The sequence below is a fragment of the Lygodium microphyllum genome, chromosome 15, assembly GCF_053477565.2.
Source record: "Lygodium microphyllum isolate KBCC chromosome 15, Lygodium_microphyllum_v1.1.10, whole genome shotgun sequence".
Classification (NCBI taxonomy): domain Eukaryota; kingdom Viridiplantae; phylum Streptophyta; class Polypodiopsida; order Schizaeales; family Lygodiaceae; genus Lygodium; species Lygodium microphyllum.
In genome coordinates, this window is record NC_141149.1 from 75,257,097 (window position 1) to 75,329,185 (window position 72,089).

At 40.6% G+C, this 72,089-nt stretch overlaps 1 protein-coding gene across 6 annotated transcripts; it reads left to right on the forward strand.

Annotated features, from left to right (window-relative positions):
• Window positions 1-10,641: 10,641 nt before the first annotated feature.
• LOC148024676 (uncharacterized) lies at window positions 10,642-49,177 on the forward strand. Of its 6 annotated transcripts, XR_015693337.1 has the most exons (3): window positions 10,643-12,098; window positions 43,379-44,017; window positions 44,157-48,739. XR_015693337.1 is itself a non-coding variant. In XM_087694321.1 (2 exons), the coding sequence occupies exon 1, from the start codon at window positions 10,953-10,955 to the stop codon at window positions 12,057-12,059; it is 1,107 nt and encodes a 368-aa protein (XP_087550447.1). In that variant the 5' UTR covers window positions 10,642-10,952; the 3' UTR covers window positions 12,060-12,098; window positions 49,007-49,177. The 6 variants fall into 6 exon arrangements, 5 of the variants coding, with proteins under 5 accessions (XP_087550447.1, XP_087550448.1, XP_087550449.1 ...); XM_087694321.1 differs by lacking the exons at window positions 43,379-44,017; window positions 44,157-48,739 and adding an exon at window positions 49,007-49,177 and having other exon boundaries at window positions 10,642-12,098; XM_087694322.1 differs by lacking the exons at window positions 43,379-44,017; window positions 44,157-48,739 and adding an exon at window positions 43,179-43,363 and having other exon boundaries at window positions 10,642-12,098.
• Window positions 49,178-72,089: the final 22,912 nt, after the last annotated feature.

Here is a 72,089-nt window from a genome sequence, read left to right on the forward strand (position 1 = left end):
CAAAAATATGTTGAAAACACAAAGTAATTTCAGTAGATACACTATAAACACATGAGGAAAAACTGTCTCTGCCATCAGGAGGTGAGAGCTTCCCTTGTCTCGTATCACCATCGTCTCGCAAGACAGTGGTACCTAACAAAAATCTAGCTCTCTTGCTAGAAGAGGGAAATCCCTCAAGGAATCCTTATTCCGCTGATGATTGACACAAACAGTTATGAACTAGACATTAGCTCTCTTTCCATCTTTGCTTCGGATCCATGCTGCATAGGCAGACCCATCATTTAGAACCTTAGTCTCCATCCAAGACTAAGAAATAAATGGATGCCCCAATTTCTTCTACTCCTACAAATTCTTCGAGGAATGATCGTGTTTGTTGTTGCATGTGGTGTGATAGTCCACACCATGAGTGGAAGGACTATCAAGATTTTGACATATATGCTTTAATGTTGTACAATGTGTCTTAGCAAGAAAATATGATTTGAAATAGAACTTCATGCTTAATAATTCATGATTTGAAGAGGATATGCAAAATCTAAACCATGCTATGCAACCAATCAAAGGATGATCCACACAAAAGTTATGAACGCACTGAAGAAAATGTGCCTAGCCTAACTACATGTGCTCATGCGTCATGCAAAATGTGACAAAATGAATCACATAATGGAAACAATTTCCTAATGGCATTGACTAATGAGATCAAAATCTTAGCGAAAGACTTCGCACTCAGGTTCATACTGGTGGACGCGCAGTGTCACGACATCCACCCCCTCTAAACATGCACATCCTCTGGCATGTGTCAACTTGTTTACCACTTGCAACATTGTTCCCACCAGGATCATATGGTTAATCATCTGGGTAATATGACAAGCAGGTAAGATGGCATAGGTTATCACAACATCCTCCTGGATCATATGGACGAATCAAAGTAAATATGTTTTCATAGATCATCACAGCATCCAATGGCTTGGTCTTCTCTCCTGCAAAAATCTTCTACATAACATCCAAATCTTCTTTGGTTAGTTGAACTTGAGACAATCTTGTGACTTCAAACTCTCTTTCCTCCTTTGATGAAACAAGTCTTGTTTGTGCCTTATCCACATTGACGTTTATAATAGGAAAATCCTCATCACTATGTCCAAGGGTAATTTGACCTTCTGGTCAAGTGACTTATATTTTTGTACTCTCGCTTCTTTGCTATAACTTGCAAATTTTATCTTTTTTTATAAATACTCTAGTAAACACAAATTTGATGTGTATAAATAACACCCAACTCTTTTAATTGACAGAAATTCGCCATATCATTTTTAGATTGTACATAAACAGCCCAACATTGAGGCTCACAGCTTACTTTAGTTATAAATCCTATTTGCTGCTGTAAATCTGCTCTCTGTAAATCTTTTTGTTTAAATATTTTAGCAAAGAACACTTTTTGCTAAGAGTTCTTAGTACCCAATTTTCTTGTTTCATGAAATCAGTAATTTCTCAATTCATCTCTAGAGAATTGACCTATAAGACATATGATAGCTCTTGATTTTTAGTTTTCAATGTTGAAATAGTGTCCGAGTATGATAGCCCATCATAGAGATCACCAGTAATCTCCTCATGAGAAGTATTCTCCTCAATCTTCTTCAAGTATGTAGTTGTGGGGAGAAACTTGAATCTAGGTTGCTTTTTCTGGCTTTTGATATTTTGTCTTCAGGGCTTTCTGATCTTCTTGTACTTTCAACTTTTGAACATGAGCCATACTCTGCTCTGGGCTTGAAGAAGAAGGTTGAGAAACTGGATCATTCCTCCTAGTCTTCCTCTTCCAACCTTGAGACTAATCATCATCTCTTCTCTACTCTCTTCAACAAGCACTTCGACTCCTTGAGATTTCACCATCTTGAAATAATTTGCAAGGGTAGATGAAGATGGGGCTGAAACTGGAGTTGGCTGATGCTGCTCCCTTCTAGTCATCTTGTTTTGTAGGTATTTTAAGTTCTTTAAAATCTCCTCCATCATATCTTCAACAGTTAGTATTATAGTTGGTCTAGCAACAACAGTAGGAATAGGCAAAGGCATAAGCTGAGAAATAGGAGAAGTAGCGGATGGTGCAACAAGAGAAGTAGGAGAGGTCATGGTAGGAGAAGACATCCTTGGTGGTGACTACATCCCGTTCTACAAGCGAGCCTTCCATCTACGCCTCTTTGTAAGTGTAGAAACCATATCAACAGCATCTTGCCAATCCGTCTTCAATTGCAGAGGCTGCATACGATCTTCAAGAAGCTCTCCCAACTCATCCTGAAGTGCAGGATTAGCCACCTGCAAGAATAACTTCACTTTCTTTGAGTTCAAAGCTCTTTGTTCTAGTGCATCCAACTAGTTGTATCGCTTTTTAAATTCTCGCAACAACTCAGAAGCAACAAGTTCTTTGTTAGGTTGATAAACCCACTCTCTAAATGTCTTTCGTGTATAGCAATACCATAATCCTCTAGAAAATATTCATATTTGAGCGCTTTCTTGAAAACATTCAAGTTAGAGTCTTGCATAAACAAATATGTCACTTTAATTCACAAAGTAGGTATGACAAGCTGTAAGAAATAGTTGCTCCAATTGGTCGAAACTCCAAAGAAGCGCATCTGGCTTTCAAAGGCTTTAATATAGGCTGATACATTCCGATCATTAAATAATATTCACTCACTAACGACAACCTCGATGGCCTTGGTCGCACCATGTGTATGCTCTTATTCTTGATGCAACAGTTGTTGTTGATCCAACTGCTGTTGATGCAAATGTTGCTCCTGTTGCATAGATAACTCCATCTGTTGATTTTGCATCATAATGGCTAAAGAAAGAGTTTATAACAAAGTATTTATCTCATTGGTCGAAAAGAAAGAAGCAGTCCATGAAGAAATTGGATCTCCCATCTCGATTATCAAAAGTGACAATTTCACGTCAGGCTCACCACGGAATTTGCGCAGGGGTTCAAGAAAGTCGCTCGTCACAGGGATGCTTTGCAATGGGAGAACTCAACAAAAAATAATTATCCCGAAGAATTTTAGATTCAAGTCGAATGAGAAAACAAATTCTTGATTTAAAAATATAGGAAAGATACAGGTCCATAAGACTTTCGGATTAGATCAAAAGAGTTATGGGAAAGACAAGGATGAATTCTCAATCTAAAAGAGAAAAGAAGAAAGTGAAATGTTAGATTATAAGGAAAGATTTTCGAGGAAGGCGAAGAGCACCAAGCTCGAACTCTAGCCACTCTTGTCGAATTGATCATGAGAATTTCGAAGAGGGCAAGGAGCTCATAGCTCGTCAACTCACAAGCCATTTCATGGAACTTGATGAGATGATCTTCGATGTAGGCAAGGGCTTAAATCTCGACCTCAAGCCATCTTCATAAGCGAATCACGATGGAAACTTCAATGTAGGCAAGGGGCTTAAAGCTCAACCTTAAGCCTTCTCTCCAAAATTCGATGGCAATCTTCAAAGAAGGCGAGGAATACAAGCTCAACCTCAAGCCTCTCTCTTCAAACTTGTTGGCAAAGCTTCGAAGAGGAGAGGAGCACTAAGCTCGACTCAAGAGCCTCTCATTCGTGGTCTTGATGAAGAGATCAAGGAGGGTGTGTCCCAAAACTCCTCATACACCTCCACTTATATAGATTTTCCTTCCACACGTTGAGTGGGCTTTTTTATTCTAGTTTGTTTGAAGCTAAGCTTTAAAAGCTTTAAGCGTGTAGAAAAAAACAAAAGCGATGGACTTTAATGCTTAAAGCGTTCAAGATTTAAATGTCTAAAGCTTTAATTGTATTCTTCTTACCACCTTTAGGTCATCAATAGGTACGCCATCTCTTGTTTTGGAGCTTGAAGACGAATGCTCTTTTGTATACTAGTTCCTGTTAGATATGATCAATGCCCCACCCTCATTAGGTGCTATCAATGATCCATGGTGCTCAAAGTTGTAAGGCCCCCATTATGAGGAGAAGCCAAATGTGAGCCCGGACATTGGTTGAGTCCTGACTTGTATATCAGATGAGGTCTATGTGACCGGATGGCAAAAAGGTGACTGTTGTGGGTCTAATCTTTGGGTTAGACGGAGTGGTTAAGCTGGTAGCAACTCGAGGCACATTGAATTGAGTTGCGTGGTAAGGGAGTTAAAAGGGGCCCATTGCATTGAGTTGCGTGGTAAGGGAGTTGCGTGGTAAGGCACATTGCATTGAGTTGCGTGGTAAAGGGAATATTCCCTGGCCGACTAGTGGAGGCTCATATGGTAGGTCGGTCAGCAAGCCGACCTAACGACCTTCGCGGGCTATAAAAGCTAAGCCCCTTCGCAGCCATCACTCACTCATCTTTCACCCAGTCAGAGTTGTTGTTCCAGCTAGCCTTAAACTCTTCACCTATCTTCTATCTAGATCGCCATCTAAGCTTCACACAGTGGAAGCGCACGGGTGGACAGAGCCATCTTTGTATCAGTTATTTGGAGTTAAAGAATTTACTGATTCTCCTCTTATTTGTTGTGTACTCTCTTTCTCTTTCTCAGATTCTGTTCGCTGCGCCGTGTAATATTTTACAGTTCCCTTGTCTCTCAGAAGATGTCCAGTATATTTGGTAGATCCCAAGGTAGGATACGACGACCAGCATGAGTTCTTGCTTTTATGACCTTTGTAAACTGATAGGCCACCTTCAAAATAAACTAAATCTTCCACCCTCTTCTCAAGGAAATTATGGCCTCTCATAGCCAGCTTCAAATATCATATGAGGATCAGGAATACATGGGCCACCCTGAATATTGTAGGTCTCCATATGCATGATGCTGAAGTGAATCAGCTGCTTTCAAAACGTTTCATCAGACAGCTACAACACTACCCTGAAATTAGCGTCAACTTCCCTCCTATCCTCGGTGATTGCATGCCCTTCTTGTAATTTAAAGAAGCGCTTCTCCTATACCTCATTTGTCTCCAACACATATAGATGATGACCCCTGATCAATACTACTTGTTTGCTGGAGATGACTGCTGACAATGCTCTGCTATAGAATTGAGAGGTGCATGCCTAGAGTTGCAGCCTCAAAGACAATGATGCTTGGATTGTGACCGTGATAAATGCATCATCATGCTTGGGTGGTTTTAACCAATGACTCCTACTTTTTTCTACTTAAACCTCCTTTCTTAAAATGGTTCTCCAAGTTGGCTTTGATATGAGCCAAACCTTGTTGCAGGTACTCTGCATTGACCTCTTTTAGAATGACATGGATATTTTTCAAAACAAGTGTTGTGGCAAATCCAGACCCCATCATTCTTCCCCCAATAATTGTTGCAACTATTTTAAGAGGTCGTGGTCTTAGTCCAATATCTGAAACACCTGGAACGTTGTCGTGTTTCAGAAGATCTAGATCAATAGGATGATCTTCGAAGTGAGCTTTTAACTTTTTAGAATTTCTCTCTAGAGAAATAGATGAACCTGCACTACGGGCACAACTTGTGCGTCCAATTAGAGACTATGTGTGGCATGTTAAAATTGAACACAGTTCACACATTCTTGAAGTCAATCCCATGTACAACTCCAACTTCAACATCAACATGAAAATGTTTGGTGCTTCTCCTTTTACTTTTGACTTTAACACCTTGTTTAGCCTTGCCTTTCATAGATTTTGTACCCATACCATCACTCTCTTTAAGGCAGTCCCATCATCAGTTGCAATTAGGTAATCAAATAAGACAAGGTTGAATTCTTGTAATATGTGAAGACATGAATTTTGTGGTAGCTCAGCATTCAATATTGCATACCAAACTGCTCAAGAAAAAGCTTTAATTTGAAACCAGTTTCAATTATACTTACAAAGATCAAAACCTTTTTTTGGACCAAATCAAGGTGCAGTAAGGCTAATATATTCAACATTGACTTGTCTTCTGCCTTACAGCAGCAAATCAAGCATTATTCTATTGTCTTTGGAACAATGCCACCAATAGATATCCCAATTACTTGAAATGGCTCAGTGATAATAACATTGTCATGATCAATAGCTACTTCAATGGAAGTAGGTGAAATATCAAAGACTATAATTTCTCCCTTGTAATAAGGCACAAGCTTGTACTATCCACAAGGCATTGAACTGAAAATAATCTTTACATTTGCATCTGATATGGCACGGCACAAGGCTTTCTCATCAAATGGTGAATCCTCTTGGCCTTCAAGAGATACATGCTTTAATATTGTACAATGTGTTCTAGCAACAAAATATGCTTTGAAATAGAACTTCGTACTTAATCATTCATGATTTGAAGAGGACATGCAAAATCGAAACCATGCTATGCAACCAATCAAACGATGATCCACACAAAAATTATTAATGCACTGAAGAAAATGTGTCTTGCCTAACTACATGTGCTCGTGTGTCATGCAAAATGCGAACAAAATGACTCATACAACGGAAAAAAGTTCCTAATGATAGTGACTAATTAGATCAAAATCTTGGCAAAAAACTTTGCCCTAAGGCTCGTAGTGGTGGATTCACATCACCACGACAACATATACTTGATATATCATCTTCTTCATAGTTTGTGACCTTTGGGAGTCTAAATGTGGCCCACGCAATGGACATACATAATAACTTGAGGTAACTAGATCTATCACAATACCCCTATCTAGTCAACACAAACTTAAATGAGCCATATTAGATATCAACAACAAGAACAGAAGCCCACTTACCTTAGCACTCCCCAAATCTCGGAAAGTTATGCATGGTCAATACGAGAATGGCTCGTATATTAACAAACCACTAATCATTATGATTGCTCATGTCTTCCACATCGACCCTCTCCTTTCACAAAATCTTGAGCTCATCAACTAATGGATGGAGGTAGATATCCATGTTCTTGGCTTTGTAGCACGTAGGAATGAGCAAGTTAACAATCATGTGTCCTTTCTTCATAAAAAGCCATGTAGAATGTTATAGGTTACAAGGACTACATGCCTCATACTATAAGAAGTTGAGTGGAGATTAAATAGATTCATATCATCCATAGTAAGACCAAGCCGAGGATTCCTTGGCTCTCGTACAAAGCTTGGAAAGGTGGAGTTAATGTGGTTCCATGGGTGTGAATCTACTGATATTTGTTGGACTCCATTTGTGGACCTATTCTATGCATACCATATTATCAAGCTCACCATGGTTGACGTACAAAACATGTGATATACATATGGTATAAGTAAAAAGTATCTAAGAACCTTCTGAGGGATGGTTTGCCCTTGCAAGTCCTATCAATACCTATGAGCACCACAGTTCGAACATGTCTTCATAGTCTTGTAGTCTCCTCAAAAGACCACACAATCATTGACACATGCATGATGTTAGTGTAGTCTCCATGCTAAGCTTTCATAACATCAATCATGCATCATCATGGGACCCAGGCATCATATTTCCAAGCGACAATATGTGATGTTTTAGTAACTTGAAAAAATAAAAGCACATTTGAAGAGCATAAAAAGTGTTTTTATAATGGAGTTAAAAACAATGGAGTGTAGTATATACCTAAACAACTTGATAACACACATCGATCCACCTATACTTGACATGTACAATTATGAGCGCAAACAACATCTATAAGTGAGATACTCAACACCCATCATACAATGATATGGGTGCTTCCTCTCTCAATGGATTATATGCCATAGTATCCATGGGCAGTAATGCATCAATCATTACCTCTATCTCAAGCTCTAAGAATGGAGAAAGGTCCAAAAGATCCACTCTCTCCTTCGATATCGAGGGTGTAGTTTGTGACATGCCTCCAATGTGTTTGTTGGCTTAAGCACTCCACCTATCGCACACCCACGAACTCTTATAATGGGCCACAATAGATACATTCCTTGAGATGGAGCATCACCTCTTTAAAGACATTTCCAGGGCATGTCTAATATTATTATATGTGATATTTAATTACTTTGCTAATGTAAAGCATGATTGATATACACTTTTCTTACTGTTCACTCAAAGTCTAAGATTTCTTAGTCAATTACCTCCGATTTAAACTCACCAAAGCATCACAGGTGGTCTATAGGCAAGCAATGCTTTCGTCTAATTGTCAGCTTGCACTGAGTGCAAAGACACGGGACACGCTAATTAAGATATGCCTTATGATCTTGGATGTCATGACCATCATTGTTGTCCATTTGGTCTATGTTACGACAAACAATATATTTTTGTTTCTCTCATCTTCCTCCATTTTAGATTGTACTTATCATTCTGGCTCTCTATTCTTATGTGTCCCTCCGTTTCTTTTCTCTCCCCCTCTTTATTTCTCTCTCCACTCCTCTTTCTCTCTCTCTTTTCCATTCTTTATTTGCCTCCCTCCATCTCTCTTTGTCCATTCCTTTTCTCTCCTACTCTCTTTATCTTTATCTATCCCCCTCTCTATTATCTTTGTCCATTCATTTATCTTTATCTCTTCCTCTCTCTCACTCTCTTTTTTTTTCTCTCTATCTTTCTTTTTTTCTCCTTTCTCTCCCTCTTTCTCTCTTCCTCTCCCTTCCTTCTTCTCCCTCCCTCCCTTCCTCCCTCTCTCCCTCTCATTCAATGCATTTCGTTACAAAGAAAAACAAAAAAATGAAGAAAACACAAAAACAAAGCAAGAAGAGGCAATATACCTATCTCAAAGGCTCGAATATGAAATCTTTTATATCTCCTCTTCGCATCTTCCCTTCTTCCTCCCTCTTTTGGTGTATGGTGGCAATAGTGGCAATGGTAGTGATGAGCTCTCCCTCGCTCCCTCCCTTCCTCTCTCTCTCTCTCTCTCTCTCTCTCTCTCTCTCTCTCTCTCTCAAAGTAGCGAGCTCTCTCACACTCTCTTGCAAATGTTGTTTGCAAATGTCGCACTTGGATTTTTGATACTTTTTTTTCTTAGACCGACGTTGCTATATGTGTCACTAAAAGCATTTGTGTTTGTGACACTAATAGCAACGTTGTTAGCAATGCCACTATTTTAGTCGCAAATTCCCATCTCTATCGCCCCATTCTCTTAATGTGATATATATGTATTCTAATATTTGTACACTCATCTTATTGTATAATTCTATTGTCTTGATTTTTTGGGGCTCAATGGCTTGGGTTTCATGTTCTTTTGGGTGTGATAGTCTAGCATAGTGTATTTGATGTCTTTCCCTTTTAGCCTCGCAACTCCACCCAATTGAATCCCAATAGTAAAAAACCACATCTTTCTATTAAGAAATATTGCATTATAACTTTGTTTATTGAAGATGTTAAGCCAATGGCTTGATGGCCATTATGCAACAATAAAATACATTGGAGAAATTTAAGAGTGTACAGGGTAAGTACAATATTTCTAAGGCAATGTGAGAGTTAAACAAACAACAGTTTGTTTCATGTGGTGCTATGAAAGTCATATTTAACTTACTACTAGAAAATGTGATGTTTGATCCTTAGATGCTTTTTTGTATTTGATACATTTACGTCATTTGGTGGTCTTTATCTCAACCCAATCACCGCCTACCATAAAGCTACCTTTCTCAAAATTTGAGCCATTTCTCAAAATTTGAGACGTGACATTAATGGGCACAATCTCATCACCATAATGAATTGAGTCGTTGCTTTATTGGAATTCTTTCTCGCATAGTTGAAACTTGAAAATTTTCTTAAAACGCCAAAACGTGTGGAGCCTGGATCTTTAGAGGTTTGCCAACCTTGATAAAGTCTAACGAAGAATTAGACACTTTGCGATTGATGGAACATTCAAATGTAATTTATAACTTCGCGGTTCGAGATTTTAGGAAAACTTCAAAATATATGCAAATTTGGGCCTTTTATGAGAATGCTATTGGTGAACTTAATTACGTGCTTCAAAAGGATTTCTATTAGCGTTTTGAGCTTTTATATATTCGCTGGGGCAATTTCGCAAACCCTTTCTGAGTTTCACGAAACACCGTTATTTTTCTTAAAACGCCCACGACTCCACGTGCAGTCACGACTCACATTGATCCGAGACTGTTAGACTAATATGGTGACGCGACCGTTCGATAACCCGACAATCCGACATACAGTGTCTTAAGCATGCAGTCGACACACAATCGTGCGGCAACGCATGCGGTTTAGGAAATGCGCGTGATAGATATTCATTAATCATATGCGTATGTACTATGACTTAGCTGAGCTTATCGCTGAGTGATTGCCAATTGGGGGTATTAGGGGGTCTCATGTCCACGTTCTAGCTAGAGCCACTTAGTCGGTAGCGCCCTTTAGATAAAAGATTGAAATTATTTTTATAAGAAAACGAAATAGTAGAATCCAAATTTAAATTTACTGAACTCTTGGTTCAAGGATTTGACCCCGAGACGCCCATGCTAGCACTGCAGCGGTGTTAACAATACACCTAGTCTTCACTCAACAATTTTTTGCTTTTTAAAACATTATTGTATGCAAGCGCCTCGAATCGGCTCCCCACCGCTACCCTGAACAAAAGACAAAATGAACCACAAGGTTTTTATCCTCAGATCTTATATTACCGTAGCTGGATCATGGATGGACTATCAAGGCGCTTTTCACCTTCGTCCTTTTCTGTCGCTGTCGGTACTCTACTTTCCTCTCCAGGCCGACTGGTACTCTCGTTTCCACTCCTTCCATCCCACTGCGCGAGTCACGAGCTTGATTTTGAGGGTGGCGTCGCTGGCGTGGCCTCGTGGGCCAGCTTCATCGAAGGTCTGATCCTCCTCTCCTTTCCACAGCTTGGCAGCAAGGTGAGCGGCAGAAGCAGGACAACATTATCGGCACATCAAAGCTGGTGTAGGGCTGAGAAAGAGGGTTTCTTCCATGTCTCTGCGGCGGCCATCTGTTCCACGTCTAAGGAAACCAAACCTACCTGCGCCCGTGGTGACCAGCGCTGTGCTAATGTGTTTGTGTGGTGATTGATCGTCATTATTGGCCGGTATGGACCGGTAGGTGTGAGCATAGAAGCATGGCCGCCGCGGGAGGCCACTATGGAAGTCATCGTGATCATTATCATCGACAGTATGATCATGTGCTGCGACCTGCACAGGTGGAGCATCGAGGTCAGCCTCAGGAATCGAGAGCTCCGGGTCAGTCAGAGACGCGAATAGCTGTTGGCTTGGGTGGCAGCGATGGCGGCGGTGCGGCCCTCTCGCATCCCAGATCCTATTCCTGCAGTTTCTGCAGACGCGAGTTCAGGTCCGCCCAGGCCTTGGGCGGCCACATGAACGTGCACCGCCGCTACCGTGCTCGCCTGCGAGAAACCTCCCCTCCCACGACCTCTTCTTCTTCTAACAATTCCTCCTCGGCCAGCCATAGTACCCCAATGCCTGATCATCAAGAGCATCACTCTTCCATCAACATTAATTCTTCCGCCCCGCTTCGTCCGCCGCATTGTCCGAATACAAGACCGCCCCACGTCAGCCCACCAGGCGCCGGCCTTGACTCGTACAACCAACGCGGCACTGTCCTCTCCTCCTCATCAATGCGCAGCACGAGCTCAGTCGCAAACCTCTCAGCCTCCTCTAGTCTCTTCAAACCAGTACTGCAGCCCAAGCGCATTCGTAATTGCGATCACGGCGCAGCCCAGACTTGGGCAGCAGCTTATATAAATAGCTCCAGCAGCTCTGCACACCCCAGTACATGTCTGCAGCTCATGAGCTCCTCTCCAGCGGTAATGATGGACAGTATATTGCAGGTGACCCGAAAATTTTCTTCGCTTGATGGTCAAATTTCGTCGCTGAGCCCAGCTGTCGGGCGAGATCATCATCGTCACGATTGTCATCGTAGTCCGGTGGCCGACGCAGCTAGTGAATTGTTACAGCTGCCGCCGACAATTGCAGCATGCAGCCCGCACTGTTCACTTCCCGGCGAGCTGAAGCCCGAGATTTTCTGGAAGAGTAGTGCGGCGACGGGTTTTCAGCCCTACCAGCAGCCGCAGGCCCGCCCTGAGTTTAACAAGCTGGGCTTGCACGAGATTGCCCAAAGTGTAAACGTCGTTGACGAGACCTTAATCCTAAGTCCCGTGGCTGGGATGGACCTGGACTTGGAGCTACGCCTGGGCCAAAGGCTGTAATCAAATCATCGACAACGATGCGGGAGGCCGCATCAATAAGTAGGCCTCTGAAACTGGTCTCATCACATCTTTTAACTGTATTTACACACCAGTGTTTCATTTCATTCATTCTTTCAGGAAAAAGATACAGCAGCACTTATTATTCATCTTATACGATAACTGCAGAATATGTAAACTTCGGGCTAGCGAGAGGCTTTTAACTTAAGTTATGGGAAGGATGTAGTTTTGTTAATGCGAAACTGTAACATCCAGATGTCAAAACAGCTGAGGCCAATTACAGCAGATCAACTAGCTAGAGTTCAGGAGTTCTCTTGTGATTTTTTGTTGGATCAGATAGGTCCAGTACCTCAACCTACACCTTCTCCCAAGAGAGGATGTTATCACTATTGTCAGGTTCTCTAGTTTCTATGACTTGACACGATGCACATTTCGGGTCACGTCTTGAACTGTTATGCCAAAACAGCTTTGGCCAACTGATGAAGAGACATATCAATTAGTCACAGTCTAAGTCAACTTAAGTCTTATCATAATGAGATGACATCCCTACAACCAAGTACTAAGTAGCCTCCCATCATAGTTGAACATATAACATCGGTAAAATCGTTATGGACTTCAACCATTTCAAATCCTAATTCTAATTATTTACTTGTGAAATAGGAAGAGAGATCTTGGTTAACCGATCTCTTAATTATTGATTGCCTAGATATGTATATATTTTAAGCTTAAGTAGGTAAGAATCGTAACAAGATCCTCAAGCTTCAAGAAAAAGAGAAGGATTTAGTATTTTTAATGTGAAATTGTAACATCTAGATGTAACAGATGAGGCCTATCAAACGTGATCCTCAAGTAGAGGTACTTGAATTCAGTTGTCTGTAGCTTTCCATACGTTACATTTTCAATGTTTCTCCAACGCCCAATAGAAATGATCAAGATTGGTCAATTAGTCAATAGGAAATTCTATGTAAGTATTGGTCAAAAATCTTCATGAGACCCAAAAATTGTACACTATGAGATAATAGGTCAAATTCCAGGATAAAGGAGCTCCGGATGATAATTAAAAAACTTGTTAAAGCTCACTGACTGCATTTGTAGAGTGATAGTTTCTATAGATGTCTTACATGATCCCACTTAGGTTTGTATGATTGATAGGCGACATTGTTAAGATACAATCTTGAAGTAAAAGAGAATAAGTTTTTGTATGTAGACATCCTTTCCAGAGCTAGTGGTAGGAAGCTTATAGGCACAAGAAAATGAAAACATACATCTTTCCATACTCAAATTGTCATCCTTACTTTCCTTGGAATTTGGTAGAACTTTTACTGATGCCTAACAATGCTTGTTTAGTAAATAATCCTTGCTAGGTCTATCAAGGAGTGAACTCTAGTGCCTTTTTTAATACGTTGCTATAGATAGAGATTCTAAGTTTGAGGATAATGAGATTCATACTTCAATGTTGGGGAGTGCATCTTTTCTTGGGATCTTCCCCATGGCCACTACATCAATTCTATCAACGGGTTCTATTTATTTCATTTTACAATAGGATGTTAGCCATATCCTTGGGGACCATTTTGTCTCTAACCCTTCATACCTTGGCTTTTGCCATGGTAACATCCTATTTTAGGTATGAAGCATATAAGTTTCTAGATGCTATTTCTAGGATTTTAGTGTAGTTTGTAGATTTGTTGCTATATCTTCTGGTGAGCAAGGGAACAATGTCTTTTTGTTCTTGTTCTTGATAATAGACAACATTTCCTTTGTGGGCATATCCACTTTATTGGCCAACCCTCTTGTGAAAATATGGATTATCTTAGATTCCTTGTCCTTTAGATGTCTAAGTTTTTTCTTTGTTTTAATTAGCTCTTCGGAAAGTTCAACTTCACTTTTTCCAATCTCATTCTCAATTCGAATATGCATCGAGTATCTATGGCTCCTAATTTCTCTTCTTTTGTCCATTGAATTTTTTAATGTTTGTCTTAGGAATTCTTAAGAATTTCTTCTATTTCTCGGGTCTTCCTCACAATTATGCATTAACATTTTCCCATTTATCCAAGTAGCTTTTTCTACTCCTAATATCACTTGACCTTTTTTTTGAAAAATTTTCTCAATATCATCTAGCATATTAAAATCCATATCAAGACTACTACCAAGTGGATGTTGAGTAGAGATGACCAAATTGTTGCTTTATCTAGGGTATTGCACGTAGCATACATAGATATTACAACAACTTCCTCTTAACCTTTTAGGTGGATAACAAATCATTTGTTATTCTAGTTTACTAAAATTTTAGAAATTAGATTGTTCAAGTTGTTGCTTAGGGGGTTCACTATTTGCATATCCTCTACATCACATGCATTCAAAGCCTATTTATAGATATCATTATCTAGAAATTTTTTCTAAATAAAACATAACTTTTCTCTATTCAATTTGTAAAAAACCCTTTTTATATTATACCCTTCTTTTATGTAAAAAATGTGTAAAGATGGTATTTTAAAAATACCTTATTTTGAACCCATGTGACTCATATATATATATATATATTTATGAGTGACCTCCTCGAGGACTATTGTCTATTTTGTTATAATACCCTCACTTCTACTATTGTCGTTTGTTGAGTTCTAGGCACAATTGTTCTTTCTTTCTTTTACATTTTTCTTCTTTGTATATCCAACTACTTTACCTCTTCTGAACATTAAATATCATGAATTATCTAGTTGTTATTTACCCATTTCCTAAATATCTTAGCATTTTTGGGATCTATAACTATAGAATGTAAAAATCTTAATTGATGTAGTCACTAATTCTATTTCTTAACTAATTTTTCTTTAATTGGATTTTCATATTTTTGCCAAAGTGGTTGTAAATAGACAATGTAACTTTGGAAAAATGTTGGTGGATGTGGTATATCTTTTGGCAATTCTAAAGTCCCTACACACAAGGAGGTTTTGAAGATTTCCTATGTAGGAAAACCTGTGAAATGTAGAAAATTCTCTAACATTTCCTAGGTACATCCAAATGCATTCCCTACATATAACTAGGGAATTGCATTTCCCACATCTCATAGTAGGAGATCTTAGGTATGCTTACATGAATTCCCTACATACAACTAGAGAATTCCATTCCCCATATCTTATATTGGGAAATTATAGGTTATATAGCTACGAAACTCTATTTCCCACATGTCATAGTAGAGATTATAAGCCACATAACTAGGGAATTTCATTCCCCACAACTTATACTAGGGAATTATATATGGCCATACAAGATAGCACATTTTATTTGCTTATTTTCCTAGCAGTAATGCACTGCAATATGTTTAGACTTGTTATGTTAAACATAGTCTTTATCAAGACTAGTAGCACTTTGATTATTGCATTGAAGTGGTGTGCTGGAGAGAGGAGGATGACCAATATTTGATAGAACTTGTAGAAGCCATACTAACTCTCGAGCCGCTAAAGATATAGCTATATATTCAATATCTATAGTGGAAATAGCTACACAATGTTGTTTCTTGCTAGTCCAAGGAACAAGACAACCATTGATAAAGAAACCATTTCCACTTGTAGAATGCGTAGATAAGTGAAAGCTTGCTTAATCTGCATCTATATCATTGAAAAATCGAAGTGAATGTAGAGAATCAAAGCTTTGTTAGCATCGATAAACCAATCTAAAATCTTTAGTGCCTTTCAAATACTTCAAAACTCATTTAGCTGCAGTCCAATGTTTAAGACATGGAAAAGTAAGATGTTGTCCAAGAAAATTTGCAACAAAAAGAATATCAAGGCAAGAATTTAAGCCAACAAATTGAAGACATCCAAATAAGATTAGTATAAGGTTAATGTAATGCTAATTGTCCATCATTTTATAGAAAGTGAGAGTTTTTGGTGGAGCTCACAAGATAAGGAGTACTATAGATCTGCAGAACTTGTTGAGGGTTGATATAACTGTGTTTTTAGTTATTTTTATTGGATTTTTGGGTGATTTTTGTATGATTTCAATACTTATTGATTGGTTTGGAAGTGCTTAAGAGAGCTTTGGATAAGATTGAATACATTTGAGAAGCTCATGATGTTTTTCAGTGGAGATATGATGTATTGAAAGGTTCTATTGAGTGTTTGATTGGTTTTGTTAAGCTTTTGTTTTGTTCCATTTTCTTTTTGTATGAGAGGTTGGAATGATGTGTTTGAGAGTTTTTGGGAGCTTATTGAATAAATTTTTATGGTTTTGAATTGTTTTAGTTGACGTAAATGCTTTTTGATAACTTTCTGTTAAGCCTCTATTGACCTTTGGTAGAGTCCATGTCTCTGTTTTGTTTTTGTTCTATAAGTGTTCTGTAGGATGAATATGTAGCTTGGAAAAATTTTCTAATTTTGGAAGATATTAATAGAAGTTCTAAATAGCTCAAAGAAGTGGAAGAAGTAGCTACAAAAAACTCAAGTGAACATTGAAGTGACAATGACATTGTTGAGCTACGAAAGGACACTATAGTGGCTTTGGTGACCCTTCATATCAAACATACCTCTTCAGAGGAGTATCCATTACCAAAGAGAGAGAACATGTGTGAGAGTATCCATTACATATCTTTCTCTCTATAGTACAACAAAATCTAAATTTAGAGATGTTAAAAAGATCGAAGTAGAAGAAATATTGGCAAGATAGTCCTCCAGAGACTAAAGCCTTGTGATTCTATTTTGTTGGGTATAGACAAATTGGGTTGAGCTAACTCCCTGATGAATGACACGATCAAGAGACAAGCACTAGAACAAGTCTAGAGGTATGTGAAAAAAGAGAAGGAAAAAATCAAAGCCAAGAATAAGCTAGCAGCAAAAGCCTCGTTTGACGCTCTTGTGGCACTCTTTACAAAAGTCCCTATGGTGACTCAAGGTCCCCTTCCTAGTCAAATCCATCCTAAAAATATTGATGACAGGTAAAAAAATGTAGTCCCATTGCTATCTTTAAGGGAGAGTACAATGCAAACCCTGATCTTCACGTTGTTGAGTTCATGGTAGCATGGATAGCCAATAATACCAGAACCCCCAAGCATTGGTTGGTGATATTCCCTACCACTTTCAAAGGCGTGGTGTTTCAGCAGTATGAGAGACAAGCAGCAGAAACGTTTAACACATGGGACTACCTCAAGTTTTCCTTCCTCACTAAATTCAAGCATGAAGATTTTAAAGAGCAAATGCAAGAGGAGTTCATGAACTTAAGTCAGTCCTCTGGTGAACGAGTGGAAGCATATATATTTTCAATCAACTTGCAAGTGGCAATGGAAGGTGCAAGACTGTATGATAAAGCTAAAGGAAGGCTGTCCATGACGTCAAAAAGAGTAGTCTTACCTCCTCCCATGTCACGAATGGTATACCTACCAAATGCGATCCCACGGATTGTGCCCTATCCCTACCATAAAATGCAAAGAATGCCGGAGTACAGTGCATGGAATCCATAGTGGCCACCGTAGACAATAGTACCTCAAATGATGGTTCAACCACAACTCGGGGAAGCTACTATATGTATATCCTCTACATCACTTGTGTCAAGATCCATTTATAAATATCCTTATCTGTAATTTTTTCTTGAATAAAACATTAACCTTTTCTATTCAATCTGTAAACAATCCCTTTATATTAGACCCTTCTATATATAAATATATATATATAATGGTATTTTAAAAATATCTTATTTTGAATCCATGTGATACACACATATATCTGTAAATAACTTACTTGAGAACCACAATAAGCTGATTAGCCTCTTAAACAATCCCAAAACACACTAAAAATGCTATTTTAAAGTAAAAACCCTAAAATGGGGACTGGTTCGAGAGTGTTCAGTGGAAACCCTAAAACGGGGAGCGGTTCGAGAGAGTTTAGTGGAAACCCTTTTTTTTGGGCTCCCTTCCACATCTATAAATAAACATGTTGCCCCCATTCAACCTTATTCCATCTGTGCATGTTTCTCACTCCATGTGCAGATTTGAGCCATCAGCCTCCTCCCACGTGGCTATCTAGCCCTTGAGATTGTTGCCACTCCATCCGTGTTTGCTCATGCTGTTGGCACCTTCATCCATGCTAACGTCAGCTTTGCTGGTGACATCATCATCAGCTATGATTTGATCATCCAGTCATTGCCGGCTACATTAAACACTATTTTAGCCTACTGTTTACAATAGATTGTGAGCAGTTTCTAGCTTGTGATTAGCGGTACACTACTGCATTTACTAATTTCCAGCCTCCATACTGTTGCGTTTTGATGACCATCCTACTGTCATTCACTATTCAACACTCCTACACTACGACTAGTGGTCACAAACTTGGGATTCCTCTCTAATGGATGTCACACTCTGACATTGCTTTGCCCTTGTGCACACTATATACTCTTACATTCATTTACAACATTCATTCACTTCAAAGTTGTGTTTTCTGTCTCCCTTCTTCTATTTGTGTTTGAGTTTCTATATTAGAGTTTTGAGTTTTGTGTTTCGATTTTGAGTGTTGAGTTTTTGTGTTTAGGGTTTGAGTTTTGAGTTTTGAGTTTTGCATTTCGGGTTTGAGTTTTGAGTTTTACGTTTAGGGTTTGAGTTTTTCCCTCTGTATCTGTGTCTGTCTCCTTGTGTTTCTATCGTAGTCGTACACTCTGTGTGTCCTCATAGTGCAAACCCTGGCAGTTTTCTTCACATGGTATCAAAGTCGGTGCTCTTGTAAAGAGTATCCTGCGGATATTGTGGAAAGCTAGTCTTTATGTGAGGCATGCAATATGACTCGTAACCAAATCACAATATCCGAGGCACCTTCTTCTCCAGTTCCTATGATGTCTTAACGAGCTTCTCCATCATTGGAGGCCTTGAGACAGCATTATGGACTCGATGAGGAGGACAACACTCCATGTTCACCAAATTTCACTAACATGACAGAGGAGGACTTTGAGAAGTACTATTGAAACAAGTACGGTGATGTTTACATCCCTCCTATCAGTTTTGCTACAACATTCGAACCCGTTGGTGAGGCTGGCTACCTCTCTGATCATGAAGGACATATGGCATTCGGAACATTTGGTGATCCATATTTATCATCTCAACCAGGTCTAATGTCAAATTTGTACAATTCTTTTGTGTTGCATGAATCAAACCCTTGCATGTTTCTTCTTTTGAGGTATAGAATCTGAATGGCTTTGTGTATGTGAACTTTAATAGAGGGGGCTCATGAAGCAAACGGAATTCATGTACATCTACAACTTCTATTTCATTTGAGCATATCACATACACTTCTCACTTCCCTCCCATCCCACCCTCTTCTATATCACACCTTGATCACCTCTCATCATCTTTCTCAAACCTTGGATTACGCTCCACATATGCAATCACACACCCTAGGTTTGGATCTTCCATCTTCACTCCTAGCACCTTTTTCTTCTCCACCCCATTCTCTATCTCTTTGCACCATGGTACTTCGTTAGGGGAAATGCCACCCTTTGACACAATGTCTCTCACCTTCTAGCAAAGGAGCACATCCATAACTCCAAGGTCAACTGTGATGGGCATCCCCCTCACTATCCCCAGCTTCACATCTCACATGACCAGTCATATGCAGGGGTTTCCATCCTCAGCTTATGGTGCATCTTCACACTCTCCTTGGGTTACACTTACGCAGGGATTCCCATCTTTTGCTCCTAGTGTCCCCATCCCACCTCCTTGGGTTTCTGATGTGGCTACCATGCCCATGCCTAGTCCGCCTATCCCTACCTATGGATCCACCTTGCACACTACCCGCATGCCTCGTGTACACTCTGGGGCCCATTCTCAAGTGTACTCCACTCCCCATCCTACCCCCACTACACTTTTTCACACTATCCATTTGTGGGCACTACCATTCATGTTGCAATGGCCAAGAATGCCTTCACGGATAAGACACATTTTAACGGGTCAAAATTCACCACTTGCTCTAATTTCATACAACAAGTGCTTGAGTATCAAGGTCTTTGGGACCTCGTCATTGGTCTAGAGCCTATGCTGAACCCTCGACTAGCTCATCCTGATTACATCTGTCAATGGAGAGCCCACAATACCACAGCCAAAGTTGAGCTGATGCATGGACTGCTTCCTGAGTTTCACTCTCAGTTGTAGCACTTCCCGTTCGCGTCAGAGCATTGGAGTCACCTTCTCAACCGCTATGCAGCCCGTGATCATACTTAGCACATTACTTGTCGAGTTTGCCACTACTGGCTCTCCAAAGTCAGATGACAATTAGATTACATTATTCTTGAATAAGTTTCCTGAAAAATACTTCGATTTCATTCAACACATCATCTCCCAACCTCAATTTCCAACCTTCTACGAGTTTGAGTTCCAGTTCTTGCATTACGCAAGGCTACGTGATCAAGTCCACAAGAAATCCTCATCACAGTCTTATTCAGAGCAGACGAGGTTGGTTGAAAACCATTGGTGGCAAGAACTCGCAAGATGCGAAGGCAATCCAATCAAAGGGGTGACTCCTCTTCCTCAGATGAAACCAAAGAATCTAGACCTATCTAGCAACAACTCCCTAAGAGAAATTGGGTCTGCATACACTGCCAGAGACCAGGCCATGTGGACGAGGAGTGTCACTCCAAGGCCCAAGGCCTTCCACCTAAAAAGCCTTCACTAGATCGCTGCAATTGCATAATCAAGTGAGGCTACACCTTCCACTCCTGCTTCATCTGATCCTTCAATACCCATCATTGCTGCTAGACATGTGGCTCAAGGGTACAACGTCAACAACCCATCTCTTTCACTACCCCTGAGAGACTGGCTCATTAGTCTGCAGGTTCCAATCTGGTTGCACTTCATGTATCTATCTCCCCTTCCTCCCCACGTCATCAGGCATTCCCTTGGCAGAGCCCTTCTACTGGATGTACGCGATGGTAGCAATCTTCTTAGACTAGCATGTCTCTAGGTCCTTTCGGATACCCTAGGTCAGTCTAGCATTCATTTTTCACACTCTTAGAGTTGGGCCCATAGGATTCGTTGTCCTTAGCTTTTCCCTTCTTTTGTCTTCCGATGCATTTATACACACACACATACACATTCATTGCATTTATTTTGAGTTAGATTTTCTTTCTATTATGTTTTACTTTGGAGCATCTCACCGCTAACCTCTATGTTTGCAGATTCTCATCTCTGCTTTGGTCCTACGTGGGCTAGAGACGACGCAGGCATGTGCACCGTTCCTTTCATGGCTTCATCATCCTAGGAGTGCTTGCTCTTCTTCCAGCATGGAGGTTTCCCCTCTCAAGGTGGATCATGCAACATCTCTCTCGATGGTATCATGGCGGTGACACTCTTTTAAAGTAAAAATCCTAAAACGGGGAGCAATTTGAGAGAACTCAGTGGAAACCCTAATTTTTGGGGCGCCCTTCCACATCTATAAATAGAGAGGCTGCCCCCATTCAGCCTTATTCCGTATGTGCAGGCTTTTCACTCCACGTGCAGATTTTAGCCATCAGCCTCTTGCCAAGTGGCTGTCCAGCCCTTGAGACTGCTACCACTCCATTCATGTTTGCTCCTGCTGCTGTCACCTTTATCCATGATGATGTCAGCTGTTGGTGACATCATTATCTATTGCAATTTGATCATCTAGACATCGCCAACCACATCAGACATTGTTTTAGCCTGTTATTTACAGCACGCTACTAGTTTTCGGCCTCCAGACTGCTGCGTTTTGGTGATCAACCTCTTGCTATTCACTATTAAGCACTCCTACACTCTGACTAGTGGTCACAGACTCGGGATCCATCTTCGATGGATGTCACACTCTGACATTGCTCTACCCTTGAGCACACTATACACTCTTACATTCATTTACATCATTCATTCACTTCAGAGTTGTGTTCTCTCTCTCCCTTCTTCTGTTTGTATTTGAGTTTTGAGTTTTGCATTTAGGGTTTGAGCTTTGAGTTTATGCGTTTAGGGTTTGAGTTTTGAGTTTTAAGTTTTGTGTTTAGGGTTTGAGTTTTGCCCTCTCTGTCTGTATCTGTCTCTTTGTGTTTTTGTCGTGGTCGTACACTATGTGTGTCCTCAGTGCAAACCCTAGCAATTTTCTTCACAAGTGGAATATCGGATTTTATGGGAAGGATTTCGAGGACAGCGAGGAGCACCAAGCTCGAACTCAAGCCACTCTCGTAGAATTGATGATGAGAATTTCGAAGTGGGCAAGGAGCTCATAGCTTGACTCGGAAGCAAATTCATGGAACTTGTTGACGATCTTCAAAAGTAGGTGAGAAGCTTAAAGCTCAACTCAAGCCAATCTTCATAGTGACTCGCGATGACGGAAACTTCGATGTAGACAAGGGGCTTTAAGCTCGACCTCAAGCCTTCTCTAAAAAATTCAATGGCGGTCTTTGAAGAAGGCAAGGGATGCAAGCTCAACCTCTAGCCTTTCACACTTGATTTGATGGCCCATATCTCCCCAAAAGTACCGCTAGAGCCTTTCTTTTACAGATTTTCTCTTCTACTCTCACACGTTGTGCTTTCTGGCTATTCAAAAAGCCTAAGGCGTTTTAAGCCTTTTGGTTTTTCTTAAGGCTAAAACAACTCAATCGTTACAGGTCAAAATTTAAAGCCTTAATAGCTTAAAGGCTGTTAAACTTAAAGTTTTCAAAACGCTTTGCGATTTAGAAAAGTCGTCACCTGTCCTGCGATTATGATCAAGCCGTTCATCGATAGTAAGTCAGAGGGCTGCATCATAACGTCACAGGCCGCCATTTGGGACAACAGGCTCAGGGCTGCCCTCAATCAGGCTGCCTCAGAATGTGCCACACTTCACTCAAGATATTCCACCAAGTCTTCTGTACTTGACGATGACCAGTGACCACACATGTTTTTCAGAAAGCCACCTTAATTCATCACGCGGTTACGCTGGAAAAGCCCGTGGCTTTTCCAATTTAGATTTTAAGCTTTTTCAAAGCTCTTTCATTTGTAACACGCATTTGTTAATTTCTCAGTCGTCGCTGGCCTGACGTTAATGACTATGTCATGAATACTGCAATTATCATCATCACATTATCATTCTCATCGTGATCATATTCACTGTCGTTGTTGTCATCATCGCCATCGGCATTATTGCCCTAATAATGCCGCCGACTTGTCCGTCATCCTGTCTGTCAGCTCACTACCTTCAGCGTTCTCTTCCCAGACCAAGAGACCGCGTAAAAGCTACTTCCTCTTCCTCCGAGTCTCTGCAGCATCTTCACCAGATGCATGCCCTTCTTGCATACTATTCCCAACAAAACTATGTTAGACAGATCATAGCCTGCACAGTCAGTCGGACTGTGCAGTCGGCAGTCCGACTGTCAGCAGCCCAGTCGGCTGCAATGCAGCCGATGCAGCCGACTTATTCCAGGCTGCGCCCTATTTTCTGGCGCCCCAGTTCGTGGCAGTTTTCGACTATTTATAGTCGACATTTCCAGCAGTCTGGTCACTCTTCTCTGTCGCAGATTACAGACCGGCGCCGCGCAGTTTTCTGTCTCTGTTCACAGATTGCAGACAGCAGACAGTGCAGATTGCAGCAGACTTCGAGGTGGACAGCAGGTCGCATCGTCGAGGTGGAGACACGCAGTCCAGCACACTGCGCCCGTGTATATCTTTGTATTCAGCATTCTTTATACAGCAGATCTTCATTGTCCACTGTCTCTTTCTCTCCCTTCTCTCTCTGCATTCTCTCTCTCTCAGTCCTATGCTTCCGCACCGCTGCACTCTGACATGGTATCAGAGCAGTGTTTGAGGGCTGACTAAGCGCAGAATCAACCTGAAGAGGAGTTTCCATCGCGACACAAATTTGCGTTTTTTTCGTTTAAGGGCAGATAGGAGGGCTGCGCCTTGGAACAAGGCTGAAACGAGTGTGGGCGCACAGGAAAGGAGTACAGGTGGTGGATTTGCTACTGTTTACTGCTGTTTGACGCGGAGGAAGTTTGAGTTTTCAACCTAAAAGTGTAGGTTTTCCTTTTTCATCGCCTCCGGCGGGTGAAGAAGTTTCGGGACGCGGAAGAGCCTTAGCAGGCTGAGTTTACCCAGTCAGAGGGGGCTGCTTTTGTGTTTGAGAAGGCATTGCAGGTGAAGATGTCTACAGAGATGGACTTGGAGTTCCAGGCGATTATGGACCGGAAGGTGCCTGTCTTACCGGCTCTTCCTACAAATCAGAAGCTCGACGGCGACAACTACTGCATTTGGCGCGTTATGATGTTGGCCATCCTTGAGTCCTATGGTTTGGCGGAGTTGGTACAGGAGGATATTGACCGACCTTCGGTAAGAGATGAGTCCAAACTCTCTTCTGATGCTCGTGCGGAGTTAGCCAGGGCCCAGTCTCATTGGGACAAACTGAATGCCAGGATTCGATCCTTTCTCTTTCTATCATGCACTACAGCCGTGATCGCTCACATCGAGCACTTGACGGTGGCTCGTGAGATATGGCTGGAGCTTGATTAAATGTACAATCGGATGACCCTGATGAAGAGGGTTTCTATGGAGGTACAGATGCGGACCTTGTCCGTCAATAAGTCTTCTTCGCTTAGGGAACACATTAACAAGCTAAGGCAGCTACAGATGCAGGTTCAGAATGCGGGGAAGCCGATTTCCTTTGAAGACATGGCGATCACACTATTGTCCCAGTTGCCGCCATGATTCGGTACATTTTACTCTGCCCTTATTGCTTCTGGGCGAGAGTCTACTCTTCGGTGGGAAGAGTTGGTTCCTATGGTCTTAGACCAAGAGGAATAGTTAAAGGGACAGAATGCTTCCAAGTCGGAGGCGTTGACAGGTCAAGCCTCTCAGAAGAAGGGGAAGGACCAAAAGAAGAAGAAGGGGGATAACAAGTCCAAGAAGGACAAGGAGAAGGACAAGGACAAAGACTCCACATGTCATATTTGTGGAAAGACTGGCCATTGGAAGAAGGATTGCCCTGACAAAGACACGAAGGACACCAAGAAGAAGGATACCAAGGATTCTGGAGCGGTGGTTGCACCCTCATCAGCTGCATTTCTACATCTAGTTGTCATTGAGGACGCTTCACTGAATGCTTCTGATGCTGCGATGACGGTTCCCTAGGCTCGAGAGTGGATTGTTGATAGTGGTGCCTCACGACACATGACTCCTTCATCAGATGGTGTTGCCCAGCTGCGACCTTCGCGTGGGCAGGTTCTCATTGGAGACAGCTCTTCAGTTTCTGTTGCAGGTCGGGGTAAGATGCAGCTTATTCCGGATGGACGAGGTGGCACGCATACCTCAGAGGTTTTGCATGTACCAGGATTAGGGTACCATCTCCTTTCAGTCCATAAGATTTGCTCCCTTGGTCTTTCGATGAGTTTGATAGTTCTACAGTGCGAGTCCTTGATCGTGAATCGAGGAAGGTTCTATCATCTGGATATGAGGAGAACGACATTTACAAACTGAAGTCTTCCACTACCCTCTCTACTCTTCTTCTTACCTCACAGTCACAGTCTGAGTTATGGCATGCTCGGTTTGGTCACCTGAACTATGACTATCTTCGGAAGGCGTCACGTGGACAGCTTGTTCGAGGGTTGCCGGATATAGTGGTGAGCCAGCAGCCATGTGTCTCCTGCATACGGGGGAAGCAGCATAGAGATGCCATTCCCCACATAGCTTCACGGCGGTCTACTTCACCGATGGAGCTAGTATCTACGGATCTATGTGGCCCTATGAGGAATGAGTCCCTTTGTGGGAGCTCGTACTTCATGCTGATCGTGGATGACTACAGTAGGATGACATGGGCCTATTTTTTGGCACTAAAGTCGGAAGCTTTCTCGCACTTCAAGGATTGGCTTCTCTTTGAGGAGAACCGATCAGGCCGGAAGTTGAAGACCTTGCGATCCGACAAGGGAGGTGAATTTGTGTCTAATGAATTTGCTCGGTTTTGTGCAGCTAGAGGAATTCACCAGGAGTTTGCCAATACCAATACTCCTCAAGAAAATGGTATTCTAGAACGGAAGAACCGCAGTGTGATCGAGATGGCGCGCACCATGATGGAGCACCGACAGACCCCTCAGGTTCTGTGGGCCGAGGCTGTGGCTACTGCAGTTCACATCCTTAATCGATCCCCTACTTCAGCCGTGGAAGGGATGACTCCATTTGAGGCTTATTTTGGGACGAAGCCAGATGTTTCTTACTTTCGAGTCTTTGGGTGTGATGCTTATGTTCACATTCCCAAGGCTCACCGTGATAAATTTGAAGCGGCTTCCCGAAAACAGGTATTTGTTGGCTACAGCTCCCAGTCCCAAGGCTACCGACTGTATGATCCCGTCAAGCGGGATGTGTACACTAGCCGTGATGTGCGGTTTGTGGAGGTTCCGGCTACTTCAACGGGTGAGGAGCATCCCGTTCTTGGAGATCCAGGGGAGACTTGGGCTCCTTCGACAGTTCCACTGGAGCCCGTGCATTTTGATTATGATTCTGTTTCTGACACAGAGTCTATTGTTCCACCGGACCCTTCTGAGGAGTTACCACCGGTGGATATTCCAGAGTCTTCTGCTGATGGAGAACGACGAGGGGAGATTCGGCCTCCTCCTCGCTGGGTCCGTGACACACTCCGTGATTCAGGGATCGAGGGGGTTCCTGAGGAGTGGGGACCGCAGGATGGTCCGCGGCGGTCACGGAGGCACCATGCGCATTCTTCGGAGCTTGTTTGCTCCAATTATTATTTGCTGTCCCGTGTTATGCAGGACCGAGAGCCCACCTCCGTGAAGGAGGCTTTACAGTCCGCCCCATGGAAGAAAGCTCTAGAAGCTGAGTTGGAGGCTATTGAGAGGAATGGCACTTGGTCACTTGTGCCACGCCCCCCGAAGAAGAAGGTGATTGGAGTCAAGTGGGTCTTCAAGACCAAATATCTCAGTGATGGTACTTTGGATAAGCACAAGGCTCGCCTTGTTGCTAAGGGTTTTGCCCAGCGCCCAGGGATTGACTGTCATGACACCTTTGCCCCCACAGCTCATATGGCAACCATTAGAGCTGTTCTTGCTTTGGCTGGCCATAGGAGATGGCCTGTTTATCAGTTGGATGTGAAGTCGGCCTTCCTGAATGGTGATTTGAAGGAGGAGATCTACGTTGAGCAGCCTCCTGGCTTTGGTTCTTCAGATGGGAAAGTCTACAGGTTGAAGAAGGCCCTGTATGGCCTCAAGCAGGCCCCGCGAGCTTGGAACGAGAAGATTGATTCGTTCCTGCAGTCTCAGTTGGGATATCGGCGGTCCAAGGCCGATCCGCAGCTGTATGTTGACACTTCCGAGGATGGTTGTTGGCTGTTTGTATTATATGTTGATGATTTGATTGTCACAGGTGATGATGCACAGTAGGTCCAGGAGACAAAGTTAGCTTTACATCGGACGTTCGAGATGACGGATTTGGGGCTACTCCATTTCTTTTTAGGCCATGAGATTTATCAGTCTCAGAGGGGGATCTTTCTCTCTCAACAGAGATATGTACAAGAGCTCTTGGTGTCTTTTGAGATGGAAGATTGTCGGGCCCTCTCTACTCCTATGGATCCGAACTGGAAGGCCACTTCCCATTCAGCTTCTCCTTTGGCGGATGCGTCCCGCTATCGACAGTTGATTGGGTCCTTGATTTGGCTTCTCAACACGAGGGTTGATCTATGTTTTGCTGTTGGGCTCTTGGCAGGGTTCATGAGTGAACCTAAGACGGTGCATTGGCAGGCTACTCAGAGGATACTTCGGTATCTGAGGGGGACGTCTGATTTAGGGATTCATTACCCCGCAGGGACAGATGGGTTAGATCTTGTACTTGCAGGTTGGAGCGACTCGGATTGGGCCGGTGACGTGGACCACAGGCGGTCTACAACAGGTTACTACTTTACTTTGGGTGCAGGTGTTATTTCATGGAGTAGCAAGAAGTAGCCCACGATAGCCCTTTCGTCTACTGAGGCGGAGTATCGGGCCGCGTCTTCCACCACATGCGAGGTTGTGTGACTTCGGAGATTGTTGGATGAGCTTGGGTGCCCCTAGACTTGTCCTACATTGCTGCGATGTGACAATGAGAGTTGCATTGCCTTGGCAAGGAACCCTGTTTTTCATGCCCGGATGAAGCACATTGAGATTCAGTACCACTTCATCCGAGAAAAGCTTCTGGATGAGACCATCACTGTGGAGTATTACAAGACGGAGGACAATCTTGCGGATTTGTTTACGAAGGCGCTTCCTCAGGCTCTACTTCGGCAACATTCCAGATCTCTCAGGCTTCTGCCCTCTCCAAGCTCTGCGAGGGGGTGTTAGACAGATCATAGCCTGCACAATCAGTCGGACTGTGCAGTCGGACTACCACGTGGCAGTCCGACTGTCAGCAGCCCAGTCGGCTGCATTTAATGCAGCCGACTTATTCCAGGCTGCGCCCTATTTTCTGGCGCCCCAGTTCGTGGCAGTTTTCGACTATTTATAGTCGGCATTTCCAGCAGTCTGGTCACTCTTCTCTGTCGCAGATTATAGACCGGTGCCGTGCAGTTTTCTGTCTCTGTTCACAGATTTCAGACAGCAGACAATGCATATTGCAGCAGACTTCGAGGTGGATAGCAGGTCGCATCGTCAAGGTGGAGACACGCAGTCCAGCACATTGCGCCCGTGTATATCTTTGTATTCAGCATTCTTTATACAGCAGAACTTCATTGACCACTGTCTCTTTCTCTCCCTTCTCTCTCTGCGTTCTCTCTCTCTCAGTCCTACGCTTCCGCACCGCTGCACTCTGACAAACTAGGGCTTGTGTCAAGAGAGCCAAACTCCAACTTTGCCATGAACTCTCTAGCAGCCACTTTGCATGCTTCGTTCTTCCTTTGTATAACTGCTTCTAAACAAGAAGGATCGTATTTCTCACGCAACCAGTTTTCATGTGTGTTCTGCTCAAAATAAGTTTTTTTTTCTGAGTTGAGATGAACTCGTTCTTGTACTCTTCGTATATGCGTTTAGCCTCAGATGATGACACATCATCTTCCAACTCAGAAATGAATTGTTTATACGTCATTAATCCTTCTCGGCGAGGAGCAGAATCATAATAGGCCATATCATATCCTCCACGCCCAGTATCTGGATGTCTACTATGCTCTCGTTCATTTCCAATGTAGTTGTTGCTTCTAGTTGTTGCTTCTCCCTCGTCCAATCTTGAGAGCCATTGCTCCGGTCAGTTTTTGGGGTTGTTGAAACTGTTATACCATCTTTATTAGACTACCGAAATAGTAGCTTTCCTTGGGGAGTTTTGGGAGTATCCGGTCTACCAAGGATAAGAGGTCAGTGAGAAGAATTCATCTGAATAGAGCTTGTCAACTGACTGGTCTTGATGGGAATTTTAACCCCAAAATCAGTTGGCCGCAAAGACTTGGATTTGTTCTTGTCCGCCAAACTCATTGTCTTAGGTAGAGTTGAAGTCACCAGAATCAACTGTCGGGACTGCTTCAAGGCAAGCTCCTCGAATCTTTGGGTTTCCACAGTTGACTGAGGAGGTGTCCGAATTCCAGAAGGGTTCTGAGGCAAAGCCTCAGTCATGTTTAAGGGTGTCACAGGAGCTACAGGAACAAGCACAATAGAAACATCTGACATCAAGCCTGAACTGCTCTCAGATTGAATACTTGTTGTAGAACTACTTCCAAGAACACTTCCATTGGAGGAAGGAGCCTCTACAACAAGTGCTAAGCTCCAAATATCAATACTTCCAAGTCCCCCACTAAGAACTGGTGCAGTTGAGAGAGGTTCATTTAAACCCTCAAACCTTAGGCAGTCCAGGTGATGAATCTCGACGTAAGTCCACCCTAGAAGGCCCCTATCTTGAAATCAAATCAAATTCCATCATATTTTTTATTCTTCAACAAAGCCTGTAACTTTGAGAACCCAAATACCTTTTCATATGAATCTATTTTTCATGTAATGTGCCCTAGCAAGAATATGTTTTGAAAGAGAACTTCGTGCCTAATCATTCATGTGATTTGAAAAATATAAATTAAAATCCATGCAATGCAATCAATCAAACGATATCCACACAAAAATTATGAATGCACTGAAGAAATGTGCCTAGCCTATCTACATGTGCTCGTGTGTCAAGCAAAATGCAAACAAAAAAACACACACAGTAGAAAATAAATTCCTAATGGCAGTGACTAATGTATTCAAATTCTTGGCGAAAAACTCCACCCTCAAGTTCACAGTGGTGGACACGCAACATCACGACATCCACCCCCTCGAAACTTGCACATCCTCCGACATGTGCCAACTTGTTTACCACTTGCAACATTATTCCCACCAGGATCATATTGGTAGTCATCTGGGTAATATGATAAGTAGATAAGATAACATAGGTTATCAAAATATCCTCCTAGATCATATGGATGAATCAAAGTAGATATGTTTTCGTAGATCATCACAACATCTAGATCTTCTTTGGTTGGTTGATCTTTAGACAATCCTGTGACTCCAAACTCTCTTTTCTCCTTCAATGGAATAAATCTTATTTATTCCTTGACCATATTGACATTTATACCCATATCCATCTCCATAAATGGTGTAAACTTTAACAAATCATCAACATTGTCCAAAGGTAATTTAACCTTCTTGTCAACTCTCTTATATTTTATTCGTACTCTTGCTTCCTTGTTGCTACGTCTTATAAATTTTAGCTTTTTTTGTAAATTTCCTAGTAAACACAATTTTTTTTGTGTATGAACAATACCCAACTCTTTTAATTGAGAAAAATCAGCCATATCTTTTTTAGATTGCATATGAACAGCCCAACAGTGAGGCTCACAACTTACTTCAGTAGTAAATCCTATTTGTTGCTGTAAATTGGCACTCTATAAATCTTTTTGCTGAAATATTTCAACAAAGAACATTGTTTGCTGAGAATTTTCAACACCCAAATTTTCTTGCAGCATCAAATCAGCAATCTCGCAATTCATCACTAGAGAATTGACCTGTAAGACATATATTAACTCTTGATTTTCAGTTATCAACAATGTTGAACGATCCTTCATAGTATCCGAGCATGATAGCCCATCATAGAGATCAGCAGTAATCTTCTCATCAGAAGTATTCTATTCAATCTTCTTCAAGTTCATAGTCGTCTCAATGTTGGAAAGCAGCTTTAATCCAGGTTGCTTTTCCGGCTTTCGATCTTTTGTCTTCGGGGCTTTCTAATCTTCTTATACTTTCCGCTTTTGAACTTCAGCCATACTCTGCTCTCGTCCTGAAGAAGAAGGCTCAGAAACTGGTTTACTCCTCCTAGTAACCTTCTTCAAACCTTCACACAGATCATCATCTCTTCTCCACTTCTCTTCAACAAGCACCTCGACTCCCTGATATTTCACCATCCTGGAAGAATTTGCAGTGATAGATGAGTTAGGTCTTTTTAAGTTCTTTAAAATCTCCTCCATCATATCTTCAACAGTTGGTTTTGCAGTTGCGTTAACAATCATAGCAGGAATAGGTATAGACACAGGCTGAGAAATAGGAGAAGTAGTGGATGGAGCAATAGGAGAAGTTGAGGTAGAAAAAGACATCGCTAATGGTGATTGCACGACGTTCAGCAAGTGAGCCTTCCATCTTCGTCTCTTTATCAGTGTAGAAACCACATCGACAACATCCGGCCAATCCATCTTCAATCCCATAGGCTACGTACGGTCTTTAAGAAGCTCTCCCAACTCATCCTGAAGTGCAAGATCAGCCACCTCGAAGAATAATTCCACTTTCGCTAAGTTGAGAGCTCTTTGCTTTGGTGCATCCAACTGGTTATATCACTCTTCAAATTCTTGCAACTCAAAAGTAACAAGTCCTTTGTTGGGCTAATAAACCCACCCTCTGAATGCCTTTCGCGTAGCAATACTATAATCCTCCAAAAAATATTCATCTTTGAGTACTTTCTTGAAAACATTCCAATTAGAGATTTGCACAAACAAATCTATTACTCTAACCCACAAAGCAAGCGTGACAAGCCATAAATACTATATTGGGGAATATGGGAATTTCCCATAAGTTTGGGACACATGGTCAAATCTTTGGATTTGTCATAACTTGACTATTATAACTCCAAATCGAGCGCTCTATAGCTCAATGGATTCCATTTTTCAAGCGCTTTCCAATGATAGGTCACATAGTATGGTTTCAAGAAACTTATAGGCATGTTATCCTAGTACCACCTTTTTAGTATTCAAAAATGGGAATCGGGAGACTCCCAAACTCACTAATATTGTGTTCATAAGAAATAGTTGCTCCAGTTGGTCGAAACTCCAAAGAAGCACATATGGCTTTCAAAGGCTTTAATGTAGGCTGAAAGATTATGGCCATCAAATAATTTGCACTCACTAACCACAACCTCGATTGCCTTGGTTGCACCATGTGTATGCTCTTGATGTAACAGTTATTGTTGATCCAACTATTGCTGATGCAACTACTCCTCTTGTTGCATAAATGACTGCATTTGCTGATTCTGCATCATAATGGCTAAAGAAAGAGTTTGTAGCAAAGTCTTCATCTTATCCATTGAAAAGGAAGAAGCAGTCGATGATGAAGGTGGATCTTCTATCTCAATGATTAAAAGTGACGCTTTCAGGTCCGGTTTACCAGATGTCACATGGGATTCGCATGGGGGTTCGTGAAAGTTGTTCGCCGCAAGGACGCTTTGAGATGGGGGAATTCAACGAAATAAAACATATATGGAAGAATTTTGAATGAGAAAAATAAATTCTTGTTTAAAAATATGGACAAGTTATAGCAAGATACATGTTCAAAAGTCTTTTGGATATGATCAAAATTAATCTAAGAAAGAAGAGAAGAAGATGGAATTGAGGAAGGCGAGGAATACCAAGCTCGAACTCAAGCCAAAAGTATTCATAGGTGACTCGATGGCGAAAACTTCAATGCAGGGGAGAGACTTAAAGCTTGATCTCAAGCCTTGATGGAAATCTTTGAAGAAGGTGGGGGATACAAGCTCTACCTCTAACCCTCACACTTGATTTGATGTCCCCTCCAAGCTCTCCTAATCCTCCTTTTATAGTTTCTCCCCCACTTCTTCTCACGTTGTGCATTTTGCTTTTTTATAAAAGCCTAAGGCTTTTAAAGCCTTAGCTTTTCCTTAAGGCTAAAACTCAAGTGTTTTCTCAAAAAAAGTATTAAGGCTTTTAATGGAAACGAATAACTTTTTAAAGTTAATGCCTTGTTTCTTTTCGAAAGCGTTGTCATAATCGGACTGCTCCGCATCATCAATCGAAATCAACGGAGACCGTTGAACATACTGTCCAATTAGGCTTTTAAAGCCTTAGCTTTTCCTTAAGGCTAAAACTCAAGTGTTTTCTCAAAAAAAGTATTAAGGCTTTTAATGGAAACGAATAACTTTTTAAAGTTAATGCCTTGTTTTTTTTTCGAAAGCGTTGTCATAATCGGACTGCTCGGCATCATCAATCGAAATCAACGGAGATCGTTGAACATACTGTCCAATTAGGCCGCCTTCATCGCCATTATTAATGAAAACCATTGCCAATCATTTGCATCAATATTAATGCCATATGCCATCATGTCTGTCTACCGTCAGTGTTCAGAACGCTGTCACGTCGAGTCTCATGGAATATGCTGTTATTATTGCCTATGAAATATCGAATGGCCTTGCATTGATCATCGAAGTATGTGAGTATGCTACCCCTTGCTCTTCATCATTGTCAGCCACCATCCTAGCTGTAATGCCACCATTAGAATATGCCGCCATGTTACGTTTGTATTAGATAGTTGCCCTCCAGCCTTGGTTGTCCAAAACAGGTGGTTGTGTGAGAATTGCGACGAATCCCAGTGATCATTGTATGTTGAGCAAGAGCACCTAGTCCCATAAACGAAATTTATTGTTCATGCATGAAAATTTCCAATCACCTTCAACCAGTTTCTGAAGCCTCTCGCTTAGCAGAGCAAAATCACAAGATGCCTGTGAATGCAGCATTGAGTGAACTCCCTAGACATTGAAGTCGCTTCAAATTGTTCATTGGTAGAAACAGAGACATCGTGATCAGAGACGGAACATGGCTCGACATTGAACTTGTCGTCTTCATCAGCAAACCCAAGCTTCGAGTCATTCAAAAGGTTGTAATAGTGGCACTCTACAACCTTTGAAGGGAAATAGCACTTGTGCTCATCAATCCATGCAATTGATCATATAAAACCAGTCATCACATTCAATTGCAACATGCTCGAGAAGCTGACAACATACTTCTACTCGTCAATGCAAAACTCAAAAAGGAATCTGCACAGTTTGAAAGATTCACCAATTATTATAGTCAAGCTTTTGGAATAGTCTTTCCACTCAGTTTTGTCATGATACAAGACTCGTACTGGCACACCGCTCCTCTGGAAGTTAGAAGCATCCCTTGAAAATACTTTTGATAACCCTCCATCATGTGGCTCTGTTAAAAACCACTCGCATGACACTGACCCCTAGTGTTTAAGCTTTATGGTATCAATCTTGGGACATTTATAGTTTGCCAAAGTAGGCTCTTTAGTCTGTGACAACCTATTGAATCTCTTTCGCTTCAATGAGATATCTGAACATTGAGAGACATTGTTGTGCTTATTACAGAGACACACATCTATGTTGGCGTGCTATATGTACACTGGAATCCCCAAAAGAACCACTATTTACAACATTGTGGGGAAAAATCCGTGAAGATGAAGAAGAGGGAATATCTTGACGCTTTTTTCCCTTCGATTCTTCCTGCATGCTCATAAATTGTGGCCAAATTAGTGTACATATAATCAGGATATCCACGACAACCAAGGACTTCCTCTTGTGCTGCAGAGGCCTCTCGTACAAGCACATGCTTTCCACAATCATACGCTAGATACTCAACTAGTGTGAGGGCAATCCTAGGAGTAATAATACGCTCAATGGTAGGATCATTTGTCAAATTCCAGAATAAAGTAACTCTCTCCATTGAGCCATTTTACTTCAAAATCACGTTTGAAAAAACTAAACAGATTCCATGTTTACTCTCATGGCCTAAAGCTTCAACAAGAGGTATTGTTATTACTTTTCCATCAGTACAAACATACCAATTGAGCATTCCATTTGCAATTCAAACTTGGGAGCTTATCAAACAGTTCATGTGTTTCTTGTAGGCTAGAACACTTGACATACATGTCCTCTTTTTCTTCAAGAAACACTTACTGACGGTGTAAAACTCACGACCTTTTTCTTTGATCCTTGAGTCTTCAAAACGGATACTTTCATGTGATCCTAATGACACTGATTAATGAGTTCAAAATCTTGGTGAAAAATTTGGCCTTCAAGTTTGCAGTGGTGGACGTGCAGCATCACGACATCCGCCCCTTCCAAACCTACACATCTTCTGACATGTGTCAACTTGTTTACCATTGGCAGCATCATTCCCACCAGGATCATATGAAAAATCATCTAGATAATATGACAAGTAGGTAAGTTGACATAGGATATCATAGTATCCTCCTAGATCATATGGACAAATCAAAGTAGATATGTTTTCATAGATCTTCATAGCATCCAATGGCTTGGTCTTCTCTCCTGTAAAAATCTTATGTATAACATCTAGATCTTCTTTGTTTCGTTGAACTTTAGACAATTCAGTGACTCCAAACTCTCTTTTCTTCTTCAATGGAACAAGTCTTTCTTGTGCCTTGACCACATTGACATTTATATCCATATCCATCTCCATAAATGGTATATACATCGGCAAATCATCAACACTATCCAAAGGAAAACTAACCTTCTTGTCAATTGTCTTATATTATCTCTGTACTTTGGCTTCTTTGCTGCAACCTGCAAATTTCAGCTTTTGTTGTAAATACCCTGGTAAATTTTTTTTTTGATGTGAGTAAACGACATCCAACTCTTTTGACTAACAAAAATCAGTCATTTATTTTTCAGACTACATATAAACATCCAATTGTGAGGTTCATAGCTTACTCTTGACGCTTTTTTCCCTTCGATTCTTCTTGCATGCTCATAAATTGTGGCCAAATTAGTGTACATATAATCAGGATATCCACGACAACCAAGGACTTCCTCTTGTGCTGTAGAGGCCTCTCGTACAAACACATGCTTTCCACAATCATATGCTAGATACTCAACTATTGTGAGGGAAATCCTAGGAGTAATAATAGGATCATTTGTCAAATTCCAGAATAAAGTAACTCTCTCCATTGAGCCATTTTACTTCAAAATCACGTTTGAAAAAACTAAGTAGATTCCATGTTTACTCTCATGGCCTAAAGCTTCAACAAGAGGTATTGTTATCACTTTTCCATCAGTACAAACATACCAATTGATCATTCCATTTGCAATTCAAACTTGGGAGCTTATCAAACAGTTCATGTGTTTCTTGTAGGCTAGAACACTTGACATACATGTCCTCTTTTTCTTCAAGAAACACTTACTGACAATGTAAAACTCACAACCTTTTTCTTTGATCCTTGAGTCTTCAAAACGGATACTTTCATATGATCCTAATGACACTGATTAATGAGTTCAAAATCTTGGTGAAAATTTTTGCCTTCAAGTTTGCAGTGGTGGACGTGCAGCATCACGACATCCACCCCTTCCAAACCTACACATCTTCTGACATGCGTCAACTTGTTTACCACTGGCAGCATTGTTCCCACCAGGATCATATGAAAAATCATCTAGATAATATGACAAGTAGGTAAGTTGACATAGGATATCATAGTATCCTCCTAGATTATATGGACAAATCAAAGTAGATATGTTTTCATAGATCTTCATAGCATCCAATGGCTTGGTCTTCTATCCTGTAAAAATCTTATGCATAACATCTAGATCTTCTTTGTTTCGTTGAACTTTAGACAATTCAGTGACTCCAAACTTTATTTTCTTCTTCAATGGAGCAAGTCTTTCTTGTGCCTTGACTACATTGACATTTATATCCATATCCATCTCCATAAATGGTATATACATTGGCAAATCATCAACACTATCCAAAGGAAAACTAACCTTCTTGTCAATTGTCTTATATTATCTCTGTACTCTGGCTTCTTTGCTGCAACCTGCAAATTTCAGCTTTTGTTGTAAATACCCTGGTAAATTTTTTTTTAAATGTGAGTAAACAACATCCAACTCTTTTGACTAACAAAAATCAGTCATATATTTTTCAGACTGCATATAAACATCCCAATTGTGAGGTTCATAGCTTACTTCAGCTATAAATCATGTTTCCTGCTGTAAATCGACACTTTGTAAATATTTTTGCCAAAATATTTTAGCAAAAACACTTTTTTTGAGAATTCTGAGCACCCAAATTTTCTTGCAACATGAAATTAACAATTCGCAATTCATCGCCAGAGAATTGACCTGTAGGACATATGACAACTCTTGATTTTCAATTTTTAGCAATGCTAAATGATCCTCCATAATGTCCGAGTATAATAACCCATCATAAAGACCATCACTAACCTCCTCATCAGAATCCATCTCCTTAATCTTCTTCAAGTCCATATTCACCTCTGTAACATCTCCCCCCCCTGTGACCCCCATACTATCCCCCTGTAGGAACTCCCTCCCTTTTTAAAATTTTCAAAAAATTTTAATCTCTCCCTCTCTCTCCCCCTTCCGTGTGCATGGCGGGGAGAGAGAGAGAGAGAGAGAGAGAGAGAGAGAAAGAGAGAGAGGGTGAAGTGTGGGAGATGGGGAGCCATACAGCCCCCAAGTGGCGGGTGGCACCACCTTGCCACCTCTCCCTCCACTTATAGAGCTCTCCCCCCTCCCTCGTCTGGAGATGTTGTGCCCCCCCCCCCCTCCGTTGTAGCACATGCGGCCCTCCTCCCTAGCATCTAGACGGAGACTGCACCCCCCATTCCCTATGTCGCCACCTTCTCCCTGCGGCAGCTGCTACGCAGGCCCCTGGGCCTTTGACTGAAGGGCACCCCCTCTCTGTTCCCAGTAACAGCCCCCCCTAGCACTTCAACCGTAGCCACCCCCCTCCTTGGTTTTGCCAGTCACTACGGATCCCCCCCTAGGGCCTTCCAACAAAGCCACCTCCCCCACCACCCTTGATTGCCAGCCAGCTGCGGGCCCGTGAGGAGAGAAGGAGAAGGAGAGAAGAAGAAGGAGTGGGAGAGAGAAAAGAAGGAGAAGGAGAGAAGAAGGAGTGGGAGAGAGAATAGAAGGAGAAGGAGAGAAGAAGAAGGAGTGGGAGAGAGAAGGGAAGAAGAGGGAGAGAAGAAGAAGGAGAGGGAGAGAGAAGAGAAGAAGAGGGAGAGAAGAAGGGGGAGAGAGAAGAAGGAGTGGGAGAGAGTAGGGAAGAAGAGGGAGAGAGGAGAGAAGAAGAGGGAGAGAAGGAGAAAAGGGAAAGAAGGAGGAGAGGAGGGAGAGAAGGAGAGAAGAAGTGAAGGAAGGAGAGGGAGAGAAGAAGAGAAGTAGTGAGAGAGAAGGAGAAGAGGGAGAAGAGGAGGGAGAAGAGAAGGACAAGAAGAAGGAGAAGAGAAGGGAGGAGAGAAGAAGAGAAGGAGAGGAAGAAGAGAGAGGGAGTAGAGGAAGAGAAGAAGAGAAAAGAAGAAGAAGAGTAGTAGTGAGAGAGAAGGAGAGGAGGAAGAGAAGAAGAAGAAGATAAGAAGTAGAAGAAGAAGAGGAGAGGAGAGAAGAAGAGAAGGAGAGGAAGAAGAGAGAGGGAGTAGAGGAAGAGAAGAAGAGAAAAGAAGAAGAAGAGAAGTAGTGAGAGAAAGAGAGAGAGAAAGAAAGAGGAGGGAGTGAGAGTTGGTGTCGAGGAGTTGCATTCGTGAAGCCAACCTTTTGGCGAAGGAACCAATCTAACGACCCTTCCTACCTGAGCCTATCGTCATGAAATCCATCGAGGTCCGGACTGTCCAATCTCTGCGAGAAAATGGCTCCCAAGAAGAAAGTCGCGGGAAGCGTAGGTGCCAAAGCTACCGTTGGTACCCGTAATGCGGGAGAGGCAAGCGGAGCGACCAACGTGACGAATGCCCCTACGATCACAAATCAAACCCAGGTTCTTTAAGCTTTGTAATTAATTACGTTTTATTTCTCGTGAAAGAAATGAAGGGGTTAGCTACAAGCATGGAACACGGACGAGTCTTAGGCGCTAGGTTGCATGCGCTAAATGATAGAGTATGGAGTTCGCATAAGTTTATATGCATGAAATTATAGCTTTTACACACATAAAATGATAAGGTTTTTGCATTATTTTACGTAAAATAATATCTTTTAACCCATTTCAGTGCATAAATAGTCATTTAGAATTCATGTTTCGCAATCATGATTAAAAGAAACACCTGAAATGTTAGTTTACGTTCGTAAGATACATTTGCACCATAGGAAAGAAACCTAGACTTTCATATACTCCCTTATCAAAAAAACGCAATAGCATCCTAAGATTGTAAACCAGTTTTTCATGCACAAGGATGATAGAGTACATTAAAGTAACAGTTAGATCATGCACATTTCGATATATGTTAACTCGTACACTCAATGGGATTGCACGATAAACATTGATAGAATAGTAGTTCTAAGAGAAATTCCATTTAGAGATCCTTGTCCGAACTCTAGCCAATAGATGAAGATTGGATAACCTATGGCTAATCAGGTTGAAATCTCGTTAATGTACTCTTGATGATGTACTAGCAATATGGGTTAGCACTTGGTAACGTGTGATATTAGATAGCCACCCTAGGAAGTGGGTTGATCTTTTACCCTAAATAGGTAGCCAGGATTAATGAAGGTCAAGATGAAATCACTTAGATCAATCAAAAGATCTAGAAGGAATCTATTAAATTGTCCTTGCGAAGCCCTAGCCCAAGGGGGAGAGCACACTTTATAATAGTTGATTTATGCTAAGCATGTTACTTGGAACTGTTGAAATGGTTTTAGCGAAGGCCGATCTTGTTAAAGATGGATTGTTGACCCAAGTTATGCTTGGTTGTTTGAAAGGTTGTAAAAGTGTTTTGATACATCCAAGTTAAATTCTGGTTGTGCATGCAATGGGATTGCGATGCCTTGAAGCAAGAGGTTGTGTATTCAACCGTTTATTAATGTGGTTTTGGATGTTAACCCAAGTGGGGTGTGGTTGATTTTTTCATGGCCGGGTCTGCGATAATTGATTGCCATGGGAACAAAAGGATGTTTTTCTAGATAAAGGATATTAGGCTGGTTTCTTCAACTGTGGTTGATTTCCTAAAGGGTTAATTAAGGAAGGATGGCGCTAGCTACCCCCCGCGAACTGCCAAACCCTAACCAAGGGGGTTATGGATCCACACCGGAAATGTGGACCGAACCCGCCGCGAGAGGTCTCTCCGTGGAAATTAATTGGCATAGGAGGATGCTTGGGTGCTAGTGGGGGCTCTGGCCGTAAATCCCAATGCCTCCGGGCCCTACACAAGTGTTCTATATGACTCGAGATGGGATCTCGAGGCCTTCATACTAGTTACAAGGCGGAATCTTGGTAGGATAAACCTTCGGGGTTTGTTGTCGGGAGATGGAATGATTTTTTTGCAGAGGCAGAAAGGAACACTTAATTCTCATGTATGGGCGGGAGACAAACATTAATCTAAAGATAAGTTAAGGAAGTGTTTGATCTTGTTTTATCTTGTCTTCGTGTCTGTGCCCTAAATTACGTAAAGGGACCTGTGACTAACGTGTTAATTAAGGAAGCTACTTTTATGTGTCAAACATAACATGATAGGTAATTAGATAACTAAAACAATTCTCGGGGAAGCATGGTGGATGTGACCAATGGGTCTATCCTACGGAAGGGTGGTCTCGGTTAGTCGAGAGTTTTCCTCAAAGAAAATATTAATGTGAAATGTTAGGAAAAAGTCGGTCTATGACCTTAGATAATGTTGGCTGGGAACCCGGACTTCAGGTCGATCCTAGTGGGAATGGCCGGATAAATTCCGTTGCACTGCAGACTAAAGAGACCCTAGTTGGCAAACCCCGTGTCATTCCTTGGGAGTGCCTGGTGGCGTCTTCTAGATATATCTCTCGATGGACTGCTAAGACGTACCCCGCGATTTGAGGAGTGGGCACGTTACAGTCTCAATGTTGGAAAGTACCTTAAATCCAGGTTGCTTTTCTAGATTTGGATCATTTGTCTTCGAGGCATTTTTATCTTCTTGTACTTTTGGCTTCTGAACATCAGTCATACTTTGCTTTGGTTTTGAATAAGAAGGCTCAAAAGCTGGATCATCATCTCTTTTTCGCTTCTCCTTGATAAGTGCTTCGACTCCCTGAGATTTCGCCATCCTAGAAGAATTTGTAGGGAGATGAAACTGGGACTGAAACTGGAGCTGGTTGCTGCTCCCTTCTAGTCATCTTGTTTTGTAGATATTTTAAGTTTTTTAAAATCTCATCCATCATATCTTCGATAATTGGTTTTGCAGATGGTTTGAGAACCTCAGCAAGAATAGGCATAGGCATAGACACATATTAAGAAATAGGAGTAGTAGATGCTGCAATAGGAGAAGCAAGAGAAGTCGTGGTAGGAGTAGACATCGCTGATGGTGACCATCCTGTTCTACAAGCGAGCCTTCCATGTCTGCCTCTTTGTAAGTGTAGAAATGGTATCAATAGCATCCTTCCAATCCGTCTTTAATCCCATAGGCTGCGTACGGTCTTCAAGAAGCTCTCCCAACTCATCCTGAAGTGCAGGATCAACCGCCTGCAAGAACAACTCCGCTTTCTCTAATTTTAGAGCTCTTTGCTCTAGTGCATCCAACTGGTTGTATCACTCTTCAAACTCCTGCAACAAATTAGAAGCAATAAGACCTTTGTTGGGCTAATAGACCCACTCTCTGAATGTCTTCCACATAGCAACACCATAATCCTCCAGAAAATATTCACCTTTGAGTGCTTTCTTAAAAACATTCAAGTTAGAGTCTTGCAGAAACAAATATGTCACTCTAACCTACAAAGCGGGTGTGGCAAGCCGTAAGAAATAATTGCTCTAGTTGGTCAGAACTTCGAAGAAGCACATCCGGCTTTCAAAGGCTTTGATGTAGGCTGAAAAATTCCAACCATCAAATAATTTGCGCTCACTAACCATAACGTCGATCACCTTGGTTGCACCATGTGTATGCTCTTATTCTTGATGCAGCAGCCGTTGTTGATCCAACTGTTGCTGGTGTAACTGTTGCTAATGCTGCATAGATAACTACATCTGGTGATTCTGCATCATAATGGCTAAAGAAAGAGTTTGTAGTAATGACTTCATCTCAGTAGTCGAAAAGGAAGAAGTTGTCGATAAAGAAGGTGGATCTCCCATCTCGATGATCAGAAGCGACGCTTTCACGTCGGGTTTACCAGATGTCGCACAGGATTCGTGTGGGGGTTTGTGAAAGTCACTCACTGCAGGGACGCTTTGAGATGGGAGAATTCAAGGAAATAAAACTTATCTAGAATAATTTTGAATGAGAAAATAAATTCTTGAATTAAGATATAGGTAAGATACTCAAAATACTTTCGGATTAGATCAAAAGAGTTATGGAAAGACAAGGATGAATTCTCAATCTGAGAGAGAAGAAGAGAAGTAGGTGGGATATCAGATTTTATGAGAAGAATTTCGAGGAAGGCGAGGAGTACCAAGCTCGAACTCCAGCCACTCTTGTAGAATTGATTATGAGAATTTCGAAGAGGGCAAGGAGCTCATAGCTCGACTCGGAAGCCACTTCATAGAACTTTGATGATCTTCAAAAGTAGGTGAGAAGCTTAAAGCTCAAGTTAAGCTAATCTTCATAGCAACTTGCGATGATGGAAACTTCGATGTAGGTGAAGGCTTAAAGCTTGACCTCAAACCTTCTCTCCAAAATTCGATGGCAATCTTCAAAGAAGGCGAGGGATACAAGCTCCACCTGAAGCCTACTCTCCCAAATTGCTCAACCTGTAATCTCTCTCCCTTGATTTGATGGCCCTAAGGCTCTCATAGTGTCCCCTTTATATAGTTTTTCCTCCTTTATCTTCACATGTTCTGCTTTTCTTTAGGCCCCAAAAAAACTAAAGTATCTCGCTTTAAACATTAAAGCTTATGCTTTTCTTATACATACTTAACTGCCGCGTTGTAAAAAAAACATTTTATATGAAGCTTTTCTACCCGTAATTTATGTCGCCATTCTTTATTTCAGGAAGTCGCTTTGAGCAAAGTTGTTTTTGTAAGGCTTGTGAGGTGTCGTGTTCTGTAAGCTACGATTGTACCTATCGTCTGTCTGGCTTCTCATATCCACGGTCCATGGATTTTCTTGCACCTCTTGTCGAAGCGAGCTCCCTTGATCGGTTCACCGACCTACTAATCATCATCTAATTCTTACACTTTGCTGAAAAGCAGAACATACCATGTAATAACTGCATGGGATCTGGTGGACGAGGTGGCCTTCACTACAATCCATGTGCTTTGTGGCAAGACGCCATCTTCATCACGACATGTCTGAATCGTCATCTTCTGGAAGCGGAGTAGAATACCAGCGGCCAATTCCAGTCGCAGACTTGAAGAAGGTCTGGTTTCGATTCATCGGTGAAGATCTCAACAATGGAGACCTAGAAGAAGCCTTCGAACGAGCAAAATATAGAGTATCCCTCATCTTCATGAACTAGCATATAGAATGCTTTCAATAAGGCCATGAAAATAAGCCAATCTTCAAATCCCCATTTCCTCTCTCCAAACAATCGTTGTTAGTTTTTGTCCAATTCTTCTAATCAGTCCCACGATTTTCCATCGTCCTTTGAATTCGCCGGATAGCCACCTTCCACTTCCTCCCTGACGACTACTTGTTTTTAAGGATTATTTAACCTTTGTTTCAGCCACAGTTGATTATGCATTCAGGTCTCAAAATTGCAGACGTCATCTGCTTCTCCAATTAGACAAGACAAAGTCTCAACCTGTGATACTCTGTGATCGAGTCCTCTCCTGCTGTATCAAGGGTTGATGCTTCATTTTCCAATTGTGCAACCTTCTGTTCTTCATCAGGTAAGCCTTGTCATACTAAAAACGAGTTCTTGATCACATACTCAGCATCAAATTGGCCCTCCACTCAACTCGTCAAATACAGCAATGCATACTAACTCAACCTGAATGTACTCACTAAACGAGCAAGCCATATCTACAGGTATTCATGTCAATCTGCTCATCAATCATAGAGATGCCTCGCTCATCCTTTCCCATGACGGCCTACCCTTCCACTCATTTGTAGGAACTCTCTAGAAAACATCCAGCGTGGTGACTGTCTCCATTCCATTTTCAAACCGTTGTAAACACTACAGTCTTTGCAGGCATACTCAAACCCATCACAATTGTTACTGTAGCAAACAATGCTTTTATCAAGCCTTCTTGGAACAAAATCTCAACCACTTTTTCACAATAGGAAGTAGATCTAAATAATGCATTACTATGCCTTTCTCCAAAAGAGGTAAGATGGAAACTATTGGAAGTAGCTCCCTATCCTCCTCATTGAGGCATTGCATTGCATTATTCAAGACATCCTCACGTCTAGCGGTGAATCAATTATCTTTCATAGCCAAATCCATCAGCCTTGGTGACACAGATTAACAAGTTGTCCCCTCTCGTCTCTTGCCCCTTCCCATTCCTCTTCCACCTCCATTGGGAGGGGTCGAGCCATCCTCTTGGTCGGCTTCCTTTGAAAATGTTGACTAATTTGTTAAAGCTATCCTCTCTAAACTAGCCCTTCTTATCAACAACAAGATACAATCCTGAACCTCCTACAAGAAAAGCATAATTCTTTTTTATAGCTGGAGGAAGAAAAATTATACTTTCTTTCCACACAACACCTTGTACCCTATCTCTCATGTAATGAAATTCTTCAAAGATGACCCAAGTAACCTCCTTAAGAACTTCAGAGCCTTTGTAAAGCATCCCTCTTAGAATTACTGTCGTTATCACAATATAGCTTGCATTGAGGCTATAAAACATCTCTAATCTTCTCCTTGAGTCAGAGACAGATTCCATGTTCCTCAATGTTTGATGATGTAAAACTTTCGACCCTTGAGTCTTCAAAATGGATACCTTCATATGAACCTGTTTTTCCATGCATTGTGCCCGAACAAGAACATGCTTTGGAAGAGAATTTTGTGCCCAATCATTCATGCAATTTGCAAATTAAAACCATGTAATGCAATCATTCAAACGATGCTTCCATACAAAAATTTATGAATGCATTGAAGAAATTGTGCCTAGCCTAATTATTTGTGCTCATGCCATGCAAAAAGACACACAACAGAAAAAATTCCCAACAACACTGACTAATGTGTTCAAATTCTTGGTGAAAAACTCCGCCCTCGGGTTCGCAGTGGTGGATGCACAACGTCACGACAGCAAGATGCCCTCCTATATTTATCAACATAGTGTGAGAGAGAAGGGGCGCTAAGCGCGATGATTTTTCTTTCATCAACTGAGAGTTGACTATTAAGGGACATTATGAAAATTGGGATCATGTATATTTTTGTTTCCCAATACACACAACAGGGGGGGGGGGGTCTCTACCATCATTACACACATCACTTTGTTTAGTGCACTACACAATAAGGCTCCTTGGTCTTGCTTCTTTCACCTATGCTAGATGGATTGGGATGCATTGATGCACTATCAACTGTGCATGCTGGCATACTCCTTCTAAACCATCCCTTTCGTTGATTTCTAAACTGAAGGTGAGCTACAGGTTCCAATCCTTATCTTCGAGTGATGTGAGCTATGGGACAAATGACTAATCTACCATTCCAATATGAGTGACCTCCATGATTTAGTGTCGTATACTTCTCCATCAATAGCTTATTGAAACTTCATCAACAACACTACCTCTCTGGGTACTATTGCTGCATGGTCCCTGCCATATCATGAGTATGTTCTGGTGAGCCTTGGTACCTTCTATGGATGACTTTGACTCCCCAACACCACATATCAATGATGATCTGCATCAACCAATTGAATGGGCTAAGAATACATTCCAATTTTCCTAGCTTTTTTGTGTGTGTGGCTAATCCAGTGTGGTCTCTAAATGTCGTCTTCTTCCACATCCTCGCTTGTGATTCAACATGTAGCATTACTAGTCTATGATTACTCTCTTCTTTTGGATGCTAACTGTATTCGCAAGGCTGGTCTTCATCTCTTTGTGGCACTCAAATTTCCTCCAGTGGATGCAAAGCTCTGTTACTCTTTTTTGGAGGCTTACAAGAAGCTTTCGAGCTTGGTTTATGACTGTCCGTTCTATTTATCCCCTGCTACTATCAATGAAGCCTTGTTCCTGCCTTTTGAATTTTCCCCAGTGCTTAGTAGTAATCATTTATTATCCACTGCAAAGATCACTGCCTTGTTGTAAAAGGAGGCCTCTACTCCTTTGGTAGCACATAAGGTTATCACTAGTTCAAGCGTATCATTGGTACATATTTCCTCTCCCTTATGGAAGCAATTATGCCAATTCCTCCAGGACAACTTTATGTCAGGCAATCCTACATCCAAGTGTTTGTCTTGAGACTTATCCATTGCATTTGTCAGAATCTTGGAGGGGGCTAATCTTAATTGGACAACCTTTTTGTTAGCTAAAATGGATCAACATTTCCATTGTATCATGAGGGTCAACTCAATACTATTTCCTATGGGATTTTTCTACAAAAGTTCATTCAATTTGAACCTCCTCCAGGTGGCATTCCTATGCCTGATCATGTTCCACTTCCACATCAGACTTCTTCTTTTGTTCATTCTTCTCATATGGAAAGAAATTTAGATTTAGTATATGTACCCCCTATTACAATCATTTGAAAGAAGTGTTGCACATAGGTCTTTTTGATCCTCACCCTATTCCAATACTTGTGGTACATATTCTGATACATGAGGTGTCCAGTAGCTCCCTTCTCTTGTTCATGTCCTGTACCAACCTCTTTGCAACACAACAAAAAGGATAACTAGATCCATAGATTCCTCCTTCCTTGGAAATAGTGCTTTTTGGATCAATGCTTTATCAGGTAGTTTCTAGTATTCAATCTGCTTTAGAGATCTCCATAACCTCTTGTCTTCAAACAATGTATACAGTAGTAAGGCTCTGGAGAATTAATCTTTCGAGAAGGCTACTTTGAGTGATATCCATAAACAAATGACTACAACTATAGCTTTGATGGATTCACAGAAAGCCATGATTAAGGAGTTAGAAGCTAAAGTTGCAACTTTAAAAGAAGAGAACATGTCCTTAATCAAGGAGAAAAATGCAGCTCTTGAGAAAATGATAGAATCAACTCATACACTTGGTGTATATAAGGGCCAGTTGCAACGTTCCCAAGAAATGGTAGAGTTGCAGAAGTTTATTGAAAAACTTAACCAGAAATTTGCTACTATTTATGTTCTTCCTCCAACCCCAGTGATGTCTTCTCTAGTGTCTTCTAAGGAAGAGCTAGATTGATTGCAGTAGAAAGCTAAATTGTATGATGGGTTCTCTGCCAAGGTAGAGCACCTTCAACAACATATGATTTGTGTTTAAGAAGATTTTGTCCACTATGCTGAATTGGTGTCACCTCCATCATTCTTGATATTATTTAGAAGTTTGGTTTGGATTCTAAACATCCTGTTAGTACTCCTTGTCTTGTGAGCTCTGCCAAAAACTCACTTTCTACACAACGATGGACAATTAGCATTACATCTACCTTAAGCTTATCTTGTTGGATGTCTTCAATTGGTTGGCTTCAATTCTTTCCCTTACACTTTTTTGCTACAATTTTTCTTGGAAAACATCTTAGTGTCCATGCCTTAAACATTGGACTGCATCTAAACGAGTTTTCAAGTATTTGAAAGACATTAAAGATTTTGGATTGGTTTATCGGTGCCAACAAAACTCTAGTTTTCTACATTTAGTTCAACTTTTGGGTTATACAAATGCGGATTGGGCAAGCTTTCACTTATCTATGCATTCTACAAGTGGAAATTGTTTCTTTATCAATGGTTATCTTTTTTCTTGGACTAGCAAGAAACAACGTTGTGTTGCTATATCCACTACAGCAGCAATTGAATATATTGCAACATTTTTAGTTGCTCCAAAGTTAGTATGGCTTTAACAAGTTCTATCGGATATTGTCCATCCTCCTCTCTCTAGCACACCACTTTGATGTGATAACCAAAGTGCTATTAGTCTCACTAAAGACTATGTTCAACATAAGTCTTAACATATTGGAGTGCATTACCATTATGTTGGATATGAAGCAAAAAAAAGGCATGATCATGATTAAAAATTGTCCAAGTGATCAGATGACTACAGATATATTCAACAAAGGACTCAATGAAGTACATTTCACTCTGCTATGCTAAGAACTTGGAGTTGTCTCAACTTTAATCTTTGGGAATTAATCTACTTTGACATTGTAGTGCCATTATTGTACATACTCCTTATAATAGGCACCAGACAGTTCCCACATGCACATGCACCTCAGATCTCTTTGTCATCTTTGTACATACATATTCATTTTCACTTCACATGCATGGATACACTTTACATGCACACAATAATCCTTCTTGATCATGTTTGTACATTTATATATAGGAGCTCATGTTTTCTCCTTGTGCTCTCCAAGGGTTTTTTTCATCCGCAACTAGAGATCTTTATTTGATTGGAAATGTTGGAGCTATATATAGCTCACCCTATCTAGATTTGGTCTCACCTATATATATGTAGATTATGATCAATATGAAATAGTTTTAAGGTGTATACATGGTCTCTCTCTCTCTCTCTCTCTCTCGCATCTCTACATATCTTCTCTCTCTACATCTCAACAAGTTGCAATAAAGACAAGTTGTGAATTGCTTCAATATAGTTCAGACTACATAGATATAAGAAGTTCATGTTTTGTACTTCTTTTCTTTTTGAGTTATGTATGATTATTTTCTATTATATTATTATGAGAATTAGGATCAAAAGTAGGATTAAGAGTCATGGATACAAATCTAACTTGGTCTATCACATAGGTTTGAATGGGCTTTTCTTAAGAAATACATTGTTTGACAAGACATGCAATTCACAGATGCATATAGAAGATAATTGATTGAGGTAATTCTTATTTTTCATCTTCATCCAACAATTCAAGATTGTGATTATGATTGTAATTGTCATTGTGAAGGAGATTGTGAAGGAGATTGTGAATGTGATTGAGAGTGAGAGTGAGATTGGGATCCCTTTTATCATGTGCGTGATATAAGCTTGAGGGTGGTCAAGAGGTCCAACCTCCATATTGGAGTGCAAATTGTGATATTCCATTATTCCTCGTCTATAGACTTGATCAAATATTATATCAATTTATATTTTTCTCTATTTTCTCCATATGTATCTTAATTCAGTTTGATTAGCTATGTGATTTATTATGATTATGAAGGAGTCATATTGCAAGTCGTATGAGAACAGTTCTAATATGTGAAGATGGAAAGCTTGGAGCAAAGAAAGAACAGTTCTAATATGTGAAGATGGAAAGCTTGGAGCAAAGAATCAATGAGAAAAAAGAAATTATTCAACATCTTCTTGCTGATTTGAGAAGAGAATGAGCTAATAAGAAATCTACAAAGATACAAAGAGACTATCGTGGATCTAGGAGGTGAAATAAATACAACTCGTATAGGTGATTCAATTGGAAAGCTGTCTCAACAACCTAGATCATAATAATAAGCAAATAGATCAACAACATAGATCACAACAATAAGAAAAGATAAAAGACAGATATTTTGAAGATGATACTAGAAAATCTACTATCAAAGTATGATGATTTTATGATCATCTTGAAGATAGAAGAATTAAAAAGAAAAATCAAAGAAGATTTGACTATGAACCTAATGTTTGAGAGAACGAAGGTAGGCAATCGACAAGGAATTGATCGAGATAAACACAAAAAGGGTATCTATATGAAAGATAATAGTAACACAAGAATTGTTTGAGATTTTAAGGTCTTTGGATTTTATGTTTGCCTTATGATTCTTCACAACATTTAAAGCAAATAAGTACCTTTTTCTCTTTCATTAATCTTAATCTTTAAATATTAATATGTATATTTTTACATTGGTTAGATATTATGATTTCTAGTTCATTTTCATGGAAAGAGAATTTTATTAAAGTTTTCTTTTGTTCTAAATCATAAAAATAGTCTCCTTTTTTAAATTAAAGATCTCTTATACTTGAGTATATTTGAAAATTACTCTACTTATAGAGTAGGAAAAAATAATATCATCTCCATTAGACATACAATTATGTATTTAATGTATAGTGACTGAGATGTGATTATATTTTTCTATTTTTTGTCTGTATTATTAGAGCAAATACTTCCTATCACTCATTGAATCATAATTTCTAAATCTATTTAGATTTGTTTAGAATGTTAAAGTTTTTTTCTAATAAGAAATCTATTTTTGATTTCTTTAAAAGAAATTACTTTAAAAAGAAAGATAATGATGAATATATTGGTAATTTTGGAAGGAAATAAGATATAGAACCATGGATTGCAAGTGGTGTGGCTGAACTATACAGGGCTTATAGCTTGATGACTTTTTCTTCTAAACTTGTATTGTATTTTGATAGCAAAGTTCTTAAGGAATTCAACCTGGTACTACATGTGTGACTTCTTCCATCTTGCATCACTTTTCATTCTCCACGGATTTGTGGCTAGATGTGATTATCCTTGAATAATGACTTGAAGCCTCGATCTATCCCTTTCTAGCTTGTGCTAGATTCTCTCCTTAAGTAAGGAGATAAATCTTCATAGGATAAGAGAGCCTTGCTGGGATTGATAGTAGATCTTCAAATGGTGAGAGAGCCTCGATGGGATTAAGAGCTTGCAAGACAAAGGATCCTTTTAGTCTCTAGTGACTCAGACCATTGGCTTCTTCTCCTTCTATTTCCTTCAACCTCTTTATCTCTATTTTTGTCCAATATATTGAAACATGACTTTGTATAAGGTGGATCACTCACATGGAGATGGCAACATGATGATGTTGGAGAGAGAAAGTGGTACAATTTTCACGTGTCTGATAAGCTGCTTGATATTGAAGTTGCATTCAAAGGTAGCATGACATCACCTTACATATTGCATAATAGAAAATAGGGAGTACTTGGATAGTAATTAGGCATGATCACATCGACCTTCATCATGGCATATGGTAGATCCTTTCATATGTTTCCTTCATGATACTCTCAAAAAATACCAGCATCCAATCGCTTACCTTTCTCTCTATACTATTAGGATGACTTCCAAGAAGTATGGAGTTGGTCCCTCCCTATTTGAATTCAACATCTCATTCCTAATAGTGAGTGATTTTATTGAAAGATTAATAATATGTGGAAGGCCACTAGCAACTTCCATACCAATCTAATAAGAAAATGGATGAATAGTTTTTCTTCTATCACTATGGCTGCCCAAGATCATGGTAAAAGTTAAGCTAGAGATAGATGAAGACTTTGTTATCATTGCTAGCAATGTAGAGATTCTATTTTTATGGCTCTTCGCATGCATACAAATATTGATAATTCTTTACACTCTTCTTTGAGTAGTCAAAGGCTTTCTTCACAATATGGATAAATACCAAATTGAGGTAGCAAAATTGTAGCTGCAAGGTAGCCGATGCCTAATGAGAGACATCTCAAATGCAATATTCTATAGGGAACTCAAGACCATAGGGTAATGGGAAACCATTGGGATGATAGAGGATCCTAATTGCAAAACCTCAAGGATAATGTAGAAATTACCAAAGCTTTCACTACTTAGAACCCATGGTGCAAAAATTATGAATATAAATCTATTTCCTTCTTGCAAGTAAGCTGAGTGCAAATATAATGGGATTTGGTGTAGGTTTTTTGTCGAAGACAATCGGATCTCTTTTTGTCAATACCTTTGCAGTTATCTAAATCAATGGGATTTCCTCATAGCCTTTTGCTATTAAGAGATCTATTCAATCAAGATGCCTTATTTCTTCATTACTTATTGCTTCATTACTTCTTAATCACATAATAGATCCACTTCTCTAGAATTTGGAACTAAAGTTGTAGCAAGTCTTGATTTGAGGCCTTTATTTCCTAAATAACAAGGTATTTGTTGCATAATTTTTTGAATACCTCCAATATGCTCTAGTTGAGCATAAATGAGTGATATTATGACCTCTTCTTTGAACTCTTAGGATCGCTAGTTAATGCAAGTAAAATAGAGTTAATTTTCTTGGGTGTGATTTAAGGTGATACCATTAAGGCATATATTTAGATACCTTGGATGCTCTTCAACAGTTTGAGTGAAAGTGAGACAATATGAAGATTGGATAGATAGAGAAAAATAACCAAATCAAAGTGAGAATTTGGAAAAAGAAACCCCTCATCTTTCAAGGCAAGCTTGTGTTACCATCAAGACGTTTCTTTCCTCCAATGTGACCTTTCTAGCTGTGGTGTTGAAATTTTATCCAAGAGGTAGAGTCAAGAGTCAAGATGCATTTTTCAACACTTCATTGATTTCGTCCAAATTGCAACGAAAATTGAAGTTCAATATCATAGGCCCAAATAATTGTTTAAAGGGTGAAGGGGGGACTAGATATTTAAACATGGCTTAGATTGAAGCAATGATATTGTTGTTCGACTTGTAGGATTGGAACCAAATGGATTTCATGTCTATAGGAAGGATTCATGAAGTCTTCCAATGTGGGTGAAATATTGAAGCTGAGTTCATGGCAAGAGTCATAAATAGAGTGAGATGTGAGTGGCCCATTTGAAAAGTTACTAATGAAGGTAATCTTACTAGGACTTGAGTAGCACTAACTAGGAAACTCCTTTAGATATGTAAGCAATTGAAGGATTTTTCCAAAAAGGACAAGAGTTTGGGATTGAAGCCAAAATGGATTTCATGTCTATAGAATGAATCATTCTAACTTGGGAGAAAAATCAAAGCTTACTTCATAGCAAGAGTCATAAATAGAGTCAAATTTGAGTGGACAACTTTGAAAGGTATTGATGAAGGTAAACTCAAGAAGTTTTTTGTGGAAGAACAACTAGAAAACTCCTATAATGCATGTGTGAGAAGTTAAAAAAATCATAAGATCTTGGTGATGCATACAACTTAATATTGGAAAGATGGCATACCAAAACTAGGTAGAAGACTTGTTGGAGGAGAACTGTAGGCGTCTAGAATAACTTTATTCCCTAGCATGGAAGGCAATAATGAAAATAATTCCTAATAATGGAACAATTAAGTAAATTTTTGAGTATCCTTCAATCATGCCTCTTTTGTGAAAAGATCTTCTAGTTTGGGAATGCTATGAGATCAAGACAGAGGGGATTCACTACAAGTAATAAGGAGATGTCACCTGCGTGCAAGAAATATATGGAAATACCCCTTATCTACCCCCTATTTATGGGACCTTACCTTATAAAATGTACCTTCCTTCCCTTAAATAACCCCCTGCCTTACACTCATATGGTACCATACGGTAAACCCTAGTGGACCCCCAGGGATCAAGAGGGTGTGAAGGAAAATTCAAGCATGAGTTAAGAGATGGTTTCATGAAGGAATGCATAGTAAGATAATTATTTTTGGGGATAGACATGGAAAGGATGAGCAAACCGGAAAACTATGGAATGTCTTGTGGGCTATTCTAATCCAAGTGGCTCGGAAGTTTTGTAAATGAGAGGCTTTTTCAAAGAATCAAGATTTCCTTAGCCCTTATGGACAAGTGGTTGAGAATTAGGGAAGAAATAATTGTGATTCTTAAGGGGTTTGGGTACAAAGCTCTACCGAAAGTTTGAGATCAACGACCTATGATTTTGTTTAAAATGAAAAAATATATATTTTTTATATCTAATATTAACTATATCCATGTAATTTCATAAAAAAGAACAATCTATCCATCACATAAATAGATTAGCAACTCACTTGTAGGGATACGTAAGTTGCTTTATTATTTATGTTACTGATGCTAGAAAATTTAGTCTACCATTCTGTAAAGTTAGTCCAATGCTAAGGTCCTAGACCATATGAATAGGACATTGCATGTGGGATGTTCCAACTACCTTTGTGATTTTGGGCATGGTAGACCAATACAAAGCTTTTGCATGGATATGCTATAGACCATATGGTCTACAACATTGTGTATAAGATGTTACAACAAACCTATTATTTTTTCTCTCATGAAAGCCTTTTACACAATACTCACTTAACTTCAATTAATGCCTTTAATAATAAGTAGTATTTTACATATGTCTAGTGTACATTCCTAAAATACATCAAATTGACCACAAGCAATACAATTCATCCAAATGTACTTATTATAATTCACATTCACTTTAACATCATTGCTTATAGGAGTGAGGATGAAGCTTGAGGTATGGTAATGCTCCAATGGTCCTACAAGCTCATTATTGGTGCTCCACTCACTCTACAGCTCTCCCCTCAATCAAAGAAGATAAAGAATAAGGAGAACATGAATGTATCATAGACATTCAACTCTTGAAATATTTAAATTAAGATTATCACTTATGAGAAGAAAGTTTTAATTGGAATGACTAATGGGGGAAGGAGAGAAAAATATAAGGAGAAGAGAAAGAGAAAGAGATTAGGGGAACCAAAGAGAAGGCCTAAGATTGTATGAGATATGTGTTACGATTTATTTTAGTAGAAGGGGTATCAATAACCTAACCCCCTTAGGAAGGTGGAGAGAGAGAGAGAGAGAGAGAGAGAGAGAGAGAGAGAGAGAGAGAGAGAGAGAGTGTGTGTGTGTGTGTGTGTGGCTAAGAGGGAGAGAGTTCAAGAACCTAAGAGGGAGACAAGAACAAAGGGAACTAATATATATATATATATATATATATATATATATATATATATAGAGAGAGAGAGAGAGAGAGAGTTAAAACAAGGTAGAGAGAGAGAGGGAGCTCAAAATTTAGAAAATGAAACCTCTTTCTTAGGTAATAAACCAAAAATGGTCCCCCACTAGGAAATCCTCAAAAAAGATGAAACCCCCCTCTCCCCTCTAAGAAACTATTTAAATGAGGGTCCCCCCTTCACAATTTCAACTCACAACAATGAGGAGGCTACCTTAAGAGAGTGTGTGAGTGAGAGCCAATGAAAATAATCTTACGAGAGGGAAGAAAGTTCTAAAAAGAGGAGTTAGTAGAGGTTCCACGCTTGCACACTACCTAAATCCTTTCTTTTCTATTGCTCTTTCCATTCACTATGGCACATGCAAGTGTATCAATGTGGCAGGACCATCAACCATGATCTCCAAAATAAATTAGATAGTGAATTCAAAAAATAAATATATTATCATCATAGCTTTCAATTTATTTGTCAAAAAATCATATTTTCATTAATGGTTTTTTTTTCATATTAATGAAAAGAAAAATGTTTTAAAGTAATTATTTCATAGTTTTTTTAAAACTAGCATAATTTTCTTATTATCCTTTTAAAGTGCATTCACGTGCATGGGACAACAAAGTATGCTCTTGCATATAAAAATAAAATATTAAGGTTCCTTCACACATAAGGTATGTTAACACTAGTCTCGTATTTTGCCACAAAAGTGACTGTAAGCCAATTTAGTAGTTCATGTTCTATTTCACTATATTTTAAATAACATATGCATGTAATACCAAAATTGGATGGAATTTTACCAACATTGTAAAATAGTAGAGAAAAGAGTTGAAAAAAAATTTCAAAAGATAATTCATTTTCTATGAAATTTGGATTTTCAAAAGTGCATGAATATTGGTCAAAATAACACTCAACAATGCAAGCTCTTAAAAAAGTTGACATTTTTTAATCTAATTCCAAATCTCTCAATGGAAATGCATACTATATACATCAAAGTATTTTTCATGAATTTTTTTTTCTAATTTTAAAAATTTTGATATGGTTTTGACTAAAAACACTAAAAGTTTTTTATTTTCTACAAAAATGGTATTTAAGATATATATACCTTCCTAGCTTATTTTGACCCTTTCTATTTACTTTAACTACTATCTTGTCTTGATCACATTTTCCTAAAACTCTTTCTTATTAATCTCCCATTGAAAAATATAATTTTATGAAGAGAATCCAAATTGCCAGAAAAGAATCTTCTTTGTCACAACACTAGTGTTAAAAAGTGCATTCATACGCTATCGAAGGATAATTGTGCCAAAAGGGAGAGAGACAGAGGAATAGAAAGAGGAAGGAAGGAAGAGAAACAATGAAGAAGAAAGAGAAACAATGAGGGATAGAGAGGGGGAGAGAGAAATATAGAGAGAGTGAGGGAAAGAGAGGGGAGGGAAAGGGAGAGGAAGGGACAGAAGGAAAGAAAGTGGGAGAGAATAAAAGAGGGAGAGAGAGAAAAACAATAGAGAGGGAGGGAGAGAAAGAGAGAGATAGGGAGAGAAAAATGAGGGGACAGAGGGGGAAGAGAGAAACAAAGATAGGGAGACGAAAGAGATAAAGGGAAGGAGGGAGGAGAAATAAAGAGAGGAGAGAGGGGGAGAGAGATATAAAGACATGTAGAGAGAGAGAGAGAGAGAGAGAGAAGATAAAGAAAGGGGGAGAGAAACAAGGAGAGAGAGAGAGAGAAGGAGAAACAAAGAAAGAGGAGAGAAGAGAGAGAGAATAAGAGAACGGGAGAGAAGCCAAGAGGAAGGGATGGGGGTAGAGAAATAAAGAGGTAGAGAGAGGAGAAGAGAGAAAAATAGAGAGAGGGAGAGAAAAAATAGAAACAAAGAGAGAGAGGGGAGAGAATAAAAAGATAGCTGAGGGGAGAGCATGAGATTTAAAAAATAGAGGGAGGATGGAAAGAAACAAAAAAAAGAAATAAGAAGGGAGAGAAGCAAATAGGGAAAGACAGGGGAAGAGGGAAATATAGAGAGAGGGAGGGAAAGAAAGGAGAGGGAGAGGGAGGGAGACAAGGAGAGAAAGTGAAAGATAACCAAAGAGGGAGAGAGAAAAAAAATAGATAGGGAGGGAGAGAAAGATAGAGGGAGGAAGAGTGATAAAGAGAGGGCAAGGGGGAGAGAGAAATAGAGATAGGGGAGGGAGGGAGAGAAGCAAAGAGAGAGAAAGAGAGAGAGAGAGAGAGAGAGAGAGAGTGTGTGTGTGTGTGTGTGTGTGTGAGAGCGAGAGAGAGAGAGAGAGAGAGAGAGAGAGAGAGAGAGAGAAGCCAAGAGAAAGGGAAGGGGAAATAGAGAAAAAAATAGACATATGGAGGGAGGGAGAGAAAGAAATAGAAACAAAGACATAGGGGAGAGAAATAGAAATATAGAGAGGAGAGAGAAAAATAAAAATAGAGGGAGAGAGGAAAATAAAAAATAAACATAAAAAATAAAGTTAAAAATAACAAGATAAATGAATAGCGGGAGAGATAAATAAAGAGGGGAAGAGAGAGATAAACAAAGAGGGGGAAGAGAGAAATAAATAAAGAGGGGTAAGAGAGAGATAAACAAAGGAAATAAAATGGGGGAGAGAAATAAAGATGCAAAGAAAGAGGGGAGAAGAGAGAGAGAGAGAGAGAGAGAGAGAGGGAGAGAGAGACAAAAATAAAGATGCAAAGAGTTCATGGGGGAAAGGGAGAGATAAGGAGAGAGAGGGAGAAAGATAAATAGAGTTAGAGAAACCAAGTGATAGAGGGAGAAATAAAGATGCAAAGACAGAGAGAGAGAACTAGAGAGAGGGTGCGAGAAAAATAGAGATAGGGTGTAGAAACAAGAAGGGAGAATAGAGTGATAAAGAGAGGGAGGGGGAAGAGAAACAGAGAGAAAGGGAGAGGGAGAGAGAAATAAAGATGCGAGGAAAGAGGCGGGAAGAGAGATATAAAGAGAGGGAGGGAGACAAAAATAGAGAAAGAGGGAGAGAGAAACAAAGAGAGGAGGATAAATAAAGATACGAAGGAAGAGAGAAAAATAGAGAGAGTAAGAGAGAAACAAAGAGGGAGTGAAAGAAATAAAAACAAAGAGATAGACAGGGAGAGAAATAAAGATGCGAAGGGGGAGAGAGGAGGAGAGAGAAGAAGAATTTTACATGGGAGAGAGAAAAATAAAGAAATTGAAAGGAGAAAAAATAAAAATAAAAATTAAAAAATAAAAATTTAAAATTTAAAATTTAAAATTTAAAAATAGAGGGAGAGAAACAAAGAAAGAGGGGGAAAGAGAGAAATAAGGAGAGAGGGGGGAGAGGAGAGAAACAAAGAGAGATGGGGGAGAGAGAAATAAAGATGCAATAAAAGAGGGAAAAAGAGAGAGAGAGAGACAAAGAAAGAGAGAGAGCATGGGGAGAAATAAAGGTGTGAAGGGAGAGACACTACAAGGATACAGGAGTATAGCGACGGCCATTTTCGATGCAAATTAGCAGGGTCACTATTTGCGATACAAATAGCGACGTAAATAGTGATGGTACTTAGGTGAAAAAAAGAAGGCCGAAACCCGAGCGCACCATTTTGCGCAAACGAACAAAAGAGGGAGCAAAAGAGAAAGTGAACTGCATCTTGCGTTTGAGAGGAAGAGGGAGAGAAAGAGAGAAAGAGGGAGAAGGAGAGCTTCTCACCACCACCGCCGCCATTTGCGAAGAAGAGGAGGAAGTGTACGAAGGACGAAGAGGAGCCGCTGAATCCATCCTCGAGCCTTTGCGGTGAGTGCATTGTTGCCTCTTGCTTTGTTTTTGTTTTTTCTCCTTTTCTTTTGCTTTTTTTGTTAAAAATCATGTGATTGAGAGAGAAAGAGAGGAAATGAGAGAGAGAGAGAAAGAGAGAAAAGAAAGAAGGAACGAGAGAGAGAGAGGGAAAAAATATTAAACATAATAGAGAAAGAGAGAAAGAGAGAGGGGGATGGAGGGAGGAGAATGAATGAATAAAAAACAAAGAGAGGGTAAGATCATGTTCTTTAATTTCTTCTTTTCTTGTTTGCTGTAGTAGTAGTAGTAGTTCTTTAATTTCTTATTTTCTTGTTTGTAGCGATAGTAGTAGTAGTAGTTCTTTAATTTATTCTTTTCTTATTTTTTTAGTAGTAGTAGTAATAGTAGTAGTTCTTTAATTTATTCTATTCTTGTTTTTAGTAGTAGTAGTAGTTGTTGTTGTTTAATTTCTTCTTTTTTTGTTTGTTATTGTTGTGGTAGTGGTAGTAGTGGTAGTGGTAGTGGTAGTAGTAGTTGTTGTTTAATTTCTTCTTTTCTTGTTTGTTATTGTTGTGATAGTCATTGTTTAGTTTCTTCTTTTCTTGTTTGTTGTTGTTGTGGTAGTCGTAGTCATGGTCATGGTCATAGTCATCGTTGTCGTGGTCGTAGTGTTAGCTATATATAGTCTGTCTATATATAGCGCCCCAAGTCCCCTCTATATATTCCTATCATGTGTGCTCAGTTGACACACTTCTGGGGTTCCACTTCTGGTGTCGTCTTCCTTGCAATTTCCATCATGGTATCAGAGCAAGGTTCTACAATATCACAAAGATAAGTTTTCTTTATTGTTTTATTTCTTTGCTCATTAGCAGACCTCTGTTTCATGACATTTTGTCAATTTCGTTGATGGGTTGTGCCACTTTCGATCATGGTAATTGTTTTCAAGCTTAGGTAATAGTTTTTCATCTTTTGTTATAAGTTATCAAGCTTGAGTTATGATTTTTTGAAGCCCGTCATGGTATTAGGCTTGAGTTATGCTTCATGCAGCTTGTGTTGCACATATCGCTATCAAGCTATTAAAAGGATTTTTCTACCTATACCATCAAATTGTTCAAATGTTTTATGCCTCATGGTTTGAATCGTGGAAGAGTGAGAGATTGTTAAGATCTTTTATGCCTCATGGTTTGCTTTGTGGAATAGAGAGATGTTTTATGCATGTCGCGGATGTCGTGCAAGACCTGCATCATCATCTATTCAGTTGCCTGTTCCGATCTTGATAGTGATTACCTTAGGTTTTTCAAATATTCGATCGTCTGGTTAGTCTTGATGACCATAAACATAGATATTTGAGGTATGGCATCTACTTTACCTGAGATCCAAGGATGGATTTTCTGGATGAGTTTTACTGGAATGTCCAGGCAAGAGGTATAAAGTATAGAAGAGATCCTGATCAAGTATAGTTGTCCGGAGGGAACGAACATCTCATGCAGAAAGGGATCATAGCCGTCCAGAGGGAACAGAAATCTCTCCGTAGTGGGACATTCAGAAAAGAACCGAGGAGGGGGGTGCAGAAAGGGAATGTGCGCGGTGTCGTATTGCTGCACATTCGAGGTGTGTAAACCACCCAAAAGTTGTGCATGGGATTTGGTACTTTGTACATATTTAGTTGTTGTGTTTACATTTATTTTCTGCGTATGAGTATAGTGAGGAGGAGTTGGAGGCATAGTGGTGAGCAAGATGAGATGCTTTCAGCCTATGTTGTGCAAGGTCAAGAGAAAAGCAGTTTATCATGTTACAAGCAAATGCAAGATGAAGGTTGTATTCTTTGCAAGGCAATATTTGTCCTTAGCCTTCAGGCATGCACAGTAGTCATAGAGAAGATGACATTACTAGAAATTATACAAGCAAAGATAACACAAATGCATTGAAGGATGTGTTGGATGATGGGGCTTCACCAAAAGCAGCTGATTATGATAACAGAATTGCCTTACATCTTGTCGCTAGTGGAGTTGCTACTTCAGTATAATGCTCTTGACAATCCAACGGATCGTTGGGATAGAACAAGTGTTTTGCAACATGGCTGATGCAACATTTTAACTTATAGTTCACACATCTCGGCTTCTTTGCCAGCATTATGGTATACACGGGAAGTTAAAAAGATGGAGGCCTCTTTTCTGTGTGTGATATGCTATGGAAGAAAGAGTGGCTAAAAAAAACAAAAGGGGATTGTGAATAGTAAATGGTAAGAAAAGCAAAAAGGCTATTTGGGGGAAAAAAGGAAGCTTTTCTAGAAAAAGAAGGAGCTTTTTGAATCGTGAAGGAGGGAAAAAGACATCGAATCATGACTGAATTACGGGGAAAGAGAGGAACGAGTAAAAAAACAGGGGAATCAGAAGGTGGAAGGAGAGGATCATGGCCGCAGAGGACAGGTACTCGAGCAACGGTGGTAGAAGCAGTCGATTGGAAGGGTGGACATTGCGATCCCAACAGTGCGCAGGATCACAAGTGTGCAAGCCTTGTCTAAAAAACCGGTCTGGAGAAGGATTCTGAGGGACGGACTGCTTTACACTTTGCTTGTGGTTATGGAGAGGTCAAATGTGCAGAGGTGCTCTTAGAGGCTGGTGTGGCAGTTGATGCTGTGGACAAAAATAATAATACCGCTCTTCATTATGCTTCTGGATACGGACGCAAGGAATGTGTAGAGCTCTTGTTGAAAAAAGGGGCTGCTGTGACGTTACAAAATCTAGCCTGAGCAATGACTACTATCTGTGGACCTGCTGCAGCTGCTTGTGATGTCGGTTCCAGAGAGAGAAACGCCACAGTTGCTGTCTATACATGTTAGTCGAGAGCGCGTCTTGAAGAGGATTGTGTCGTCGAAAGACAAGGACTGAAACATCGACTAACATGCTGAAGGAGCCTACCTATAGTAATAACGAAAAAGGGCTCTGCTTTTTGGTGGGAAGGAGGTTTTCAGTAAGGGGAATTCGTGTTTTGGGATGGCTCGGAGGGAAGAATCAGCAGGGGCCTCGACACGACCAGCAGCGTGAAGAAATCCAGGCCTTTTATGATTCGTCGTTGCTCGATGTCCTGTTCCATGGGCTCAAGTACATAGACATAAGCATAAATTTAGAGAAGTGCAACAGTGCACCCTTCTTTCTATCAAGACTAATGGCTGCGCTGAAGACGATGCTTATTGTCCAGAGTCATCTCGTTATAAAACTAATGTTAAATCTCAGAAGTTACTCTCCCCTGAAATCGTCCTTGAGGCTGCTAAAAAGGAAAAAGGGCAGCGTTTTTTAGTCTGATTGAAATCGTCTTATTTCCACAAATTGAAACCTGTCACGTTTCCACAGATTGACACCTATCATGATTCTACGAACTGATACCGTCTTGTGAAAGTTAAACTGATACCCTTCTTGTGAAATCCACAATCACCGAGCAGGGCAGAAGTGATCATTAGCAAGCAAACTCACAGCTTGTTCTACAGATTCAGAATTTCAGGTATAGACGATGCTAATATCAATGATACGAAAGGAGATAACTACTACAGAGAACAGTAGGCAGCATGCCATGGACACTGACAATCAAACCTCTCTGCTGCATTTTTGCGAGCACACAGAATTGCAAGACGCCAGCTGCGAGAATTCATTTGTGTACAAGCTGCCTATTGGACAATACTGGAGAAAAGTGGGAGGCAAATTTTGATTTAGTGTTTCCGTCTTCTCAAGGGATTACAAGAACATCATCCTTGTGTAGAACAGATATAGCTGGTGGACAAAGTTATGATTCATCATTTTCTCAAAGAGGTTTAGATAGTCCAGATGCAGTTCAAAAGAAGGGAACTTGGTCTGCAGCTGCTTCTCCTAAATCCAGACCATCAGCTTTCCTCTTCCCCAAGCTAAGCCCCATGGTGAAGAAGGTGGCAGATAGAGTTCGCTCAACACCAACTAAGATGCTGAATACTGTTCGCAAAGTATTGAGCCCAATTTTCATGACACATACCTTAAATTTTTGGATAAGATAAACTCCAAGGTTTTACATAAGGAGGTGGTAACCATGTATGAAAACTGCAAGGTTCTTTAAAAGTTACAGAAACAGCCCATCATAACAATATAATATCACCTATTCATCCTATTCAGCTTGGAGTAACCCTGAAAACTTGATGATTGAGCTCACTATAAAGAGAGTCATATACCATCAGTGGATTACATGAATGTTATTGGTACACTTTACCTGTATGACATGCTGAAGCTAAAACAGAAATTATTGATTGAAATCTGGAATTATTGTATGGTTAATATATGACTCAGAGTTGAATGCTAAAACCATCTCTGACATTGGATTATTTATTTGTTTGATCTTCCATCTTGATATTTATCAAGGTCTTCTGAAGACGCGACTATGCTTTCGTAAACCCTTCGACATCTTTGGTGAACCCGACGTGAAAGCGTCGCAGAAATTTCAGGATGGGAGATACTTCAGCCTCTATTTCAGCTTCCTCTATAACTCCAGCTGCCTCTACTTCAGCTCCCTCAATGACTGCTGCGTCAAGTACTTCAACGGAGGATCTAAAACAGATTTTGCAGAATATGTCCATGTATATGCAGCTCCAAAATCAGCAAACACAAATGTATATGCAGCAGCAACAACAATTGCATCAACAACAGTTGTCTCAGCAAAGGCAACTCTATTCGGAGCAGGAGAATGCAAACAGTGCGACTAAGGCTATTGAAGCAGTTGAGAGTGAGAAGAAGCTATTTGACGGGCGTAATGTTTCAGCATATTTGAAGACATATGAGATCAAGATGGGGTTTTTTGGAGTTCCTGCTGGACTTATGAGTAAGTACTTCCTTTGTCTTGTCACACCTGCTTTGAGAACAAAAGTGACTGATTTGTTTATTCAAAATACACATTGGCAAGATTTTAAGAAGGCTCTTAAAGAATAATATTTCCTTGAGGACTTTGGTATGGCTACTCGACGGTCATTCCGAGAGTGGGTCTACATGCCAAACAAAGGTCTTGCTGCTTCGGAGTTGATTCGAGAATTCGAAGAGAGGTATAGTCAGCTTGATGCCATTGAACAAAGAGCATTGGATATTGAAAAAGTTGAACTTTTCTTGCAAGCTGCAGATCCTGCTCTTCAAGAAGAATTAGGTGAGCTTCTTGAAGATCGCACGAAGCCTATGGGTCTTAAAACTGATTGGCAGGATGCTCAGGATGCAGTCTCGACTTTGACCAAGAGGAGGATATGGAAGACTCGCCTACAGAATGGTTCCATGACACCTACATCATCATCTGCTCCTATGCCTACTTCTATCCCTGTTATTTCTTCTCCTCCTCAGCTAGTTTCTTGGCCTATGCCAGTGCCTACTATTTCTACTCCACCTATTCCTCCTGTTCCACGACCGATGCCTACACCTTCTGCTCCAAAACCATCCGCTCCATCGGTGCCTACTTCTCTTGATGACATAATCAAAGGTATCACAGATTTGACACTTGAGTCAGTCAAAGCGGAGTTGGTGGGTAAGTTGAAGGAGCAGTTTACTTCGACTATGCCTACTACTTCTTCCAGTGCTCCTACTGCACCTAGGAGTGCTCCTAGTGCTCCTAGGAGAGATCGGAGATGTATTTGGTGTGATAGTACGGAGCATCAGCATTGCAGGGATTGTGACTCTTTCCAGGATGCAAGGAGGCAGAATTTGGTATATTGGGGACAAGATGGTAAGATTTGGTTGACTGAGACAGGAGCTCCACTTGCTACCAACTTTGGTAAAGGTGGAATGAAGAAGTTAGTGGAGGACATGGCTGCGCGTACTTCTTATGTGACAGCTAGAGGTGATGCTTCTGCATATGGAGTACAGATTGAGAAGGGATCGGAGACTCAGTCCGCACTATGGACTTATGCTATGGAGACTGCAAACAAGGGGAAAATTCAGCAAACTGTTTTGATTAGCGCAGGCTCTAGCATCATATCAGAGACAGGTTGGGACTCGCCTGTTGACAGGTATTCTATTTATGCTTATTTGGCTAAATCTCACGGTGCAGATGTATTTGTTGAGGAGAAGCGTAAGAGGGATGAAGAAAATCCAAGTGCAGCTAAGAAGACTAGAGGGGGTGAGTTTGTTACTCCACCTACTGCAGGACCGTCTTCAAGACCAGGGCCAGATCGACAGATGGAGGATGCTCCAAAGAGGGAAAAGAGGCAAGAGCCTAGAGAGAGAAAGCAGCCAGGATTCAGATTGATGTCCGATATTGAGACATCTACAGACATGAAGAAAATCTTTAATGATAAGATACTTGGCAGTGAGGTGACTTTCATTATTTCCGAGATTTTCGGCATCTCAAAAAGAGAGTTTCAGGATCAGCTTCAGGAGGTCCTGAAGAGGAAAAGACATGCATTGTCAACCACTGATGCATAGGGAGTTTTGATTGGAGAGTTGGATGATGATGATGATGAGGTTATGGTTGATAATGCTTCTGTTTTGCCACAGGTAGAGAAGAGGGTTCAGCCTATGCATTATGCTGAAATTGACGAGCCTGTTTTGATACCGCGTAGTCACTTTTCGCAGAGCCATTGGGCTAGGGCAACTACAGAGACGATGGTAAAGGTTGGAGAAAAACAGGTGCCTTATGTTGCATTGGTTGATCATGGTTCAGAGATTAATCTCATTGTTCGTGGAGTTTATGAGAGTAACAGATGGCCTATGGATGTAGAGCATGGGTGGCGTATGAGAGCCGCCAATAACACTGCAGGTGATTTATATGCTGCTTGCCCTAGTGTTAGGGTTTCTATTGGTGATGTAGAGGAGGATTTTCATTTCTTTGTGCAGGATTCATGCTCGTATCCCATAATTCTTGGACAGCCATTCATTACAGAGATGCACATGGAAACAAAGGTCATGGATGATGGATCTGCTTATGCACGGATTCGCAGTAAAGATGGTATGAGAGCAGTTCAGTTTATGACTGTATGTGTAAACCATGTTAGAAACAGGGATACTCTCAGAGATGCACCCTTGCCCACTGTGAGGGATTCGGGTTTTCATTAGGTACCGCCGTTTCGCGAGACGACGGTGGTACAGAGGAGAGGAGATTGGAGTTCTCGCCTCCTGGCAGCAGTGTTTTCTCCTCCGGTTATGTTGGGATTTCAGCAAACAGTTCGATGAGCTATCAGAAGACTTCTAGGTTGCCTAGAGCTGCCAGGCAGTATATATGCAGGAAGGAGAAAATTTTGAAAAATGCAGGAATTTTGGAGGATGATGAGCACATAGATGGGATGTATGACAGTGTGATTTGTGCAGATACGATGACAGAGATGGGAGATATGCTGAAAACTGATATGCTGAATTGTCATGGTAATGTATTAGTGCAATCCCTGGACATGTTTCATGAAATTGCAGATTTTATGTCACAAATTGAGTCAGAGGCTGAGGTAACTCAGCAAAGAGTATTGAGTGCTGAAGAAATTCAGCAAACAGAGTTTCCAGCTGGTTATGATCAGCTTTCAGAGAGACAGAGGGCTGAAAATTTTCAGCCAACAGAGTTTACTGCTGAAATATTTCAGCATTCAGAGTTTGGGGTTGTTTCTATGCAGTCCATAGAGCAGAGGGCTGAGAATATTCAGCCATTGAAGTGCAGAATTGCTGATTTACAGCAAGGTTTATGTAATGCAGAAGAGCATAATGAAGCCAGGGTTGACACGAAATACAAAACTGTGGATAAGAAGGTGAAGCCGGTTGCTGTACTGCTTCCACCTGACAGTGATCAGCAAATAGAGAGGGCTGCTAAACAGCAAATTTTGAGGAATCCGGAGCATATTGGTCATAAATTTTCAGCAGAGACACTTGCTGAATTGAAAATTGGAAATGGTGATTTCTTGTTACCCATGGAGAAGCAATGCTTTCAGGAGATGCTTGAGCGTCATGGAAGGGGATTTGCTTTTGTCCCACATGAGATTGGATATGTGAATCCTGATATTGTTGCTCCTATGGTCATCTTTACTATTCCTCATATCCCATGGAATCTCCGACCTATTCCAGTGCCTAAAGCACACTTGCCAAAGTTGATTGATTTGTTGAATGAGAAAATCAGGATGGGAATCCTTGAGCCTTCATCTGCACCATACTCAAACAGGTGGTTTACAGTTCCAAAGAAGAATGGTACTCTTCGATTTATTCAGGACATGCAGCCAGTGAATAGAGTTACTATCAGGAATGTTGGTATAGGTCCAGTTGTGGATGAGTTTGCAGAGGCATTTGCTAGACGTGCCATCTATTCTTTGGGTGATTTGTATTCAGGTTATGATCAGTTTCAGCTGGCTTTGGAAAGTAGGGACATAACCACCATGAGAACTCCTATTGGGCTTGTGAGGATGTGTACCTTGCCTCAAGGTGCCACTAATTCTGTTGCGCATATGATGAATGCCATGCATAAGGTCCTTCGTGATTACATACCTCAGCTTACTATGCCTTTCTTGGATGATGTGCCCATTAAGGGGTGTGTAGAAGAAGAGAAGAATGAGAGCCTAAATGAGCAGGGATGCAGATACTTTGTGGCTGATCATATTTCAGCATGTGAGAAGATTTTGGCCAGGTTAGAAGAAGTGAACTTGACACTTTCAGGGCAAAAATCTGTTTTTGGAGTGAATGAGGTTGTCATTGTTAGGCATATGTGTGGATATTATGGCAGGAAACCCTCACCTGATAAGGTGAATGCTATAGGCAAGATTGCAGAGTATTGTTCTACCACTTCTGAGGAACGGAGATTCATTGGTGCTTGTGTGTTTTACATGATTTGGACACCCCATTTTGCACACATAGCAGATTGTTTATATGAGCTGTTTCGAAAGGGGCAGAAACTATTTTGGGATGAGAGCCACACTAGAACCATGCGGAAAATGAGGAAGTTATTGCAGATTTTTTGGAAGATGGTGAAAAGATGGTTTGGGCCGTACATAGTCAGATATGTCTTTGATAATGCAACATATGAGCTGACTGAATTGGATGGGACAGTGCTTAGAGTGCCTATTGCTGGAAAAAGAATCAATATTTTCAAGAAAAGAGATGATGAGGATTATGCATTGGAAGAATTTTCAAGAGAAGAGCAACGACAAGAAACTCCAATGGAAGAAACAGATGATATGGCTGAAAATCTTGTTGATCTACCAGAAATGCATAAAGAAGAGATTGATTTGTTTGTGGATCTTGATGATAATGATCATGGATAGTTGGCCCATCCAGAGGATGCGCAGGATTAGAGGGGGTGGATGTCGTATTGCTGCGCATTCGAGGTGTGTAAACCACCCAAAAGTTGTGCATGGGATTTGGTACTTTGTACATATTTAGTTGTTGTGTTTACATTTATTTTCTGCATATGAGTATAGTGAGGAGGAGTTGGAGGCATAGTGGTGAGCAAGATGAGATGCTTTCAGCCTATGTTGTGCAAGGTCAAGAGAAAAGCAGTTTATCATGTTACAAGCAAATGCAAGATGAAGGTTGTATTCTTTGCAAGGCAATATTTGTCCTTAGCCTTCAGGCATGCATAGTAGTCATAGAGAAGATGACATTACTAGAAATTATACAAGCAAAGATAACACAAATGCATTGAAGGATGTGTTGGATGATGGGGCTTCACCAAAAGCAGTTGATTATGATAACAGAATTGCCTTACATCTTGTCGCTAGTGGAGTTGCTACTTCAGTATAATGCTCTTGACAATCCAACGGATCGTTGGGATAGAACAAGTGTTTTGCAACATGGCTGATGCAACATTTTAACTTATAGTTCACACATCTCGGCTTCTTTGCCAGCATTATGGTATACACGGGAAGTTAAAAAGATGGAGGCCGCTTTTCTGTGTGTGATATGCTATGGAAGAAAGAGTGGCTAAAAAAAACAAAAGGGGATTGTGAATAGTAAATGGTAAGAAAAGCAAAAAGGCTATTTGGGGGAAAAAAGGAAGCTTTTCTAGAAAAAGAAGGAGCTTTTTGAATCGTGAAGGAGGGAAAAAGACATCGAATCATGACTGAATTACGGGGAAAGAGAGGAACGAGTAAAAAAACAGGGGAATCAGAAGGTGGAAGGAGAGGATCATGGCCGCAGAGGACAGGTACTCGAGCAACGGTGGTAGAAGCAGTCGATTGGAAGGGTGGACATTGCGATCCCAACAGTGCGCAGGATCACAAGTGTGCAAGCCTTGTCTAAAAAACCGGTCTGGAGAAGGATTCTGAGGGACGGACTGCTTTACACTTTGCTTGTGGTTATGGAGAGGTCAAATGTGCAGAGGTGCTCTTAGAGGCTGGTGTGGCAGTTGATGCTGTGGACAAAAATAATAATACCGCTCTTCATTATGCTTCTGGATACGGACGCAAGGAATGTGTAGAGCTCTTGTTGAAAAAAGGGGCTGCTGTGACGTTACAAAATCTAGCCTGAGCAATGACTACTATCTGTGGACCTGCTGCAGCTGCTTGTGATGTCGGTTCCAGAGAGAGAAACGCCACAGTTGCTGTCTATACATGTTAGTCGAGAGCGCGTCTTGAAGAGGATTGTGTCGTCGAAAGACAAGGACTGAAACATCGACTAACATGCTGAAGGAGCCGACCTGTAGTAATAACGAAAAAGGGCTCTGCTTTTTGGTGGGAAGGAGGTTTTCAGTAAGGGGAATTCGTGTTTTGGGATGGCTCGGAGGGAAGAATCAGCAGGGGCCTCGACACAACCAGCAGCGTGAAGAAATCCAGGCCTTTTATGATTCGCCGTTGCTCGATGTCCTGTTCCATGGGCTCAAGTACATAGACATAAGCATAAATTTAGAGAAGTGCAACAGTGCACCCTTCTTTCTATCAAGACTGATGGCTGCGCTGAAGACGATGCTTATTGTCCACAGTCATCTCGTTATAAAACTAATGTTAAATCTCAGAAGTTACTCTCCCCTGAAATCGTCCTTGAGGCTGCTAAAAAGGAAAAAGGGCAGCGCTGTTTAGTCTGATTGAAATCGTCTTATTTCCACAAATTGAAACCTGTCACGTTTCCACAGATTGACACCTATCATGATTCTACGAACTGATACCGTCTTGTGAAAGTTAAACTGATACCCTTCTTGTGAAATCCACAATCACCGAGCAGGGCAGAAGTGATCATTAGCAAGCAAACTCACAGCTTGTTCTACAGATTCAGAATTTCAGGTATAGATGATGCTAATATCAATGATACGAAAGGAGATAACTACTACAGAGAACAGTAGGCAGCATGCCATGGACACTGACAATCAAACCTCTCTGCTGCATTTTTGCGAGCACACAGAATTGCAAGACACCAGCTGCGAGAATTCATTTGTGTACAAGCTGCCTATTGGACAATACTGGAGAAAAGTGGGAGGCAAATTTTGATTTAGTGTTTCCGTCTTCTCAAGGGATTACAAGAACATCATCCTTGTGTAGAACAGATATAGCTGGTGGACAAAGTTATGATTCATCATTTTCTCAAAGAGGTTTAGATAGTCCAGATGCAGTTCAAAAGAAGGGAACTTGGTCTGCAGCTGCTTCTCCTAAATCCAGACCATCAGCTTTCCTCTTCCCCAAGCTAAGCCCCATGGTGAAGAAGGTGGCAGATAGAGTTCGCTCAACACCAACTAAGATGCTGAATACTGTTTGCAAAGTATTGAGCCCAATTTTCATGACACATACCTTAAATTTTTGGATAAGATAAACTCCAAGGTTTTACATAAGGAGGTGGTAACCATGTATGAAAACTGCAAGGTTCTTTAAAAGTTACAGAAACAGCCCATCATAACAATATAATATCACCTATTCATCCTATTCAGCTTGGAGTAACCCTGAAAACTTGATGATTGAGCTCACTATAAAGAGAGTCATATACCATCAGTGGATTACAAGAATGTTATTGGTACACTTTACCTGTATGACATGCTGAAGCTAAAACAGAATTTATTGATTGAAATCTGGAATTATTGTATGGTTAATATATGACTCAGAGTTGAATGCTAAAACCATCTCTGACATTGGATTATTTATTTGTTTGATCTTCCATCTTGATATTTATCAAGGTCTTCTGAAGACGCGACTATGCTTTCGTAAACGCTTCGACAGCGGCAGAGTGAACCCTTGGCCTACGGCTGAGAATCCAAAGGCTTCTGTGAAGCGTCCTAACTCGAAAGGGCAAATCGATGTCAGGCAAAGGCTTTCTGAGACGATTGAGGGGAATAGGCGGGATGAAGGGATGGTGTATGGTTACCATAAAAGGTCGTAGGAAGGCATGGAGCTTGTAAAGGATTAGGCTAGCTTGGCAGGCCGCCATAGCCAGCGGTGGTGGAATAAGCATGATAAGGAGACAAGCTCGGGTCCCAAGCACCATAGGCATGGCTCCAGCCAGCATACGGAGTCTAATGATGCAGATGATTGTTGTAAGCCTATGCCGCCACCTCGCGTCCGCTGCCGCCTCGCGTTGAGGCAGCGCTTCTACGTCCTGGTCGTTGAGGTGGGGCTTTTGCGTCCCGGTCGTCCTTGCGATTCTCGTTCCTAGTGTGCTTATTCTTTCGGCAGAGGGCAATGTTCTCCCTCCTGCAAAGCAGGACGAAGAAGAAGAGGCTCAACCCCCACAGACCCGGAAAGAATTGATGCCCTTGCTTTTGCGTCCTGGTCGTCCTTGCGATTCTCGATCCTAGTGTGCTTATTCTTCCGGCAGAGGGAAACATTCTCCCTTCTGCAAAGCAGGACGAAGAAGAAGAGGCTCAACCCCCACAGACCCGGAAAGAATTGATGCCCTTGCTTTTGCGTCCTGGTCGTCCTTGCGATTCTCGATCCTAGTGTGTTTATTCTTCCGGCAGAGGCAACGTTCTCCCTCCTGCAAAGCAGGACGAAGAAGAAGAGGCTCAACCCCCACAGACCTGGAAAGAATCGATGCCCTTGCAATATGTACCCTCAAATCTTGATCAATCTTGGGAGTAAACACAAAACTGAGAGAAGATAAGATGCATCACCTGGTGAATGCGTTCATGGGTAGGTATTTAAGAAGCTAGAAACCCTAAGTTCGTCCTCTCCAATTAGCGTTTCATGATAAAGCATGCACGCTATTCCTAGATACAATGCGAAGCTTCTGCCATCGCCTTCTAATTCTCTAGAAATAGCATCGACATTACCAAAAGAACCAACAATAGCAATGTCATGTCTTATGTTATGCATTCTTTGTCATGTCATTGTTTCATAAGTTTCATAGCTTATATTTAATATTTTTCATGTGGTTTCTTTTCTCGTAATAATTTTTCATGTGGCTTCTTTTCACGTAAATGAATAATTTTTCTACTATGATGATCTTGCAAATTAATCTATTCATGTGCTTTCGGATGTTGATATTTCCATTTATTCAATCAAGGTTTTATTCAATGCTGATATTGCAATGCTTCATGCTGCTCATCCTTGTCCATTATTCAATCAATATAAAATTCAATGCTTTCGG

Bases quoted from the DNA above. Each gene is read 5' to 3' on its own strand.
- LOC148024676 (XM_087694321.1), top strand. From the start codon at position 10,953: ATGGCCGCCGCGGGAGGCCACTATGGAAGTCATCGTGATCATTATCAT.